The sequence below is a fragment of the Culex quinquefasciatus genome, chromosome 3 (assembly GCF_015732765.1).
Source record: "Culex quinquefasciatus strain JHB chromosome 3, VPISU_Cqui_1.0_pri_paternal, whole genome shotgun sequence".
Lineage (NCBI taxonomy): Eukaryota > Metazoa > Arthropoda > Insecta > Diptera > Culicidae > Culex > Culex quinquefasciatus.
Window position 1 is genome coordinate 107,591,882 of NC_051863.1, and position 59,592 is coordinate 107,651,473.

Below are 59,592 nucleotides of genomic sequence, written 5' to 3' on the forward strand. Positions count from 1 at the left end.
GTATGGGACGAGGTCACACAGAGTGTGAAGAAGTTGTGTCTCAAGCGCCTCGGCAGAGTTAGCAAATGTCGTCGCTCATCGTCTTCTCCTCTTTTCATTTCCGGCCTGATGCCACGTACTGGAAATAATTAAACTTATTGAAACCGTTTGCCATAGTTGGGGTGACGACGACGATGTGGTCGCTCTGCTATTCATCCCGGCAAACGTGTTCTCCGGTCTAAAGCGGAGTAGGTCACAGGTCCTTTTGAATCAAAAATCCATTAGAATCAGGGACACTGCCGAAGCGTGCCGCACAAACGTGCCTTTAGCCTGATGGATCTGTGAGACCCCTCCTCAACCATCACCGCATCCAAAATCAGTTCCAGATACTTTAGCGGTTCAGTCATTCGAGAAGCGGAGCGGGTGTAGGGCAGATGACTGTTGACTGACTTCGTGACTGGTAAGCTTTTTCGCATCCCCTCCTGACTTGGATTTTACTTGCGAGTGCAAATTCCCGCTCTTTATCCTTGCACTCTATTCTTGGGGTAGGTTGCCAGCCAGCCATGTGTTTGTCAGTTTAGGAGGCGAGGACGCTTTCAAGGAATAAATTTATGTAACATGGTGCCCACCCAACCCCCAACTCACCCCGTCGTACTACCTCAGCCCAAGAACACAGAAGGGCAAAGCGTCAAGACAGATGAATTTCATTACAGAGTGAATAACAAGCTTGCGTGATGTGGTTGAGAACATGTCCGATAAGATTGTGTAGAAATATGCATTATACCAGCCCAGTTTGTGTCTGTGAGTGAAAGACCACCACCACAAGCAACTGGGGCCTGGTTGGTTGGTTGGTTTTGGCTGGCTGACTGCAGCCTTCAGCTTGCGGTCTGAAGCTCCACGCTACCCACCAAGACAGCCTTGTGAACACTTTTGGTTCGGGAGAGAGGTTTAAGAAAAAAAAACGTTACCTAATAAGCGCAGCTAGGTGCAAGGTTCCCGAAAATTGAGTTAAGCATCCTTGCTTTGGTGCTTCCTTTTTGTCAGGACTTTTGGCACTCCATACAAGGAGTGATAAGGTCAACACAATTGTTTTTTTTATGTGTATCTTAGTAACTATTGTTGACAACTGTGAAATCCGTTCGAGGTAGAAATTTATGCAACAAATTGCAAAATTATGACAATTTCGGGACAGGTCATACATACTGTTGGTTTTTACAACATTCAAACAAGTTGCATATTGTACACTTCAGCACTGTTATATTGGTAAACCTGCAACTTTTAATTCCCGTTAAAGAAAACCAAAAACCAAAGTTTGGGCAAATTATTCTAATTTTTATTATTATTTTTTTGAATTAGGCTGCAATTTATTCAGTACTTTCTGTATGATCAAAATGGACAATTGTCCATATAAAATAATCTTTTCTTTATGGAGTGTGGATATCCACCAACATCTCCTAATGTATATTTTTGCTTATCAAAATTTCAGAGACTTTTTTGTAGCTTGCAATAATACATGATATATATTTACATGTTATAATAACTCTATGGTTACACAAAACCTTTATTTATGGAACACCATGCGTCTCCATAATTGGAACGTTGCAACTATTTTTTAATGTTTATGTCCCTCGACTCTGACCAAACAAGGACAAAATGTTTTTGCGGTACTGTACATTGGAATTACACAAAAAAATAAAATATTTTTGAACGAGCCCAAAATGCACAATATGATTATAAACGCAGAAAAATGAATTTCTAATTGTTTCACGTTGAATAGACTCCTATCTTAAACTAATTTTCGACGTTTTCGAACAAACAAAATGATTTGAAAGTAAGCTTCATCATTCCCCATCGTATTCAAATTGTACATTAACATTTTTATCCCAAGTCACCAAAAAACCTACAAATTGCTGTTCACCGTTCGATTTTACTGATCTTTGTTTTGATAACAAAAAACACGCCAATTCAGGTTATTTACAAAACCATTTGCTCCATATTAAAAAAATAGATAAAATTTGCTAGATCACAGATTTTCATTGTTACTGAAAGTCATTCGATCAAAAACTAAGGTGTAATTTTAAACGCAATTTCGATGAAAACAATCAAATCTAAAATAAAAAAAAACAGAAATGCAAAACCAGCAGTTAATCGCTTCTCGTAACTGTCACACAAGGCACGCTGTTACAGCAAAATCTTGTTATACCAATTAAATTCAAATCTTCAACATGCCCGTTATAGCGGCCCTTATTTAAATTTAATGAGCCGTTGTTTCCATTTCCAACTGCTCGCGTGCGCCTTGCCACACCACAGAGTCTAATCTTTGTTTAGGTTTCCGTTAAATATAATTTCATCCAAGTTTCACAAAACGTTCCTATCCTCCCCTCTTGGCTCTTCGAAAGCGCCTCGTTACGCTCTCGACGGTATTATTCTAACGACGATTCCAGCAAACTTCGAATAACGGATAAATCTTGCCTTTATTTGCCATTTTCATCGCGCGTTCTCTCTCATTCGGTGGTTACTTTTGCCATTGCTGCTGTTGAATGTGAAAGCCATTTTCCACCCCAGTCTAATGACACCGTCTAGATATGGTGCCAGACAAAAACACCTTCTTCCGCGAAATCCGCTAAACCAACTTCCTGTAGACAATTCCACGTGGCCCCCGTGTCCGTCGACCTGCCGTGTGCCTTCCGGTGCCCGCGTAGTATTTACCAAAAAAGCACCCCCTGCGATTCAAAAATATTGATTTTGTACTAATTAATCCCTATCTAAAACGTTTCAAAAACGTGCGCTACTACTGAAAGCTTTCTTACTTTCCTGCTTGGATTTGGTTGCATGGTTTCTTCGCTGTTTTACGCTACGCGTCGGATGCTGAACCCGTTCGTCATCCTGGGATAGCTTTCTCTACTAATTCAGTTCAGCTTTACACCTACCTCTCGTGTTTTCGATCCTTGAACTATCCCGTCTACCCGTTTACTCATTTCAGCTTTTGTGCGATGCCCTCTGGAATCCGTTGGAGCCGGTGGCGTGACAGTGACAATGCTCTTCTACTCCTCCGGCCAGCCGAGGTCCTCGCCGACCAGTTCGTAAAATTTTTGATTGTGTTCGACGAAAAACTTGCGCAGTTTCGACACCACCACCGGATCGACCCGGGGATGCTTGCGGCCCTTCGTCTCCCGCAGGCACTTGTCGCCGGTTTCGTTGCGCAGACAGTAGAAACCCTTCGTCTCGTTGAAGTAGAAGTTATTGCTACCGATTCGGGGCTCGATTCCTGCAGGGACATGAAGAAGAAAAGAAAACAAATGTATTTTTAGCTGTTGAGTCATTACGGTGAACAAGTGCATTTGTTCTCGTGAACCTTATTTGTTGATTGATGATCACCCTCTTATCTCTTTTAGAAGAAATTCATTTCTCCTTATGCAATATGTAAAAAAAATATGTAAAGAAACATAAGATAATAAATGAAATTTTAATTTTCATTTTCATTTCATTCTTTTCTGCCGTTCTGTGCATAATTGTAATTGTGTGGTTGGTGTGTTACACAGCTAAAAAAAATAGAAAAAAATGTATTACATACAGTTTAACATTAAGTGCGTATAAGTTTTAAAATTACAAACAAATAAAAATAATATTTAAAAAAATCTGAGATTTTTCTCCAAAAAAAAAAACAAAGTAAACAGATTTTCTAAACGAAAATCAATAAAAAAACAAATGTAGAACTTTTTATAAAAATGTTTGCATACATATTTTCAATTTTTTTTTTATTATTGTTTTCTATAGTAAGTTTGAGTCAATTCCGAACAACTTTCTAAAACATAGCATATACAGCCTCCCCACTGTAGCCCTTGTTCTTTTTTCTCACGGATGGGTGCTGCGCTACTCTAGTTATGGTAATTCTTTGGATACCAAAACAGACAACAGAACAGACACAACTTTAGGATATAACTTCCGCTGACAAGGATTTCGTTTCTTTTGGCTTTTCATCCCCTGATATTTATAGTGATAATTACTACGATATCGATTAAATTGCTAATTAAATAAATCACGCAAGGTAGATACATACACATACCAGCTATTTTTAAGTCATCGTATTGATTAGACTCTAAACAGTCCAAAGAGTGTCGATTTTAAATTAGAGAGATTGAAAACATCAATTCAATTCTAACTTATGGCACAGAAAAACTTGTGAAACAATCGTTCTACCATCAAGTAACGCCCATCGCCGCCATTGATTGCATAACTTTTTCCATAATCGCTTGGCCTATTGCGACCCAATCCCATTCCTGTAGATACGTACGTTTACGAAAGCACAAATAATCATCAAATATCAATTATTTCGAGAGGAGTTGTCCAACAATTCCACTCTTTTTCCCACGTTCGCCCCCAAGAAGAACCTTGATTCCATAACGACCACTCACACCCAAACTTGTGCTCCTCCAATTGTTTCTTCTTTCCTTGTCTCTCTCGCTCTCTCCCAAGCAGACACACAGTCCAAGTGGGGAAAACTTGGTTCAAGTTGACACTCGAAGACCCCCGGAGGTGACCACTTCAAGTTTTGTCCCATCAAGATCAGGTCGGGCGGTCGCATGAACAGGCTGGCAAAGAGAGAAACTTTTGTAATTATTGGGCATTGCAAATTTATCACCCCTTGATTGGAATTTCGCAGAAAACAGAATGCTGAAAGTGGACCCACTCGTGACCAATTCTCCGAAAAAGAAAGTATTTTTACGAATGTTATTCGAATGATTTAGACTGCCAGGTAATCAGTTAAGAGGAATTCGGCAATAACAGTAATTATAAAAATAAGTTTAAGAAATTTGAATATGGTAAGCAAACATAAAGTTACAGATTAACCCCAAAGTAAAAGCACTTAATACATCGCGTCCCTTTCAGCTGATTTAATTTACTAATTTATGTCCGTTCATCACAAAAAACGATGGCCAGAAAAGTTCGCTGAAAACTAAACCAAAAATTACGCATCATCATCGTCTCGCCTCGACTCAATATTCACTCACCTAAAAAATCCTCGATCCGCCGCAGCTGTGACACCGGGTCCTCTATCAACTGGTCACCGTTGACAACGAGTAATTGCTCCCGCGAGAAGACCTCCAACCACCTGTGCACGTGGACGTGATACTGTGATATCGCCAGCGGTCGATACGCTTCGTTAACGGTTCCATTCGGCAGAATTGCCAAATCTTCAAACGACCTGCGTGGGCGCGCGTGGCACAAGAAAAGGAAGAAAGAAAAGAATAAAAAAAAAGTATTTCAGTATCGGAGAGTAAGATGTTGCAGGCGGAATATGATTTTCCTGTAAATTGAAATTAAATAACGTACAAATTATGCCCCCGGGTACGACCATTAGGCCATGCTTTGAAATATTGAAGTCCGCGTGAGCCGACACTTTTCTTCTAAATATAATCTGTTGAATTACCGTGAATAATGTATGAGCTAATGCTTTTCTTTGGAACTCCACTTGCCGAGCGCGCTGGCTAAAGTCACATTTCGCTGGAACTCGGTCGGCCACGGTTACTTCTGGGGTCGGTTTGGACGTGGGTGTGGGTTTGTGTATTTTTTTTGGGGGCGTTGTACATGGGCAACGAACGGAAATAGACTTATGGCCGATACATGGAGTGTCATCAACCGTGTTCCGTAACATGGTATAGAATGTAATTAGGGACCAACTAGCAATGTAACTGTCACAACTCAAGGTGGATAGCTCAATCAAATGTTTTTAGAAAATTGTCAGCTCTTCACGCAATACTCGTGTACTTGATCATTCAATTTTCCCAGAACTGGAAGGTTGCATGGTATACAAAAATTGAAAATTCTCGGAAAATGCTCCTACACACAGTCGACACACATCCAATCACGTTTCACCGCGGATACTGCTCAGCACCAGGTAAGCTTCTGTTTTCCATCACTCACGCCACAAAAGTGCCCTTAATAAGCTTTATTTAGTGCATAATCCGGTCGTCCCATTACCGAACCAAAAGCCGGCGATGATGGCGGTTTGTGAGCATTTTCCTGTGTGCGTTCGTTCTCAGTTTTATAGCTTCCGTCTCGAACAATCATTTTATTACTGGTCCGGAGCAGTGGTCGTCGTCCAAAACAAACTGCGGTTTGGCCTAACCTTGGAACCGGGTGGTATCGACCGACAACGACGACGCCGCCGCCAGGAGGTCATCAGTCGTTCGGCAGTCGTTCAATTGAATATTACATAACGTTGATGATTTTATTTTTATTTATTGTACGTTGCTGCTCGCTGACATTTGGAATGCGCCATAAAATTAATGCGCTTTCGTTAATATCAGCCAAACGACTGGATCAATGCCTAATCGAGCACAAACAATACATCAATGGGGTACATGTTGTCAACACGTTACGAAAAGAAACACGAATAAGCAATAAAATCGAGAAAATTCGGACCTGAGAATTGCAAAAGTAGATTTATTTACCCACACTGTTAAAAAAATAATAAAATTTGTTTCTATAAGGATTCATTAATTGAAAAATAGAAAATTGCTAATTTCCTGAATTTAACAAATCGTCAATTAAGTTTTCATAATTTCTTAAACTGGTATGCAAAAAAACAACTTGGTGTTAAGGTGATTTGAGGTGTTTAAAAAATCAAATCAAATTGTCATAAGGAAATGGTGATAGACTTTGTGTCAAAAAATGTGTAATATTACATAAGAAAAAGATGAACCAGTTTCTGGTGAATATTCATCAGGTTCACATTTTTACACATTGTAATATTACTTTAAAAAGAGGTAACCTATCAAATTTTCAACATTCCCAAATTCAACTTTTTTTTTTGCTGTGCATTGGCCTTGCCGTTCTCGATTGCAAGATTCCTACTCGAAACTAGGTGTCGAAAGGCTTGATTGTTGAGGCAATTGCAAACCTCTTCTTACAGTTAAGCTTCCATCCACTCCGGGATTCGAACTGACGACCTTTGTATTGTGAGTCCAACTGCCTACCAACGACTCCACCGAGACAGGACCCAGGGAGACGACTCTTACACCTGGACTGAGCTAACGACCTAACATTTCGGTTAGACCGGGCCAACATTTACTTCCCCGTCCGACGGACAAATCTAGTCTCGAAAAATGTCACTGGGAGCTTCTGGGATCGAAACCTGACTGGGTGAGAGGCAACAACGCTTACTCATACACCACGGTTCCGGCTGTTTAGGTGTTTCAACTTATCTAATTTTTCAGGAAAAACTAACATAATCCACCTATGTGGTTGATGCCTTCCTCACTTTTTACCAAAAATGAGTAATATGAGTGGTTTGGACACACATTTCAGCTTTTTTTAGTTCCAGAAAATAACACAGATATAACTTATGTGGTAATAACTCGAGACAGTGTTGCCAGATCTTCAATGTTTTGGACTCATTGGAAAGGCCTTTCAATTACCTAACCAACGATGGGTCGGATGATGGATCCGGACATTGTTTACATACATTTAAATGAGATCCGGCTACAAAAAAGTACATAAATATCACATAAGTAGTTATAACTCGAGACAGGGTTGCCAGATCTTCAATGTTTTGGACTCATTGGAAAGGCCTTTCAATTACCTAACCAACGATGGATCAGATGATGGTTCCGGACATAGTTTATATAAATTTGAGTGAGATCCGGCTTCAATAAAGTACATAAATATCACTTAAGTTGACATAACTCAAGACAGGGTTTGCCAGATGTTCAATGTTTTGGACTCATTGGAAAGTTCTTTCAATTACCTAACCAACGATTGGTCGGATGATGGATCCGGACATAGTTTACATACATTTAGGTGAGATCCGGCTTCAATAAAGTACATAAATATCACTAAAGTGGTCATAACTCAAGACAGGGTTGCCAGATCTTCAATGTTTTGGACTCATTGGAAAGTTCTTTCAATTACCTAACCAACGATTGGTCGGATGATGGATCCGGACATAGTTTACATACATTTAGGTGAGATCCGGCTTCAAAAAAGTACATAAATATCACTTAAGTGGTCATAACTCAAGACAGGGTTTCCAGATCTTCAATAATTTTGACTCATTGGAAAGGCCTTTCAATTGCCAAACCAACGATGGGTCAGATGATGGTTCCGAAACATAGTTTACATACATTTAGGTGAGATCCGGCTTCAAAAAAGTACATAAATATCACTTAAGTGGTCATAACTCGAGACAGGGTTCCAGATCTTCAATGTTTTGGACTCACTGTTAAGTTCTTTCAATTACCTAACCAACGATTGGTCGGATGATGGATCCGGACATAGTTTACATACATTTAGGTGAGATCCGGCTTCAAAAAAGTACATAAATATCACTTAAGTGGTCATAACTCAAGACAGGGTTGCCAGATCTTCAATAATTTTGACTCATTGGAAAGGCCTTTCAATTGCCAAACCAACGATGGGTCAGATGATGGTTCCGAAACATAGTTTACATACATTTAGGTGAGATCCGGCTTCAAAAAAGTACATAAATATCACTTAAGTGGTCATAACTCAAAACAGGGTTGTCAGATCTTCAATAATTTTGACTCATTGGAAAGGCCTTTCAATTGCCAAACCAACGATGGGTCAGATGATGGATCCGGACATAGTTTACATAAATTTAGGTGAGATCCGGCTTCAAAAAAGTACATAAATATCACTTAAGTGGTCATAACTCGAGACAGGGTTGCCAGATCTTCAATGTTTTGGACTCATTGTTAAGTTCTTTCAATTACCTAACCAACGATGGGTCAAATGATGGATCCGAATATCGTTTACGTGCATATAATTGAGATCCGGATATTTGCGAAAACACATTTTTATACATAACTTTTGAACTACTTATCGAAACTTCAAACAATTCAATAGCAATGTATGGGACCTTAAACCAAATCGAATGCAACTGGTTTGATCAAAATCGGTTCAGCCAGTGCTGAGAAAACTCAGTGAGAATTTTGGTCACATACATACATACACACACACATACACACACACAGACATTTGTTCAGTTTTCGATTCTGAGTCGATATGTATACATGAAGCTGGGTCTAGGAGCTTTTAATAAAAAGTTCATTTTCAGAGCAGGATTATAGCCTTACCTCAGTGAGGAAGGCAAAAGAGTACACAGAAAAAAATATTGTTAAGTAAAGCCCATTTAAGTGATAGTTATTTACTTGTGGCTTTGGTTAATTGTGATTTTTTGACGCATTTAGCAATTACTCAAGATTTTTTACATAAAATGAATTCTGTTGAAGGTGTTTGGGTTGTGTAGGAACCATTTTTAGAAAACTTTGCTGAACAAATCTCGTTCCTAGAACATATCCTGTAATTTTGGCAGCTGTCTAAACTTGAGATTTGTTTGTGGCCAAAAATAACCTCTCGAAAAATCAATCTTTCAATACAACAATCTCCAAAAATTCTAAATGTTTTAAAATCTTCCCTCCCAACGCTGTAGCATCCAAAGTGATATTTCATGAATATTTCAAGGCCATAATTTAATAACTTTTTTATACAGAATTTTAAGAATGTTTGTGTTTGTGTGAAGGCACGCTGAACTTAATATTTGAACATATGTGATTTAGTTCCTCTCAAACCTACCTCGACAGTGGCGAAGTGGAAGAGAGACTTTGTTGCTGCGGTAACGTCGCCGTCGCCGCGTGGCTCCGGAGCTGAGTGTAGTCCGATATCGCCCGTGTCACCGGTTCTCGCACGATTAGCAACAGCTTAATGGTGGCATTCATCGCCCGGACGCGTTCGGGGACCTGCAAAATAAATAACGATCATTAAGGGTTAACGTCTGATTCGATTTGCATTAAATTCAGAAAACTTGTTCGTTCTTTTTACATAAATGATAAATATATCGCATTGCTATTCTAAACAGTTTTAGACGTTATGCAATTGTCTTTCGAGGCTGATTTATAGCAATACCGATGGATAAAACTGAATTTTGTCTTTTTGATACCCTTCGTCTGGATATTGCTCTAACAATGGCTGGTAATGGCACTTTGAACCGCAACTGATATGAATAATAAGCCATGGTGTAGCCCAAAGCAACAGCACAGTCTGGCTGACTTTCGATTGTTTTCGGTTGGAGTGCAATCGCAACTGTTAATAATTCAACAACTGACACAACCTAAATAATGCAATTCGTGCTTTCCAAAGACAGAAGAACGAACAGTTCGCGTTGCACACTCGCAAATATAACGCTTTATTTGCAGAGCATTGTTCTGACGTCGTTGGATCAAATTCCTAAAATAAGGGATGAGAGCCCATGCTTGGACAGTTGGGCATTCGTTTGGGTTTGCTTTCTAAATGATTACATAAGGTCGCTAATGGTATAATAATTAGTGTAATTATGTCATAAAGCAGATCGTTTTATTTTTTGTAAAAAAAAAGTTGAGTTATCGACATCAGCTGACAATTTCAATGGAGACGCTTCGTTGTTCGTTTTTGTCGAATACCATGTTTAATTTATGTTCAAAAGACCAACAACAATGTGTCAAATTTCACGCAGTTCAGTACGCAAGCAAAACAAATAATCAACCCTCAATGAGTTGCAAAAGCGCGCCCAATTTCAGCAGCTGCCCAAGTGGCTTCAATTTCCCCATCATTATCACCGGCCGGTTCCCACCTCCCATCAGGAACCGACAGTCGCTCTTTCTGGCCAGTCACTGCCGGAAAATTATAAACAACACGAACCGGGGTACATACACACAATGGAAGGAGAAAGCAAAAATGGTACAACCTGTCCCACGCAGTTCGACCGTGGCCAAGTCACGGAGTTCAGTTTTTTTTTTTCAGTAAAGAAAGCATAAAAGGAGGAAAATCGAAGCTTCACTCACGTCCAAAGTGGTTGCTCCAAAAAATCGGTAACGGAATTTCTATTCTTCACCGATTGGTGGATGCGTGTAACGTGCATGCTTTGTGTGTGTGTGTGGTCACACAGGAATATGGCACTCATGCGGTTCGTGTTTGGAGAAAATTAACTTATGCAAAGGTCAGCGTTGAGAAAGCCACAGCCCTTTCGCTTCTTTCAACACAAAGTCTTCTTAAGAAAACATTTGTTATATTATTGCAAATTAAAATGTGATGTTTGTTTTATTGATTTAGTTAGTAAATCATTTCAAACAGCATACATAATGGATTCGTTAATTCGAACGAAACTGCATTCGAATCTGAAATTACTATCTGGATAAACACATAAATCAAATGACGAAACAACAAACCTGGAAATCGTCGAGTAATAGGGTTAAAGCTGGGTGATGAATAGAGAGAATGCGTAACGTGATTTTCGAATGACCCCTCTTTGTTTACATCTACAAAGAAGGATGCTATTCAAGCACAAGCATGACTTTTTTCTACTGGTAAATGAGCTGTTTTATAATCAGTGGTATGGTTTGGTATCAGAGAGAAGGGAAATAATAAATAATAATGAATACTCTTTGATGGTATGGATTGCTGGAAAATTGTGTGTGTTTTCAAGTTTCGATCGGTAAGAAGAGGTTTTTCTTTTTTACAGTGACAACTTCTGCGGAAGTGTCATTCTGCGATGTCGCAGATAAATTCGCTGGCTGATTTTGTAATTCTGCAACTTTTCCCGGCCCAGCGAAAAAACATCGCTTATTCTAGCGAAGTTGTTCCAACAATCAGAGAAGATTTTCACTAAATCAGTAGGTTTTCAAACGGAATCAAACAATTAAGACAGCTTCTGGATGGATACAACCGCATCGACTCCCTAAAAAACTTCCATTCATGATTGTAAAAAATGACAATCTCGCCTTCAACTTTCATAAAAGATTTCTTGACTTCAACTCCAGGTCCTCAAAAGCCAATAAAATTTCATTCTTGCAAAAAAAAATTAATGATCGATAACAATACTTTCTACTTTTGGCGAACAGTAAATTGGTTCCACTTTGACAGTTCAAAATTGAGGCCGTTTTGCGGACCACTATTCAGCACCCAGGGTTAACGCACAGAGTGAACACTGGTATTTAATGTTTGTTTCCACTTCACGATACATCGCAGGAGCATCGCACCACGTTGAAGTGTAAACATTAGTATGTTTAATGTTGTAAGGCTTTGAAACTTGAGACAAAACACCCAAAGTACAAGGTTAAGAGTTCTCTCAAATCATATTGAAAGCCTTTAAGGCGGTAGAAGGTGTCCTTCATTTTTGGGGCAATGACTGTCAATGATGGTTTTGAATTCAGAGTCCAGAAATAGTGAATTGAAATGAAAAAATAATCACGATTTGTAAAATACTTCCATAAACAATACAAAGAAAACCATTTTTTGGTTGATAATTTTGAATCAAGATTTGAATGGTTTTGTCTAAAACAAACATGGCCGCCAAATGACCGACCGGGAATGATGCCTTCCAGAGCCTTAATAAAATCCGGTGAATTATGCCACCAACTCACCCCAATACAAATGTGTTCATCTGTTCATTCGTTAATTGAAACAATAAATCTCAGCTAAGTGACTTCTTATCACACCAAGCTTTCGTGGCCGGGGCAGTTAAGTCATTGGGTTAGTCTGTTAGAGGTATCTTGAGCGATTCCCATAGTCAACAATTTTTGCGATTTTGTTTCAGACGGGTGATATTTTTTTGGAAGTGAACTCAAGATCACTAGCATGCACAGGGTGGGGCAACTGCCCCACCATCCTCAGAAATTTGTTCTAAATCTGGGCAGGGGGTGTCCACAAATGTCGAAATTTTCGAAAAGTCCATATTATTGTCCCACCTTTCTCAAAAATCTGGACACGCTAGTGCTCAAGATCATAACTTTCCCGGTCATCTCAAGCTTGATTCTCTTTATCCTTAAACGTTACCATTATCCTCCCGGCTCGCGGCCATGATTCTTTTAGACGATTGTTGCCCTGTTTAAGGTGCATGGAAAATTGTAGGGCCTCGTGGCGCGGTGGTTAGCGGCTTCTGCTGCCGATCCCTAAGTTGCTATGGGGCGCGGGTTCGATTCTCGCCTTATCCTCCTGGCCTTCTAACAGATGAGGAAGTAAAACGTCAGTCCATTTGCGTAAAAGAGGTTTTGGGTGACTCACCACACATAATCTTCGGACGCCTAGAAATGAGCAGAAACTTGCAACAGAGACCACAAAAGACCCGGGGATTACTTTGCTTTTGGAAAATTAAACATTATTAAATATTTAAATAATGTACAATCTTTTAAAAAAACCAATTATTAGGGATTTGTTTACATAACAAGAAATAAATATGCAGTTGTTAAATACACAAATTAATAGATCTTGTAACTTCGTAATAAGCTTCAAAATTTAAGAACAGGACAATCATTAGGTCAATTGCCTATTAATAAGACATCCTAATCCGTCAAGTAATTTCCGAAAATTGAGTAATATTATTTTGCATAACGTTGAGCAGGAGTACAGGCTATGCTCGAAAGATGAAGCTAAAACGAGTTGTTGGCGAATGGCACTAAGGTCTCGTTACAAACTTGCCGAGATTTGTAAAATTTACATCAAATTGAGACAGATGTGAGCATAGGGATTATAGACAGAGATAAAAATATCCCAAGGTCATAAAGTTTACGAGCACATTCAGTTGACCATAGCTTTAAATTGGATTTCGTCAGCAAAGTACAATGGAATACTTCTCCAACAGCAAAGAAGAATGTCGGAGCACATAAATTAACCTTCACCGGCCCCGGCTCCGTTCAGAAGACAAGTGGGATTTAAAATGCTTATCAGTGCCCGAGGCGCGACAGTTACGTTGAATTTTAAATCGATTCCACGTGAATGTCTGAAAGGACAAAGCGCAGAAAACCACAAAAATAGAACCCTGAAAAACGGCACGAACCCCAACTGTACACTCACCTCGGGTGTCACGAAGTAGCTGGGACTTTTCTCGATGGTAATCTGTCCACGGAACGAGTGGGGCATCTTCTTCCGGTACCACTCCAGTCCCTTGAGATAGTTTTCGTCGCGGTCGAAGAAATGGATCTCGCCCGCCGCCTTCTGAATCCTTGGGTGCAAGTACAGCATCTCCAGCAGGGCACGTGTTCCACATTTCCTCACCCCGATTATCAAACACTGGTGGGTGTTCCGGTGTGGACGCCCAATTACGTGTTTTTTTTTTGTTTTGTTGGAATTAGTGAGCCAGGGGAAATTCGAGCAGTTGAAATGGAAACAGAGAAAGGAAGCACATTTTACGATATGAGTGCAATTTCCAACAATAAATTCAACTGCCAATAAATTACCTGCGGAAGCCTTCTGCTCGTCTTGGGAAAATGGATCCTGTTGGGGAACACCACAGGATGATTAATCACCGGTGGATTCGGAATGTGATTTGTTAATATGGCGATCTTGTTTTCGGATATGGCCGTTGCAGCCTGAAATGGAACGGAAATAAAGTTAAGTTGATGTAACTGTTGAGTTAAAAAAGATTTTAAGAAGAATATTTTTTCTGTTCAATAAGATTTTTTTCTATTTTTTAAAACACAAATAAAAACTCTATACAACTCACCTGAATGCTGTAGACTGCGCTGTCGTACAGAATGTGAAACGTAAGAAACAAAGATAACAACATAACCGATAAGAATAAAGCCGCTAGCTTAGGACGGGATACGCCTACGACGAGGACGCACTCTGAGTGGGAAGATTCTGGTGGCCCGATGGGCCTCATAGCCGTTTTGGGTAACCATCTGAAATGGAAACAGAAGTGAAAGGAAACATAGTTTTTTAGTTGCAGAATTAGCCCAGAACGACATTTTGATTGATACAGTTCCAGGAAGGGCTTTTGCCAGTGTCAGAAACAGTTTTGCAATCAATTTTATTTACATTCATCACACAGTTGTCCCAACTTAATTAAGAGGGAATAGAATAGATAGATACAGATTTTCAGAGCAGGTAGCTTGGGATAATTTTCGAAAAATGTTTCTGCTCATGTCTCATTTTCTTTATTTCATAATATTTACAAAACTCGCACTTGCAGGGTGTTAACAGACTGAATTTCATTTTGTTTAATCCATTTCGTTGTTTAAGCATTACTTGTGTAAAATTACTATCTTAAGCTGAGATGTGGACTACCTTTCAACAGCACATTAATTGGGAACAGAGTTTTGGTTGCTTAAAGCCCTTTTTCATTACGCTATCCGGGGTATGCTGCGCTTTAAAAACAATAATAAATATTTTTTCTAATGCGTAACATAAAAGTTTAGTTTAACCTTTTACGCACAATGAGTCAATTACATGTTGGTCATTTTTACATTTTTGAGTTGAAGAAAAATAACTCACGTCTTTTTATCTGTGCTCAACGACTATTACAATTGATCCAAAAAAAATCAAATTAAATTTGTCATATCTAATAACAACCACTGTCATGTCAATCAAGTGGAAGTTGCACAACGCCACACAGAAAATCAACAATGTTTGCCAATTTCAGCACATTTAGGTTGGGGTGAAGGTGCAACAGACTGTGTAGCAAACACAACAATAACCAACCGCACTCTTCGTCTTCTTCCTACCAACTGCTCAATACCTTCGGGCCACGTGCAACAAAATTCGAGACTTGGAACGGAACGAGGACGGCGATGACGAACCAAGCACACATGCATGTATGTATCCATATCACAAACATGAGCAACGTGTTGCTCCTGAAAAAGCTAAGCCAGGCCCAGGTCATTTGAATGCTATGCTCTTGTTGATGGAGCAAGTCGTTTGGTGGATGTGCAACAATTTAATGCAGGCTAATGCTACACATAGTGGTTGCGTTGGACTTGTTATCACCATACTCAGTTAGGAATATGAACACTTGACGAAGTATAGAAAACTTCAGAATAATGAGTAAAACTAGAGTTCACCTTACTATTTGAATACCGACTGTTAAGTGCACACCTTGGAATTATTACCATATACAAGTGTAACGGAAGGTAATATGTGCATAATTGCATCACGAACCACGGCTGTTGCTCCCAAACCAAGCCTCACAATACAAGCACATTCCATTTTTGGACGAATCAGCTGCGTGCTTCGTCTTGGTCCGTGCATACAATAATTGAATTCCTACTATGTACGACCACACGTATCGGCAAGGCCCACTGACTGGAACTACATGACTCACGTGTACTACTTGCATTCACATGCAAATCCAACTACCCAACACAAACTTCGCCAGCGTTGTTCAGAACCCGACATCAATTTGTTGCACTGTACGTGAAAAAGGGGAAAAGTGTCGGCACATTAGGTTTTAACAAAATCATTCGTTTCTGCATAGTATTACAAGACTTGATTCCCTAGGTGTGCGGAGCTTGATCCTAAATATCACCATGATACTAAAATGTGTGTAATAGAATTCTAGATGCAACAAATTCTGGGTAATGTGCATCATTAAAAAGGAATTAAACCTGTAAAATCAGTGCGTTTAGGTATTTGCATTTATCGAGCACCTCAACGATTTTTTGTAATTTCTGAGATAAGTGCACATGAAGTATAACTGTATCACCTAAGTGGTCATAGACACGTTTGGAAGATTGTTTTAGTACCTCAGAAAAGTATATAACTTGAAACATTGAAACAGGGCTGCCATATCTGCAATTATTTGTATTCGTAGAATTACTTTTTCGATGACAGTTTGCAGAGCAGCTGCTGCAGTAAGTTCTGAGAAAAGGTTGCCAGTGTTGTTGAGGAATCTTATTTTGATTATTATTTCGCACTGGTACGCCAAATGGATCTCCAGAACTGGGTGTACTCATGGGTTCATTTCCCAAAATGATCACCGTTCAAAAAAAGTGTCGATACCAAGACCGTCGGCATATTGAATCGCGCCTTTACCGTATCGGCCACCATGGCTCGGTGACTTAGTGGCGGTTATTTGCCCATATAAGTCAATGGGATGAACTGTTTCAATTATGTGCCCAGAAAAAATGACCCCCAGCTCCACAAATGGAAAAACTGTTTTTTAGTTTATTTTAAGCATATGTGCCAATTTTGAGAAAAAATTGGTCAATATTAACCCATTGATATCCGAGCCTTAAGTTGATGAAAAAAAAAGCTTTTCATACGAAAATGACTTGATCGAATCGCTAATAACTTTTCAGGATCGAGTTTTACAGCTTTTGTATGTTGTTCAAAGTTGTAGAGAATTAAATTTTCTATAAGAATCACACTTTTGGGAATATTTGATGAAGTAGCGCTCCGTGCAGACCAAACCTTAAAAAAGTTCGAGTATCAGTGGGTAAATGTTGACCGATTTTGCTCATGTTTGGCTCAGAGTCCTAAAATAGCTCAAGGAACAATAACGTCATGGTTCGAAATCCGGACACTTAGTAGCATATCATTTTTGTTATAGCTGGCAAATAATCATGTAATAAGTTAGAAATGTAGAAATATCATCAGGAGGTAGTAAAAACAGTTAATATAAAGAGAATGCATGCAAAATATGTCTTTTCTAACCATTTTTCCTCAGAATTTCCAAATCAAAATGACTTGTTGTGCTTCGAATCCCGGACACTGATGAATGTTGATTCGAAATCCGGACACTTTTGATTCGAATTCCGGACACTCGATTTTACTTATGAATCGCACAAATTTGGGCCGAAATTTTAGTGAATGTTATTCTTTAGGTCTCAAATAAGATGTTAACATCAAAACAATCGATATTTGGTATAAAAAGTTGCTAGAATTTAAGAAAACCAGAACCAAAAATTTCTGCTTTGCCTTCCCGGTGCTTCGGACGCCTATGAAATTTTTCAGCAGAAATGTTTCACAGTTTTGGTAATCACATGATTTAATTTATTTTAATTTTTTTAGCATTGGCCACAGCGTCCAAACATTTTTGAAATGAAAGTTGATGTTAGAATTCATCAAACAACACAGTTTAGGACACATTCTCCGGCAATGTACACCTTAGGATGAAATTTTGAAAAGCGTGTATGAGCTATTTAGATATTTTTCCTCGATTCTAGACTACTTGAAGCTTCAAAAATCATGGTTTTCATTAATTGATCATTTGAATATCATTTTGTACAAGTTCGTTAAGTGATGCATCAATTCGTGATAAAATCATCGTTTTAAAACATTTTTCTTAAAACTCCTGGTTTTCAGCGAAATAAAATCCAAAAATTATTCTATTCATTGCATTTTGTAGGTTTTTAAATGTACTAAACGGAAATGTCATGGATTTGCAGTTTATCTAAAGTTAAGTATTTTTTCAAACTAGTGTAAGTTTACCATTTTATTGCGTTGCAACGTCACGAAAAAGGGACAGTTGTTTATGACAACAGATAACTAAACATTCAATCATTTTGATATATTGGATGCTCTTTGTACTTGGAAAGAGCTTTCAAATGCAACCTAGAGCGACTAAATTGGTTGTCTAGATCCAAAGTTACAACAGGTTTAAGTTTGCGTTGCAACGTCACGAAATTTTAAATCATATTGGTCACATGGCAAAAAAGGTGTATGCGTAGTTGGTTTTTGAAGATAAAAGGATACTAAATATTGTATATTTTTTATATAATGTTTCCGAGCATATTTACAGAAGAATTGTATATGGGTCATTCACAAATCTCGTTACTTAAGTTTGTATGCAACTCGATAAAAGCAGGTATTTTATGAAACTTGTTGAACAAATCAAAATTGACCGATGTTCACAAGGGGGGAAAATTCTAAAATTTTCTAAAAAGTAATCACGTGGTTACTGGATGGCCCCTTTATGATAAACTGATTTACGTGAGGGTTCATTCTAATACAACGCATTGATTTTTTTATCCCACACCCTTATGTAGGCCAAATTACAGTGACATTAACTAAACAATAAAAATCACGTGATTTGATTGTTTTCTATTTTTACAAACTTTTGTTACTTTGTTGTTGGACGAACCCTTACCTAAATAAGATGTATGCAACGTTTAGTTGTTCGCAATTCAAAATGTTATGTTGCGTAGGTTAACAGTTTTATTGTTTCCTCAAATTTAATTTAAAAAGCACAAAAGTCAACAAAATAAGTTACGTTGTTTGCAGATCACCCCTTAGGGGCCATCAACAATCGATATGGGCACTTTCTTGTAAATTTCAGCCCTCCTGAAAACTTGAAGCTCCTTCTCCCTTTTAAAACTTCCACGTGTTTTATAAATTGCTCAAAACCATTACAATATTAAGGGAGCGTTCTTGCATTACGTAACAAAACATTTTTATTTTTAGACCCCCTCCACCCCCTGGTAATACATTTCCTATACATTTTTTTTGTATAAATCCGCAAACGCCCCCTCCCCCCTCCTTGATATTACGCCGTTACGTAATGCATGGACGTCCCATTACATGGATAGAGGAGGGAAAAGTGGGGAGGGAGGTGTCCTTAGTGATAATGGAATAATACAAATATTTATTTTTACATTGAAAACGCTTTGGAAAACTTCGTAAATTGTACTGCTACTGTGAAAGCGGTATAGGGGGAGGAGGGGGGGTCTAACATGGGCGGACCAATCATTTCACAAGTCCTTGTACTGTCTATTAATGCCTTATAATAAAATCTTAACCTACAGTTGTTCAAACTAACAAAAACTATGATTTATTTTGAAACTAAAATTTCGTGACGTTGCAACGCAACGAAAAACCCTGTTTTCAAAAACAGAGCGTTGCAACGTCACGAAATGTAAGTGGTCTTTAAAAATCGAGGTTTGAATTTTTCGAAAAACTAATGATTGCATTCAATTTTTTGGCCAATTTTACACTAAAAATGGAAGAAGAACTCCAAATTTGTCGTTTGACAGAGCAGAGTTATTGGCGAAACATCAATTGGGTCAGGATTGAGAAAAAGTCACGCGTTGCAACGTCACGCTACATATTCCCCTCTCAATAATAGAATATTCGCTTAAAATAATGTTTCAACAATGTTTCTTATAGGAAATTTAATGTACTTTCCGAATCTGTAATAACATATGTACCTTTTCAATGTATTTTTTGAGTTACAGCCTAAATACTGAAAAAAGAAAAGTCAAAGCGTTGCAACGTCACGGCGGAATGTGTCTTAGACAATAATTATGGGAACTTATATCCACATAATTGATAAAACAAGAAAGGCCGTTTCAGCAATGTCGTACCGCCCTTTCAAATGTTGCTCCAGATAACGTCATGAATTCTCGGACGCTTCGAAACCCGGACACTTTCAGCAAGTGTCCGGGTTTCGAAGCGTCCGGGAATTCGAATCATGACGTTATCTGGAGCAACATTTGAAAGGGCGGTACGACATTGCTGAAACGGCCTTTCATTACACGCGTTTAAATGGGACGAAAGGCCGTAAGAGCAATGTCGTACCGCCCCTTTCAAATGTTGCTCCAGATATTCTGGGCACCTTAATAGGGACGTGGCGTTACATCGTGCTGCCATCTGGTTTTTGTTAAGTGCAAGAGTGGAAAAGTGCTGAGTCATCGTCTAAAAATAGACGGCGTCCTATCTCGCCCAGCAAAATGAAGTCGATAAAGTAGTCGGTTTCGATGGAGAAAAAGTGGAAAACGGGGTTTAAAAATAGCGACGCCATCCCCCTATGAACACGCGAGAGTATAGAGCTATCTAAGCCCGATCTCACACACACTAGCACACCATTTGTTTTGCTGGCTGGTACAAATTTTAACCTCACTTTTTTGTGTACGTACACGCAATACATGCGCACGTAGATAACTCTATAGACCTCTCTCGCAAAATAGTACTTTCCTCACGTTACTTTTCAGGAGGACTACCCGCTCGGTCTTTGGGTGTAACTAACATAGTTCTCATACCGATATGTGAGATCCGACTAAAACATTCGTTGCATACACACACATACACAGATATTTGTCCAGTTTTAGATCCACAGTCGATTAGTATACATGCTGGTGGGTCTCTGAGTTCATCTAAGTTCAGTTTTAGAGCAGGATTATAGCCTTACCTCAGTGAGGATGGCAAAACGTACCAATGGCACCACGCATCTCCAGCAAAATGATTAGAAGGTACTTTGTTTTATGGAAACGCATGGTGCTTCACGTTCATTAGATGTACTCGAACACGAGATTTTTCCAAAAAAAAAGGTGATTTCACTTAATTTTATGCCAACTCTGCAGTGGTTTCGAGCAATGAGTGAAATTAGTTAAGTCAAAACGGTAATGAAATAATCTCACCCAACTTTTGCCTAGGCCTGGTGCTAATTGGGCCAAATACCCCTTATACCAACTAGGAGCACTTTTTATTTTGATCCTGCTGATTTGACGTGAAATTGTAAAGGCAGCATTGCTTTTCCTTCCCATTTTCCCATACAAATTAAGTTGATGTCAACGAAACCAACATGTTGACACTCAATTTCCGCCATGTATTGTGGGTCGCGCTGGTGCAAGGAACACAACGTACCCAATCAGTACGGAAACCAAAAAAAAAAACTTGGCATTTAATCAGAATTGTGAACGAGCCCTTTTGTGAGTATAAATTTTCCCAATACTTTCCACAGAATTGATCTACGGTACGATTGCAATCTGGTATAATCACTCGACTTCCTAACTTCATTATCAATTCGTGATTTTAATTTCCTGCGTCGAGATCTTGAGCCTCAAAATGTTCATGCACTATGCAATCATCGAGCACCGATATCGATTTCAAGCCATGGCACGACCCCCCAGCATGTCGATATGCCTCTGAAACTTGATATATTTTCACCTGACTTCTTCGAACCGGACTGCCGGACTGCATACCCACACCACTGGCACCGACTGGCACCGGCAAGGAAGCCATCACCAGAGCCCGCCTTTCCGCAGTGCCAAACCGAGGTGGTTGATAAATGTGCATCGGGAGGAAAAACCCAATCGAATGGGCTTCCGGAAAATGAATTGAAAACGGTCTCTCCTCTATATCGACATTGTATTTTGGAAGCTTTCCACGTGGTGCTAACTTCGTTTTTGGAATGAGAAAGGAAGGCAGTTTCCCTGGAGCATTAACAAGTTGTCGACCGCTGTCGGTTGCTGGTGGTGGCACCACAAATAGCCGCTGACTAACCACGTGGCAAGCAGGAACAAAAAAGTGCAATAAAAAATCGTCAGCCCATATGTTGCACGCTATCAGTAGAAGTGAAAATTGTCGTCACGTTTGAAGGGAAAACTTGGTCGCACCCGTTTAGTAAAATGTTAAACAAAATCTTATGATTACTCATCCAAGAATATTTTACGTGCATATTTTTTTCAGATGATTAGACAGGGCCGCGAGATTTTTCTAATTTTTTTATTGAGGCTATCCGTAATACACATGGTCACTTTAACCCTTTCCGGCCTGATGGGTCATATATGACCCAAAAAACAAAATTTTCAAAAGTAGCCTATAATTTTCGTATGGTCCTCAGGATCATTTTCCCATCATTAACTAAAAAAATATTTTTTTGAAAATTCAGGCCTGAAAGGGTTAAGGGGGGAGTATTATTGTGTTGAAAAATAGCTTCCCATAGCATCGTAGCTTGGAAGGCTCGACGTCGAGTGGGGTTGTCAGATCTTCAATCTTTTGAACGCGTTGGAAAGGTCAAATACCTTTCTAACAATATATAGCATGATGGGTTTTCTTACAAAAACCACCCTTTTTTACAATATTTCAAACTCTAGCCAAATCGTTTTTTAGCATAACTTTTGAAGTACTTTTCTAAACATCATAATATTAACTAGGGTCTTGTGGGACCCCAAGACGAATCGAATGAGACCAAAACGGTCCAAATCGGTCCAGCCAGTCCGGAGATAATCGTGTGTATATATTTCGGTGCACGGACACACACACACACGCACAGACATTTGTTCAGAATTTGATTCTGAGTCGATAGGTATACGTGAAGGTGGGTCTAGGAGGACGAATTAAGAAGTTCATTTTTCGAGTGATTTTGTAGCCTTTCCTCATTGAGTGAGGTGAGGAAGGCAAAAATGCCTAAAAGGAGTGAAAATGACACTTGTGTACAGGGCTGTGGAGTCGGAGTCGGAGTCGGAGCCTGAGTCGGTCGAGTCGGGTCTTTTTAGGGACCTGGAGTCGGAGTCGTCAAAACTCGAACAGTTGGAGTCGGAGTCGAAGCTGGAGTCGGCTAAATTTTTATGAGCCGGAGTCGGAGTCGGAGTCGGAGCCAAACATTTCTGATATCCCGGAGTCGGAGTCGGAGTCGGAGTCGGAGTCGGAGTTATCTAAAATTCAACAAAAATATGTGTTTTTCATTGTTTATTGTTGTAATTGTTGTAATGCAGGTTAATTCTCAAAATTTCGTATATTTTCAATTGTTTTTTGAATTGCATGCACTGCGTTGCCCTTTTATTTATTTTTTGAAAGAGATTTATCAGGTGCCATTATGTTTTGAAGCATTTTTATTTATTGTGATTGGAATGCTTTAATTGTGTTATTTCACTATGATCATTGAAATTGATAACCTGTTAATCCTCTCTTACCCAAGAATGTAGTATCATAACTAAAACAATTAACAATATTGGATTTGTAGTCAGAAATATTCAATTGATTCTTGACTGCTTTTTTTGCTTATATTTTTGTGCCCTTTCAATTCAAATTCGACCAAATTAAATCCAGTTTTTTTTAAATTACATATACAGTCATCTTTTACCCCTATAGCGAATGTATTTGAAGTTCTAAGTAAATATTTTTAACGAAAAAAGTTGCGAGGTACATAAAAAGATTGAAAATAATCGGGAAACTCTTCCATCAAATTATCAACGATTATAAAAATCTATTAATTGGAACTCAACATGTCGCATTTAAAATATTTGAAACTGACAAAAAATATCATATAAAGTTCCCACTTATTTTGAAATAATCATTGATTATGGCAAATTAACCGATTATCTTAATGTTTTCTATTTCTATCCAAAAGTGTTTATCCTTGCAAACTATGTTGATATCGTTGCAAATTATCATTGAACAAATCTCAGAATTTAAGTACCGAAAAAGAACCAATAAAAAATATATGAAAAATAATTATAGGACTTTAATTCATTTATAAAATGTGATTCAACCGGTATGAATTTTGTCATAATGTAAATGTCTCACGCCAATATGACGCAAGGTGACTATCATTGAAAATCAATGAACCTAAAAAAAATCTTATTGGAAAGGTAGTTCAAGGGGTCCTTTTGAAATATCAGTGACCTAGGAAATATTTTACCTGAGGATTTTTGTGTTTTTTTATTTTTTATTTTAAGGTTTTTCATATATTTTGATGGAGGCGCACGATCGTTTATAAAGCTTCGTTCTAGGTGAAGATTCATGATTTATTGCGCGTCTTCTTTGAAATATATAGGAAATTTAAAATTAATTGAAAAAATCCTTCCTCTAGGATATTTTTAAGGTCACGGATATTTGAAAAAGACCCCTTCCACGAAGCAAAGATATAGGTACAATAATTTACAATAATAATCTTCTTCAGCGAAGGCGTGATGTCCATGTACTTCTTAATAAAAATCAATGAAGCTTTAAAAAATAGTTTCGTTTAAATTTGGTATTAAAAAACCAAGTTGACTTTGATAGTCACTGTGGTTCTTATAAATGTTAGTCTACAAGTGAGCAAATTGAAATTATGATTATGATGATCGATTGATCATTAAGGCTAGGTTTCTTTTCATGAGTATTAAAAAAAACAATTAAATATTTAAATTCATCAGCCTTTAATAAACTAAACGTAAATTTGAAGTTAAGTTAATGAATAAAAAAATACTTAAAAATGCCTTCAAATCTGGAGATATTTGTTGATTTATGGTATAATAACGTATAAAACTTATAACCTAGAAACTTTTTTTCCATTTTTTGATTCGAATTTTCTTTCCTTGAGAAAAACATGAAACTAAGAGAGTATTTAAATAATCGTATTTATCATTGGTTTCAAAATAATAGTTAACTAACTTTTGAAATATTGAAAAATACGTGGAGTCGGAGTCGGAGTCGGAGCCAACAACTTATTGAAAGCTGGAGTCGGAGTCGGAGTCGGTTGGAGTTGAAAGCCGGAGCCGGAGTCGGAGTTGGAGTCGGAGTCGTTTGAAACATGACCCGACTCCGCAACCCTGCTTGTGTATCTCAAATTCCAAATTTAGTCCGATTTGCTAAGCAAAAATAGGGGAAATATGCCCATTCTAATCACTCTAAGCCGTTCGACCAATTCTCATCACTTTTCCGTTTTCCAATATTAAATCAACATTTTCAGATGTTTCAACAATGGAGAGTTGCTTGCTCACTTTTATTTGAGCTATTCATTACTTTGGAACAGTCAAAAACACTTTATGAAAGCTGTAATTCATGATCAAAGTGCTGATAGGCCGATAATAGAAATAGGCTGAGAAAGGGTATAGTTCCCCTAATTCAATTAAAATTGATTGTCTGTTCCCATCTTATCTCATTCCAACTCCACAGCCAACATCATCAAACTTACAGAATGTCCAGTGGCAACGAAACGGAACAATCCCTCAATTGATCACCGCGTCGTTTTGTGGGCATCGGTGTGAGCAGCAGAAACGATCTCCTAGGTCCATCTGCTGGCACCACGAGGCTGCATCGGGCATTGGGTTGCAGATGGCAGCACTGAACTGCAGCCCCGGCGGCGGAGGAGCCGGGAGCGTTGGCGAAGGTGGAGCAGCAGGTGGCGGGATGCAATTTGACGATTGATTTTTTCACTTCTTCTGATTCTTCTGTTTTCTTCACTGCAAACCCACTTCCAACTTTCAGCTCACATTCACACATATACATCAATTTACAGAACACTTTCCACTTTTCCTGCCTACAGCTTTTCCCATACCGCTTAGATAAAAACTTTTGCCCAGCACACTCGCTTCTTGCTGTTGGAACACGATTCTCCTCTTCCTTCGGCAGACTTTTACTGTACACTACTTACTCGCACGCTCTCGATTCCAAAGCCACTTTATCTGATATGTATTGGATAGATGAACTGTGTTGATACTAGTTCATCGATTTTAAAATTACTTGCCCTCCTACTATATATCTCTCTCCCACACTTACGATAAATTCTTACACTACGTTTGTATAGAAACGACGAGGCATTCGATATGATATGTATTCGTACACTGCCGAGGCAGAGTTTCCTCCGTTAACCTGAAAAGAGATAGAAGTGAGAAAATGGATTAGTTTTGAGATCAATCGTTGACTGAGTACTGTTTACGATCGAAAGAAATCATCAAGCGCTTTTTAATTACGTTTAAAGCTCCGTCCGGAAGTAGTTTTTCAATATTAAGGAACTTTGTTTTGATATTGCAATTGAAAATTAATTCAATGAATTAGTCAATTTATATGACCCATTAAGAATATCATTGGGTCATACAAAAATGTTGAAACTTGTATGACTCAATCTAACCGCTCACACCCAATGTCACCTCTGATGGTGGTAACTAATTATAAGAAATAAATATTTAGAAAGCACATAAATTTTGATTTTGCTTTAAAAACAACTTATTTTTCTTTTTATCCCCTATCGTTGCAATTTTAGTATACTTTTTCACATTTTTTTTCTACTCTTTGTAAACCTTTAGTTAACAGCAAAAATTGTTCCAAAATTAATTATAATGAAACACACTACTGAAAAAACTTTAAAACTCTATTATGTATTATATTGTATTGTGAACTTATTGTAACATGATAATTCACCAACAAGAACGAATTAAATTGAATTTTTAAAACAAGGTTCATGATGCTCGGTTGAAAGAATCCAAATTGATTGCCCAGTGCTGACCAAATCGCTTGAATCGTCAGCCTACATCAATCGTGAGCGAAGGCCATTCGCAACATTCCAAAAATTCATGAATTTTGAATTTTGGGTTCAAATATTACGCACAAAAGTCCGACTGATATCAAAAATCGGATCCAGGGACTAAAATTCATACGACCTATTTACAATCCGTACATTTGGTTGCCTGATTTACACCATAGAGTTTTATTTTGGTGTTATTAAATACAAAAAAAAATGTTACCCTACCCAACTTCAAGCTTTCCGTGCTAGAAAACAATTATTTGCATTATATATCAAGAGGGTAGCCACCAAATTTGGTACTTTTTTCGTTCCCTACAACATCACCAGCTCACCACAGTCCGTGTGGTAAAACTCCAAGGACAATTCGGTTGTGTGTGGTCGGGAAAAATGAATGAACTTCCAACACTGCAGCAGTGGCACTGCTGCCTGGTCGGATGGTCACACCTTTTTCTTGCTTTTGACTGAACCAACATTACCTCCCTGCCTTTCGAAATTACTTTCCCCCTTCCTTTATGGCTTTCACAACTTTTACTAGTGCCACTACACCCCCCCTTAACCGCTTATCTGTCTCATTTGATTTTTTTTTCTTAGTTAATTATAATGCAGGTTATTTTCTCATTATTTTCACATTCATCAAAGATTACACATTTGTGAAATTTTCATTTTTTTAACGCGAGCTGTAGCTGGATCCTGGGTCCTGCAAATGGGACTGATATGCGGTAGAATGTGGTAGAGCAAAGCAACTAGGTTGGGTAGCAAGCCATAGTAAATGGCAGGATTTCCTTCGTTACGTTACTGCCACAGTAGTGCATGGTGAAACTTTTACCCAGTACAATTATGCTAATACAAATAACTGGTCTAGCCTAATTTGATTGCAATTAAGTGGCGGGTGGACCGGGGTCTTGGATTATTGGTAGTGCTGTCACAAGTATACTCTCTGCCGTCAACCAACTTTTATCAGCTTAAGTTTCGACGGTAATGAATGGACCCCTACAAAAAAAGAGTATGATTATATCTGAGTGTCAGAAAAAAAATTATGCATGCCTCCGATCCAGGCAATCTAAACCATTATAATTAGTTATTGAAATAAAGGATTTAGGGCCATTCACAAACCACGTGGATACTTTTTTTAAATACAGGACTACCCTTGTGGACAAATGTTTGTTCAAACACAAAAAAAAACTATTTGTTTTAATTTTTCTAAAGCATAGCTTTATATCAATAACAATGCAAATAGGTAAAAGTTGCTAACGAGTTCCTTATGCATGTCAAATAATTATAATTTACGTAAGATTAAGGTCGTAGATGGTGTCGTTCAATGATGGTTCTAAATTTAGGGTCCAGAAATATTAAATTGAAATGAAACATTAATCACGATTTGTAAAATGTTTCTACAGAACACGAGGAAAACCAATTTTTGACCGACAGGGAATAATATAATAATCATCTTCATTATTGAAAACATACGTATTTTGCAACACCAAATTGGGTCCTAAAATATAGCTTAGATTGCTGATATTATTGTTTACAGCGATAAAGCTTATTTTTCTGAGTAAAATGACCCTTTGTTCGACCACAAAGAGTTTAAAATGGATTTTTAAATCAATTTCGAAAAATTAACCTCGCGGTCCTTCTTGACAGAAAAGCTCCTACTTGACAGCTCGTTCCAAGGGGACCATAGTTGATCCATCGAAAAAATGTTGTCTTGTCAAAAAAAATTTTTACATTAAAATGAAAAAAAGTGATCAGAAATGGTTTTTAATCGTGTTTTTTACCGTTGTACATAAAAATTGACATAGGGCTTTAGTACCCAATTGAGACCCAACCTAATGTAATTATAGAATCCGACATACTGAACATCAAAAAGACCAATCCGAAAGGGCCAATTTTAATTTATCTGATGGATATTTCCAGCAAAACCCTTTCCTTTTCATGGTTCACGAAACATTTCGACCGTATTGTTGAATGGTTCCACATTCACACACTCACGTTTTATCGACAACACTTCATCTTCTGTGATGTGATGTACCTTGACAGCAAAGTCAGCGGTGGTGTGTTTTCGGGGAATGTTTTGGATTGTAGCACTTGACACTGGGGTTCTCGGCCCGGAGTAGCAATTTCTGACACCCCCAAGGTTCGTCCGAGGAGGATGACGGTGATGGTTGTAATGGCAAAATGGAATTCATAATTGCCAGTAATTTTCCCTAATCACTACAATGCATGACCGGCGTCCTTTTAGGAGGGAGAAAACAACGTGTAACCGGATTATTGGATTATGTAAAACCCTCATATCAACCTTGTTCGTAAATAGTAAACTCTTCCTCCTGGTATCACTCGATGTATCTGCCCCAATCGTGATTATCTTCCCCGAGCGGACGAATGCTTGAAAGACATCAGTGATCTGGATGACGGGAGGCTATTGATGTGGGTTCGTGAAATGTGAACGAAAGGTCTTTCCATTTACCGGACGCACAATATCTTCAGCATGAATACCTTGAGCGGGCACTGTTCAACGAAATTGGAACCCTTCTCAGAAATTGGCTTAATTTGAAAAAGTCTTCCATTGAAAACCAGGGGGCTCCATTCAGCCGGAAATGTGTGCTCAATTTAATTAATTAGTCTTTGTTTCAAGTTGTAAAATATGTATCCATGAAGCCGAACCGAACCCTTATTAAATATTCTTCACACAAATGTGTTGCACAGTATGCGATAAGTAATCTTGTTCAGGACCTTTACAATCTTGTTTAGTATGTTTCCTCCAGGAAAACAAACAGATATTTTACGGAATTAGTTCTATTTTTTACCCTCTACATCTGACCCCTCGTCTCAAGAGTTTCATGCACCCAGATTTTTGTTACATTTTTTTTTTTCAATTCAATTAATTTTATAAGTAAATATTCAATTCACAATTCCGCATTTCTTATAACCTAATAGAGCTTTGGAGTCCCTTTCAACTATGATTTGTCCTATAGTTCATTTTGATGTAATTGGATATTCTAAGAATGGATTTTTCAACAGTAGGAAAAATTAAAAAAAAAACCTTCTAAATTTTCTAAGAAAAAATATGGAAACAGAAAAGCTTGAAACTAAATCACAGTGCGTTTTGTCTATTGACGTCGAAAAACTTCGCTGCACAAGACAGCTTATCCTTTGTAGATGTACTTCATCATCAGCTCACTAAGAGCTTGGAATTGTTCTGCCTTGTTTTGGCAGGCACGAGAGCGTGTAAACATCTCTTTGGCAAGGGCAAAAACTCAGGATTATATGAAACCTTTGGCTTGTAATTTTTTTTTTTAAACGCAATTTAGATTCGGACTCCCAACCCGAGCATGGGTAAATAACACGGGAAATGCGTTATAATACCTTCCTCAGGTATCAATACCAAATTTTGGTATTTCTGGACCCTTTAACATTTGTCTTAAGGATTATGCAAGAGCAAAATGTAGTATCATACCAATTAAAGGTATTGTTTTGATATTGCAAAATTGCAGAATTTGTCAATGGTCGAACACCACATTTTGGTATTCTTTTGGTATTACTGTATTTTATCAAATTCCTCTGAAACTATGGGAAAATTTTTGCCAATTTTGACAAAATAATTAATTTTGCGCTAAAATGATGTCTCAAAGCGAATGCCTTCATTGAAAACCGGAAATTTCAAACTTGATTTTAAACATTTTTGATATACCCTCTAAAGAAATCACTTGAAATTGTTTAAACAAATTTAAGTCAGGATGCCACATTTTGGTATTATTTTGGTATTAAAAGTTTTCATCAAATTCCTCTGAAACTATAGACAATTTTTCATAAATTTTGACGAGATAATTAATTTTGCGCTAAAACGATGTCTCAAAGCGAATGCTTTCATTGAAAACCGGAAATTTCAAACTTGATTTTAAACATTTTTGATATACCCTCTAAAGAATTTACTTGAAATTGTGGAAAATTTTCTAAGTCAGGATGCCACATTTTGGTATTGAAAGGTTTCATCAAATTCCTCTGAAGCTATGGGATTTTTTTCATAAATTTGACGAGATAATTAATTTTTAATTGACTTGAAACCCAAAAATGTTAAAGCTGATTTTCATATTTTTTGATATACCCACTAAGATTTTTTTTTAAAACGTTGAAATTTCTCCAAGTCGGGAAACCAAATACTTTGAATAACGAGTTAATCAACAGATTAACAGAATCAACAGAATCTTCAAGAACTTCAAGCACAGGCCGTTCATCAATGACAAAAGAATTCGATGTGGTAAAGAATATCACTAACAACAACATGGAATCATCAGGTGATTAGATTTGGCTGTTGCATATGGATCATTTCCGTTTTTTCACTAACTGCAACTGCTGCACTAACAATGGTATGAAAATACCAAATTTTGGTATTACTTATGCAAATACCAGCGACCAAAATGTGCCTTTGGTTGCTCAATAATAGATGGTAAAATACCATGAAATCATACCAAAATCATGGAAGTGGAAGACCACAGGAATACCAAAACCTGATTTTCCAAGGGCGCGGGAATACCTAAAAATTAATCCACGGCAATACCAAGTTTTGGTATTCAAGCAATGTTCAAAAATCCAGATGACCTCAACTTGGTATTGAAATGGTTTTATTTTGAGGTTTTATTTTACCCTTGGAATAACATGGTTTGGTATTGTTGTGCCCTTTCACATACAAGACTTTGTTATGATTTCATGGTATTTTACCATCTATTACTGGGCAACCAAGTGCACATTTTGGTCTCTGTTATTTGCCCAAGTAATACCAAAATTTGGTATTTCCGTGTTATTTACCCCTACTCGGGAAGAAAGCCCATGGATTTTTTTTTAATTTGTCTGCCCTTATATCGCAATTAACCTCATCAAAATAAAATTCACAGATAAATTGTATTGGAATTAAATAATATTTTTCGAAGAACAAACTGCAACCCGGTTCTCGAAAATATTGCACTTCCGACTGAAGCTTTGCAGAACTACACAAACAATACAGGCCGAGAACGCTTTAATTGGGTCAATAATTTATCCCCCATCAGTGCAACTGATCTCGGGCGATAAATTATTTCCCCGAAGCAATCAAAACTTTTTCGCTTGTGCCCAAGCATTTTTGGCCATTCGGCGTTACGCTCGATTGCTATTCGCATCAATTTTGAAACTTTGACCACGTACGTGCATAAAATGTAAATCAATACACAAGGTGGGCTGGATTGAAACAAAACGATTTTTTTAATTCATTGATGTAAATAAAAATTGTAGTCATCTACAGTGTACGAATATAATACACATAAATTACAACAGTTATATGAAATTTTTGTACAGTTTTTTACCGAGGCTTATCGATACAAAAATGCAGTTGTTTTTCAGGTTTTTTTCAATTTTATGTTTGCTGTAATAATTACAGAAAGTTTTGAAACATCCACCCATATCACCAATGGTTCGCCATACCTGTATGATAAAATATAGTGATTGCCCAAAACATCATAAAAAAAATCAATGAACTTTAACATACCTTCAGGGTGCGATGGGTTTCAATTTTATATCTTCACAGATATTCTCACGAAATCGTTTGAAAATGCCCGGGAGCAACAAATGTGTTCATGATGCTCAACCCAAACACGATTTAAAATTTCAAGCTAAGCACCTGTCATAACAGTTTCGCAAATCGTCATTCGTGTGCCATCCCGAGATAACTGTTTTTTGTCTCAGCAGATGTGACAACATTTTGTAAAATTATAGCAATATACTGGAATAAATTTCCTACACCTTTTTTCAGCTTTTTTTATTTATAAGTCAATTTACTAAGTTCTTAATCGCATTTGCCTGCTGAATGCAACAAGCAGTTTGATTTTTTTTTTCTACAAAAACTACTCGAGTCGTGAAATTATTGATTTCAGAGCTGTCAATTTTTGTTTTCTGCTCAGACATGCAATGCTCGAAGTAAAGTATCTTCGTGAAAGTCAGCTGAAATAAAAATCTTTCCATTCGAACGGCTTTAAGCTATCTGTGTGCAGGAATCAAAAAATGGTTCGGCATTTGCCTTCAATTTCGATTATGCCTTCAAGCAAACGGACAGCATTCTGATGATTCCTGTCAATGCCTAGTGGTGGTATATGTGGATAGCACGAATTACTGTACTCTGCCTTTTTACCAACCGAGCAACATCATCAGAAGGAATGGATAGCGTGATGTAAAAACCTCGGACGTTAGTAATGTACCGAGTAGAATCAATAAAATCAAATTCTAATTAAATCGAAAGCCCATCCTGTCAATTTTTGCTTCGAGAAAGAAAGTAGACGTACCTAATCAATTTTTTGGTTGGCGGTTGTCTCGCTCCAAACTAAAAAGATTTATTTGGTATGAACCCAAGTAACTATCCAGCACTTAAACCTAGCCACAGTTCGGCATTAAATGTGCTTTTACAGCTGCGAGTAAAAGCTTAACAGAGTTTACGTCAGCACTAACAGCTACTATAGTGCTGAATAATGACCACATTTGGACTTTACTCGGCTGGTTTAGTGGTGGCCTAGACTGTTTCTGTCCACCCTGCGGAAAAAGTCAACAAAAAAAAAAAAACAAAACAGAGAGCAAACAAAAATTGCTCTCTCTCTCTTTCTTTCCCTTGCTTCCCGATTATGGTTCTATTTTTGGATTGTTTATAACTGCATTACCGACTTGACTTGACTTGTGATGTTGCTTTGATGATGATGTTCTGCAGAGAAGTATGGAAGTTGACATCGCTGTTGTGGTGATGGTCCTGAGCCCGTGTCCTCACGGCCAAGTGAGAAGCAATTTTCATATGCGGTTTTAAAGCATCTTGTGTTTACTGTTTCAGACTAGGCCATCTTGATGTATTTTGTTCTTGATCACATTAAAAACGTTATTTTCCTAGTTTTTTTTTCTGTTTAATTCAAAGCAATTTACTTCCTTTATAATTATACTTAAAATAAATCACTTTTTACACAAATCCTCGCGGCAAATTAAGTGAGATCAACCACTTTGTCGATCATGTCGCTTTGTCGTCATGTCGTTTGCCGTGCTGCAAGGCTCAGCCTTTGATGGTGAATCCGACGTTGTGGGTAGCTTCAAGCACTCCTTTCTTGACTTCCTTGCAGGTTCCGGAGATCCCATGGGCCATTGTACGAACGCTGAAGATCTTCCGAACGGTGCTTGCCCACATTCAGTTGCTGGATACTACAGTTCCAAAGAAAAGGCTTCTTTAAATTCTTCCTCACGATGACGGTGAAGAGTTTATAAAATGCTGAAAATCAATAATGCAATTCTGTGAAAAAAAACGTAATCCATCAAATAATTTCACATACACTCAACCCCCGGTGGTTGGTCATTGTTTCGTTTGACACTTTTTTTGTTTGTATCCCGCTGGTTGGTCAAAGTCAAACTAAAAAGTGACGAACTGTCACTTTTTACACGGCGCTCACGCACACTATCAAAACAAACGTTTGGTAGTGTGTGTGAACTCCGTGTAAAAATGGTGTCAAACTAAAACGTGACCCCGTTCGTTTGACAACAGTTGGTGTCAAACCATCGGAGTTTGAGTGTACTTACATGAAAAACCTTGTGATAAAGCGACTAAAAGCTTATACAAACAGAAAAATTCGATGCTAATTTCTGCAAATTTCCGACAAGACGAAGAGTAAGCGAGAAATTTGTTTTTCTTTGTTCTCTCTCTCTTTCACTTTTTACTCAAAATCAGAATCGTGTTGCCAGTTTGATTATTAATCTTGAAAGTGTTGCTAGGTGTAGCCCTAAACCAGCATTATAACAGCTATTGACTGTGCTGCTGAATCAGTGCTGATTTGCATTAACAAATCGTCAGCTGTGTGCCATCTTGTGACAACGACCATTTAGTACTTTTCGAGAAAATCGATTTTTAAAGTTTGATGATAAATATTTTCAAAACGATGAATGGTAGAGCCAAACTTTTTGAAGCAATCGGTTCGCATACTATCGCTTAACGCTCCAAGTTTCAACTAATTTGGTTACACCAGTTAAAAGGTACAGTAAATTATGTAAGCAAAAATCTGAAAAGCACGTGTCAGAAGTGTGTTTCGAAAGTAAAATTGTACTACGTGTCACAAGTGTGCACAGAATTTCCAACCGACTTAATCAGTATATTTTCAAAAACAAAAGATTGCATTGCCTTCAGAAAATGTGTATCAACATAAATTAATTAAATTAAAAAAGGAGCTCACGTGGTTTATGGATGGCGCCGATATAAAATTAGAAATTTAAATGTTCTTTTCACATCTGCAATAACTCAGAAGGGTTTTGTTTCATTTCCAACAAAACAAATAATTTTCAAATGACGCGTTTTTGTAGAACAGACAATTACATAAAAAAAAACATAGCCAAAATTAGGGGGTTTGCCTGTCACCATCATGATTTATCGCCATTTTAAGAAAAAAAAAGTCTCATTTCAGGCTGCAATTTACAGTCATCCCACAAATTCTGAACACCCACAAACTCGGAACACTTTTGTGGTAAATTGTCAGCATTGAGAGCACATAAGCATCGAAATATTGATGTTTAAACATAATACTGCATTTCATGACTATTTTATCAAAAGCAGGAAAACACTAGCGCTTGGGTAGGGAACGGGGAATCCATTTTCCAAATATGTGGATTTCATGGGTCTATGTTTTCATATGTTTAAAGGCCTAATAAAAAAATCTAGATGTGCACTTTGTCCACGCAAAAGCTTTCAAATGAATTTCAAATAAATCGATCTGTAAACTGTTCCAAATATGTGGGATGATTGTATCGAAAAATGGAAAATTATGTTCAAAAATGGAATATCGCGCAAAACTTTTGTCGATTTTGAAAGAGTTTACATAGATTGTCTCAAAGACTATTACCAACTTTGTTTAAAGTTTGTGACAAATAATTTTTAATTTGAAGCATTATTTCAAAACTTTGTTGAACATTAAAACAAAATCATGATTATTTTTATTCCATTGGTATTCTATGTAGCTTACAAACAACAGTACACGTTTTTCCTTGAAAATGTATGTATTTTAAATTTTTTTGTCCAGAATTCTGAATACGCCATCAAATTGGGCGTCCAATTTTGCATAAACGTTCCTTGGACACCAAATTTCCAAACCATCCCCATTTTGGCTACAAATGTATGTGTATGTATGTATGTATGATCCCCATACCCGCAGGCAACTTGGTCCTGGAACACATGTGAGCGCTAGGTGAACAATTCGATCATCTTTTACTCCGTAATCTGTACACCCACGTGCATAAGTTTTTTTGCACGAATTTTAGTGCTACAAATACCGGCGCATATATCAAAATGGTTTCCCTTATCCCTCCCCAAGCGCCGAAAATTTGTAGCGATTGTAGGGACACTTCGCATAGACGGCCTTGCTCCCATCACGTCACTGAGGGTATGGAGCGACGAGAAATTAATAAGCATGCCCCCTCAGTCGAACCTTCATTAGAGAAGCAGGCAATCCACAACTCACAGCGAACGACCAAGGGAACACCCTACCGCGTATATAGTAAAGTGGCGTAGTTGTCTTCATTGAAATGTATGAATGTTAGAATAGATGAAAGAATTATTTGAAATAATAATGGAAAGCTCTCACCAAAAACACGAAATCTTCAAGAACAACTCCAATTGTCTCGCCACGTTCCACTCGAATCTTCCCTTTTCTTGAGTTCTTGTCTTGAATCGGCTTGATCAGCAGAACTTTCGACAGAACTGGTACCGCACGATATACAGCAAGCAACACACGACTTTGGAGTGGCAGGACGCCACGACGACCCACACCTTCTTCAGTAATTTTTGATTGACGCTGGTGTCCGCAAGGATCAGCCTTCAAATACATCCCCGACGCCGTCCTGGATGTTATGTGGCAGAAACTGGACTCACAGGAACGCTTGAATTGATGGCCACTTCGCGATTGTTATCTTGGTTTTCTTGTTCCCTTGTCGTGGAATCGAATTTTTCATGTTCCATGAAAATAGCTTCCAATTCACTTCCACTGTAAATGTCTTGCACCCGAATAATAACGAGATCTTTGCATTTCAACTTATTTAACACACATTTTGAAGAAAGTTTTAAAATTATCGGAAGGACGAAAATGACAGCAAAGAAAAAAAACGCGTCCGACCACAGGCGCAGATTGCTTCCCATCCCCATTTTGGCTACAAATTATTAAAAAATAAAACTAAAACGTATTATTTTTATTGTGAACCTCCGTCACGAGATATCGAAAAAAAGAGCTCGGATACGCAATCAGGGACAACACCCCTTAGGTAAAAGTTTCACGCAAATCGAAGAAGGGTCCGGGCAATAGCTGTGTGAGTTGACGGAGATTTACCTAGCTTCTATTTCGAATTTCGCTGTAACTTTTCGTACCATTCCATGGAAGCGCATGGTAGCCATTCATCGTTAAATTTTCGGGTCAGTTCTATCAACGATGATACATTATTGTCTTGTCAACAAACTGACGTTCGCTATTAAACACACATTTGTGTCCCGGTTGATCGATAACCCATTTCCATACCATACCACTCGCACGCAGGTGTCCTCTCGAACATCCATTACGTTGATAAGCTCACAATCAACATTGAAAGTGGATCATCAAAAACCGACTGTCATTCTACTGCTGCTCCTACTCCTCCCAAACCCAACCCACTACCCAAAGTGTCAAGATCAACAAATGAAACTTTAAAAGCGCATAAAATTGGCTTCCTCCTTCCTTCTTCCTGCCGACCCCCATCCGGTGACGACAAAGCGTCCTCGTCGAGTGCCACTGGTTTTTGTATAGTCGCAGTCTACAAATTTCCTTTCCACGAATCGTCCACAACAACGCCGACGCCACCACCACCAAGACCGTTGAGTGTGTTTTCCAACATGATTCACACACTTGTGTACATCCGGTGTGGCCAAGCCACCAACGACCGCCGTGTGTTGTCGACTTCCGTAGAAACGAGAGAGAGAGAGAGAGCATGAGAAAAGAGAGCACAACGGAACGGAGAAAGCTTCCAAAGCGAAGCACGATAAAGTCAAACCAAACCACCAGCAGTGACGTTTCGATTCACTCACACACACACTTCCGCCCACCACCACACATTCAACCAAAACGTGTGACTTTCACGTCACACCACCACAGGCGAACGCGACGACGACCTCTGTCGAATGCCGTGTCCTTATCCGACGTCGCGACGCCACCGCAAAAGGCGATATGCGGGCGCAAAACCACATTGCATCATGTGTATAGTACGATGATGATACCCACCCAACGCCCACTATCAGCAAAAGGGAGGGGAAAGGGGAGAAGGATGACACACAAGTGTGATCCTTTTAGTTCAAAGCTTTGTCGGGATAATCGTAGCATCAGAATACTACAAACAACCACCCAGGCGTGCGGTGAATTCGAGTTGGCGCAATTGCACGATTGCTTGTATGACGAAAGGCTAGAGAGGGGCAAGAAAAACTGGACAACCGATAAAAGTCTAGTGACAAAAGGGTCGAGTGGTCAAAGAACCAAAAAATCTTAAACGGACAAAAGAATTCCAAGATTGTTCAAATATTTTCTTTTCCCTATATCTCATTGGTCCTTTAAACAACTTTACTACTGCTTAATACTTCAAAATAGTAAATGGGACAGAATAAAAGATAAGGTTGTAAAAAATAACTTTAAACTGCAAAAAAAAATCATCCGCATTGCATTTAAAATTTAAAAAAATAATTCGATCTAGATTGATTTTGTATGCTGAAAAAAATGATTTTGCTTAGAATGCAGAATAATTAATAACTATAGTTATAAAACAGAAGACATCAAATAGAAATTGCAAAATCAAAGCAATTTTGCATTGACAGCCTCAAAATTTTAATGGAGACTTGTATGGACGATCGAGTGATGCAAAAAAGCTTTTTTGGACACAAGGAAAGGAAGGATACAGTCTCATTCAAATAAAAAAAATAATAAAATGGAAAAGTAACATATAGTAGGACAAAAGCATATATTTCCATTAGGTTTCTAATATTGGCACATCAGCACCCTAACCTGTCCAACAAACGAGAATTCCTTTTATTTATTATTTTTCTTTTTAAAACGGTATACGCACTTCGGAAGGAACCGGTCAAGAAAAAATTCAAATGGGCAGCAGCGGCAGCGAAAGCAAACCAGAGAGGGTGAAGAAAAGCCCCAAGAAATCTCCTTTGGTCTGCTGTTCGTAAAGCTGTTTCTTGACCCCTTTCCTTCCGATCTGCATACCAGCCTTAAAGAAGGGTTGTTTCCACTTATCACGCCATTAGATTTAATTAACACTTTGGTCATTATAGAGCACTTCAAAGTACACATTTCATTTAATAAATATTGATTTTTTTTTTTAAATTCCATGGAATGAATGAACAAAAACGGGTTGGAAACTAAGCGGACACTTTATGGAAATTTGAAACCTGGGGGTCTCATGACCTGTGGTTAACTGTTCATTAGGGTGCCCTATAATAGCTCAAGGAACAATATCTGAATCTTTTTGAAAAGGTCCAATAAACCAAATTTCCAGTTTTTGCTTTTTGGGTGTTTTTGAATCCGCCTTGTGTCAGGGGTATTAAAAACACCCAAAAAGCAAAAACTGAAAATTTGGTTCATTGGACCTATTCAAAAAAAATCTCCAGATATTCAGCTTGTAGAGCGAGGCTTTGTAAAAAGTCCCATATATTCTACGGAAACGGAATCGACGTAACACCTTATAATGTGGCCCTCTTAAACCTTGCGGTTTCGTCAACGGATCCACACAGGCGTGTATCGTTCTTTTTGCGACAAGACTCCGCCTCCCAGGTCTGCTAAGTGTGAAGGTATGGGCACGGGGAGAGGGCACCGAATACCTATATTTACACTTAGCATTTTTGCGTCCGCCTTGGGATTCGAACCGGCGACCTCTGGATTGTGAGTCCAGTGCGCGGTCCGATTGATCCACACAGGAAGACTACTGTTCTCATATATAAAACTAATATCCTTTCGTATGAATTTTTGACATTTACCTAAGGAGTGCCTGATGATATTCAATAACCTTCATTCTTGTTTTTGAGGGCCTGTCACAACCCAGAAAAAATTGTTGCCCAAGGCAGGTCTTTTCGTCGTTAGCATCAGCCTGCGTCGACCCTACATCACTCACTGGTTGGTGACAGGCACTCAGAACAAGAATGAAGACAATTGGATACTCTGAGGTGAATGAAAAAACTCATTTGGCTAGTACAAATTGTATTAAAAGTGTTTGTCCCTTGGGTCTGGTCAAGCTTGAGGGGAGGGGGCAAACAAATTAAGGAAACATATTTTAAAATTTTCGGCTGAAATAAAAAAAAAACAAAAAGTATCACAAATATTACAACAGTTGTGCTATATCAAATAATGGTATAATATAAATGAATTCATGGGGTCCCAAAATTAAAAATTTACAAACAATCTAAAAGTACTTTTTTTATTTCAGCGGTTCTCAACATTTCCTTGGCAAAGAACACCATTTAGCTTTACTCAAGCTTTTTATACCCCTTAGTATTCATAAATAGTGAGTATTTTTAACATTCCAAATTTCTGAATATTTATTTTAAGAAATCTGATTATTTTTTAAATTGAGCTTTATAATAAGCTGCGTTAAAATCTGTTATTGAAAAAAATCAAGCTGACAATGCAGTTCTTACTTACAGATCAACTTTGGCTGTGTTGCTTACTAGCATTTCCTCTAGATCTTGTGAAAATAAGAATGCAATAATTTTTGTTATGCCTCTAAGCATTTTTTAGAATTTAATGGTGTCGTTCTGTAGTAGAAAATGTCAAAAACAAACAAAAAAATTTAAAAAGTACCAGCTCCGTGGCTTAATGGTTGCCGGCTTCTGCCTCGAAAGCAGAAGGGTTCAGGGATCAAATCCCGGTCGGTTCCCTTGAAATTTGGAATCAGGAATTGAACTTTGAATATGAACAAAAAACGTTTAAGAATCATGTGGGATTCAAACTCACACCTTTGGATTGATGGTCTGGGAAGCTAACCAGTCGGCCATCATGGAGTTAATGCTCTAGAACTGAATTGATCCGTAGTGGCGAAATAATGTCACAAGGTTTAATGTATCAAACCATTATATAACTACTAACACCATCTCAAACCAGCCCAGGGCCATCTCATATACTCATGAACTGGACGAAAGAGTCGTGGATTGCCTGCCCCGCGTCATCTTCATTACCGATCTACAATTTCAGAAGAAATCGGTTCTTGAGGTTCTTGAGATATATGGTCGTTACTAACCGAACCGTCTCAGTTGAAATATACTGTGGCCAAGTCCTGCCTATAGGGGGTCAAATACATACATACATACATACATACTAGGGTGTTTCAACCAAACAAAAAAGTTTTCAGATTACGTCAAACCGAGGTTCCCTTGTAAAGGATACCCATAGAGACTCTCATGCCAAATATCAGCCCATTTTAATGTGAATTGGCCTGTCCCCAGCGATTGAAAGTTTACATGGAAATTACTATGGGATTTTTGTGCTTTTCATTCAACCGTTCCTACGGGTCTGGGGACAACATGAATTCATTCGGAATAAAAACAGGTGGAATTAGGGTTTTCCACTCTGTCCCCAAGGTGCGCATTGGATCAACGTCCGATGTCTCCAGAATCAACGATTCATCCTTCATTGTCCTTAGTATGCTATGACGGCTAGGTGAGAACCACGACGAACCTCGGTTTGTCGTGATCTGAAAACTTTTTTGTTTGGTTGAAACACCCTAATACATACATATAACAAGCAAAAAAATTTAAAAAAGCTACAGTAAAAACATGAAAAAACTAGATAGACAAAAGGTAATGATAGAAAGAGGTAGAGTAAGCCAAATACTATCAGAACCAAACATAAACTCAACAAAATAAATGCAAATTAAAATACTAAAAATGAAACAAGAAAAATATAAAACAAGAGAAGTAACGTTTTTCGTAGAACAAAAGTTGCTCAAAATTGAAAAATTCATTGTTCTCTAAGCAAACCTGGTCATAACTATTAACTTTGCAAACGAATGGTGACCCATTTTGTATGCAGCAAGCATTTTTGTATCAATAAAAAAATTCAATTTAAACTCAGTTTCCAAACTGGGTGACCATCAGTCATCCCAACAACTTCGGAGTTTGTTTTATCAAACAGTGAGTGTAACAAGCTCCACAAACTATAATTTGTTCAAAGTTAGACAACTCCAAAAGCATCAGCTTAAATATCCTGTTGAGCAGTAACATGTCAGACAAACTCCTAATGTATTCATCAAAATCGCTGCGCTCACAAACAATCCTTTGAAGTCATGAAAACACAGACATTAGTATGTGTTCTCCACGGGACATTTCAAGCTCGGTGCAATTTATAAAGTTCGCTGGCACTGCTTAAGTGCCTTCAAGACCTCCAGCCGCGGCAACGGTAGCACATTCCGGTGTTGGCCACAAATGAATGAAAACTTTTGCTGGTGCCGTTCATAAGCTATGCGGTCTGGGTGTGAGTATGTGAGTGTGTTAGTGTGTGTGTGTTTCAAAGCGACAGCACTGAAGGTTCCGGTTTTTACTTTCTTCTCTACAACCCACATACATGCAAACACGAACACATAATGCAGCTTTCGGATTGTGGGTGCCACTCAACTAGCTGACTGAATTGGTTAGGTCTTTTCCTGTGATGTTTGCTGCTGCTGCTAGTACATTTTGCAAAAAATCACTAAGAAGAAGGCATAGTGGTTCAAACTTTATGTGCAAAACAATGGACAAAATTAAGCCACAAGTTACTGAATTCTAGATATTCAATGAAAGGATAAAATATTGATATCAAACTAAAATTTAAGTTTCATTAAAGGACAATAAATTATAACTTTATTTTAGCTCTCAGTGCAGATTAACTATGAGCATTTATGATGAGATTAGTGATATTTTTTTGCACTTATTCGCAATTGCAATAATTGTTTATAACAAGATATCGTAAATACAGAAAATTACTATCATACTATCTCTTTTTGGATTTCCTACTTGCTAGTAACTTTAAAAATAATTATCATGTAGGAAATCCATGTTAATGTTATTCGAGGAAAAAAATGTTGGTAAACAATTTGAAGATTGAAGATTTAATTCAGTTCTAACTGTTTGAGATTACTGCTCCTCACAAACATGTTGAGATTAATGATGAATTGTTGTTATGATGCAATCAAATAGCAAGAATTCTGGTTATCACAACACACTGGTGCTGACCTCCTCACATCATCGTTGATCGACCGAGTTCTGTGTAAAACCGTTTCAAGGCTGCGAGGGAACAATGAAAATAGTCTTCAAAAAAACAAATAAAAGTATACTCATAATCTGTACATTCTGATCGACATCATCAGCTCAAAATTATGGTAATATTCATCAGGGAATGATGACAGATTTTACGTTTAATTTTTTTTATAAAATTACTCAAAAATAGGTAATATTCAACCAACCAAATTTTCAACCTACCAAAATTCAACATTATTAATGAAAAATAACATAAACACCATTGTGCTTCAACTGCACCGAGAGACCTGACCTGACCCGATGTCGTACACACACACACATGGCCACCAGAAGCAGCAGCAGATGCGGTGGCGGCAACAACGACGACGACGACGACGGGAGGCAAAGGAACTTGGCTAAAGGAATTTTGACACGCAATCGAGAGTGAAGCAAAATCAAGGATAATGCCGAGCTCCGTCCGTTCAACGACTACCAACTGGTTTGGCAGGATGTGGTCGTCGAAGTGTGGTCAGGAGTGGGGCCGTCGCGAATCCTGTAGTGGTGGCCAGTCATTTGTTATCTAGGCGTGATTTTCGGGGTTGAATCCCGCTCGCTCGTTGAAGGATTTACTGATTTATTTACCTAAATCTTGACTAAAGAGGGCTTTTCGCTCCCGCCACCATCGCTCCAGGCTGATATCTGCTCCCGCTCCTACTCCTGATTCTGGCAAGGACTCAGGACCCGCCAAGGATGAGATTTTTCCACCCCACACACAGCTATACGGCACGGACTATTTTCTCTTCCTTGTGTGTATATTGATCACGAGCATCCGCGTACACTTTTCTTCGTATTCTTTTGTGATTTTTCCTTGCTTCACAACACTCCAATTTGTAAGCTGCGTCGGATTTTCATATTTTTCAACCCTGATCCAAGGGCATCCGGATTCCACTTTATCGAATCAAGGAAAGGCGAAATCTTTCACATCACCACCATTTCTCTCCAGTTGTGTGGAAAAAGAACCCACCAACTGCGTGATACATTTGCCTCGCTGCTTCTAGGAAAACTTCTAAATTCATTTTATTATTTCCCACCGCGGGGGTCAAACACAAAGCTGAACCGACCCCACCAATTGAGGGGTTGTATTGAAGAATTTTCCTTCCGAAAATTGAACTTTTCTCCTTGCTGAAATTACTGATTTGTATCCTCGGAACTACACTCAGAGCGCGTCGCCACCACCAAAAAAAGAACTTTTAGAAGGACAAAATTTCTCTTTCCCGTTTTTTATGTAACCAGCGAATACATTTCCTGGCTCAATGCTAGCGTTACTAATAATCACTCGACTCTGATGGCAGCTTACGGAGGAAAGTGTCTAATATACGACTGCCACCATGACTTTCCAGGAGCGTTCGCGCTCTCGTCGAAAGTTTCCGTGAGCGAAGCTCCCACTCTCTCTCTCTCTCTCTCTCTCTCAAACAGCTTTTCATTGTTCCACAGCACACGTATCACCCTCGATAAGCACGCGTTCATTCAAGTTCATCCCGCGTTTTCCAGTTTCCATCGCAATGCCATGACGCGCTTTTCCAAGCTCTCTCTATTTACACACACACACCCACACAGGCGCGCATTCAACCCACCGAGAGCGCACACACACACACACTAAAACAACAACTTGGGGGTGCTTTTCCTTTGGCGGGACTTTTTTTTACGAATGTCACACAACACAGCGAGGCGAGTTGTATACGTAGGTACTACACGGACAACGCACACACTCTTGCCGCGTTTGATAATGAAAATGTTTTTACTACTGACTGGCGGGGCACTCGATGTTCCTTCTTCTCTGCTGTGTTCGTGTTCTTTATAGTTTGATGAGCCAAACTGATTCTGGTGTGGGTTGACGTAAATGACGTCCTTGTTTCCCAACTTGGGGAGTTGAGCTGGCCACAAAAACACAATGAAAAAAAAAAAAATAGATGAATGCTGATATACAGTATGTAAAAAAGTATTTACACCCCTTAGGCCTTTTGCACATTTTGTTATGAAACATGTAAACAATCTACAATTTAATAGAAACCTAGTACAACGTTTTGTTCATAAACTCATGCTGATGCTGGGGCGAAAAAAACTTTTTGCGGTGCTGTACATTGGAATTCCACAAAAATTGAACAGACAAATATGATTGTCAACGCAAGAAAATGCATTTCTACTTGTTTTTAGTTGGTTAGACTTCAATTTCCTTAATTTTTTTTTATTTTTTTTAAGTTTTTTGAAAAAAAAAATTTTTGCCCCCTGATTTTTCAAACCGATTTTGAAGGGGGGGAGGCGACATATACTTTGAAAAATATTTGCAACGGCCTTAGTCGATTTAATAAATTACCTGTAACATGATATTTAGAGATTTTCTGGATGTACGCCTCTTAAATACTTAAATGTTCTTGTACGTTGCCTTTTATTAAATTTTAAGATGCAGTATTTGTAGATTCTGCTCGGTTTGTTCTAGAGGTCGTATCGAGGTGCTCCGATTTTGATGAAACTTTCAGCGTTTGTTTGCCTATGCATGAGATGAACTCATGTCAAATATGAGCCCTCTACGACAAAGGGAAGTGGGGTAAAACGGGCATTGAAGTTTGAGGTCCAAAACACATGAAAAATCATAAAATTGCTCGCATTTCCGTAAAACTTCATCAATTCCAACTCTCTTAGATGCATTCGAAAGGTCTTTTGAAGTCCTTCAAAATGTGCTATAGACATCCAGGATTGGTTTGACTTTTTCTCATAGCTTTTGCAAATAACTGTTAAAAATGGATTTTTTAAAAACCTTAATAACTTTTGGCAACAGCCTCCAACACCCATACTCCCATAGGTCAAAAGTTAGGGAATTTCATGGACTATAAGCCTACGGTATTAACTTTTTGGCCAATCGCAGTTTTCCCATAGTTTTACGGTAGCAGGGTAAAGGGTAAATAAAATCTATTTCTTTTTTCAAGAATGTTTTATTTAATTATTTTTTAAATCAAAATTACAACTCCAATACTTCTAACATACGTGAAATTGTTCGAGGATTCCGAATATGACAAAATTGAGACCAAAAAGTGCCGCTATGGAAGCCTACAGGGCAAAAACTAACGTTGTAAAATGTTTGTTCTAGAAAAATCGTAATACTATGGGAAAAACTGCGATTGGCCAAAAAGTTAATACCGTAGGCTTATAGTCCATGAAATTCCCTAACTTTTGACCTATGGGAGTATGGGTGTTGGAGGCTGTTGCCAAAAGTTATTAAGGTTTTTAAAAAATCCTGTTCGGCCCGATCGTCCAGTCCCCTACGTTGTGCATTACTGCGGGGACGTCCGGAACAAGAAAACGAAACGAAAACTACGACGGCGGACGAAGACACCACTGGGAGGACGGTACAATAAAATAAAACACGGCGACTTTCTTGGTCCCGATGAGACGACCAGTCTCAACGGGTGTCAAAACGCAACAGAACGTATATTTCACAAATATTACAAACAACATTCAAAACAATAACAACTCAAGCAGACGTCAGTTGCCACCACTGACGTCTCTTTCGTACTCACCCCCCCGTGCGACGGGGGGTAATAAATAATCGCCGATAATAGGGTCCGTGACCCAACATACCGGTCCCCTAAAATGGCACATTTTACCCTCTACTTCTTCGCACGACTTCTTGCTGTTGCTGCTCCGGTCCCCATGATGTCCTCTGCTTCGCTACCGCCATCTTCCTTTTGCGCGACAGGCATCCTTCGATGGTTTCCACCTTCAGCAGCGATGAATGGGCAGCCACTGTGTGTCCGGAAGCTGCCGGCCTTGTCTCCGGTCAATTCATCCCTGGGTCCGATTTGACCGTACGCGGGAAAGGCTCTGTGGCCCCAGACTTGACTCGCGAGCACAAGCCTTGAACGCCGGATTACCTCAGGTCCGACACCGGTAACCAGCAGCCAGTGACCTTTCGCCATCAACACTCCAGTCCCCGTCAGGTCCTACCCAACTTCCGCGACCAAGTTCCACTTACATCATAGCTGCTGCAGAGGCGCTGAAACCATCTTGCGCTACCATCGACAGCAAACAAAACAGCAAATGTTCCGGCGCAGCCCCCGCATCCTGGTCACGGCACCAATGTTCGGCCCGATCATCCAGTCCCCTACGTTGTGCATTACTGCGGGGACGTCCGGAACAAGAAAACGAAACGAAAACTACGACGGCGGACGAAGACACCACTGGGAGGACGGTACAATAAAATAAAACACGGCGACTTTCTTGGTCCCGATGAGACGACCAGTCTCAACGGGTGTCAAAACGCAACAGAACGTATATTTCACAAATATTACAAACAACATTCAAAACAATAACAACTCAAGCAGACGTCAGTTGCCACCACTGACGTCTCTTTCGTACTCACCCCCCCGTGTGACGGGGGGTAATAAATAATCGCCGATAATAGGGTCCGTGACCCAACAAATCCATTTTTAACAGTTATTTGCAAAAGCTATGAGAAAAAGTCAAACCAATCCTGGATGTCTATAGCACATTTTGAAGGACTTCAAAAGACCTTTCGAATGCATCTAAGAGAGTTGGAATTGATGATGTTTTACGGAAATGCGAGCAATTTTATGATTTTTCATGTTTTTTAGACCTCAAACTTTAATGCCCGTTTTACCCCACTTCCCTTTGTCGTAGAGGGCTCATATTTGGCATGAGTTCATCTCATGTATAGACAAACAAACCCTGCAAGTTTCATCCAAATCGGAGCACCTCGATACGACCTGTTTCACATCGGTGAAAAACTCGCTCTTAATAACCAGAGGTTCAATGTCTGTCCCCTGAAAATATTCTGAATTTTTCGAAAAAAAAATAGGAATGGGCAATCACGGACATTATTTAAACTAAAAATCGAAAACTGGGATGTTTTCAGATAAAACTCTACTGCAAGTGTCTATATCTTGAAAACTATGCAATTTATCGCAAAATCTGTGAGGTATTTTTCTATTGCAATTTAATTTTACAAAGAATACTAAGCCAAAAAAATCAACAAAAATTTTAAATTTCATAAAAAAAAACAAATTTTTCTACACTTATTTCTCTTTGGCTCAAAAGTTGCATTTTTTGCCCCCTAAAAAAATTGAGCTTTATTAGCGAATTTTTGAAAGTTTGATTTTATTTTACTATCTTGACGCTGAAGTGACAAAAACTAATAAGGCAAGAAGCAAAATTGTTAAAACAAGAAGTAACCTAGAAGATGATTGTATTGGTGGCAAAAATGTTGTAGTTGATTTTTTGAGAGAAATTCTTAAAAATTTCAGGCAAATAAAACCATTTTTTCAACTTTACATGCGACAACAACATGTTGCCAAAAAAAATTACGACTTCCTGGATCATCATGAATACATAACATTATTGGTTAAACCTTTAACTACGATTTAAAGTAAAATACTGTGCCAGTTGGACGCAATTTTCAATGCTTGGAACAAAATATGATATTTTCTATGATTAAATTATGAAATAATATTATATTCCTGGTATAATATTTCAAAACATTTACGATCACAAAAACATCTACCCAGTTCCAGTTGACAATACTCTCTATGAGCATATCTTTCTATATGATCATGTTGTGAAGTGAAATTACTGAATACTACACGAAATGAACTTTCCAATGCGTCTGCGCATTTTCGTTGAAGAACATCATACAAAAACATAAATGTTTGAATTCTTGTCCTCTCTCTCCGGACGCCTGCATCTATGCAAGAAGCAAGGCACAATGCTTGACCGTAAATTTACAAACGAGTTGGCACATGATTACGAACCAGCCTACACGCTGCATAAACCAAAACATGACCTCATCGAACTGAACCCTGCAAAGAGGTTTCTCCCATTTTTCCCATAATTCTACAGCATTTCTCTCACTCTCAGCCAATCTGCACTCCCCAACTTTTCCGTGTCCTGTAGATACCCTTATAGTACTACAATCAACAGTGGACTCCGATATGCCCCAAAAGCAGTACAAGTAACTATACAATACAGCCCATCGAAATGTCGGAAGCAACAGGACCGGAGGCACGGTTTCGTGCACCTTGAAGCAGCACGATTCCTGGGAACTGAGCAGTTGTTCGGAGAACAAGTCTTAAACAATATAAAATGCTCTTTCTCGCTGGCGCCAAAGTAATCTTATTATAGGCCAATCCATACCCTTGAGATTTGTTTTTATTGCATTTTAAGTGAGGAAGGCGAAAAACAAATAGGGGGAAATATCTACCCAAGATCCCTAGATCTCGCAATGACAATAAAACTCGAACCCAGATTCATCAGATTGTGTTGCCCAAAGGGATCCGAACTGCTCTGAACCTTCAGCGCGTAGGGTAACCCACGCTGTATCGTCATTTCCCCCAAGCCGATACACTCTATTACACGCAAAAAAGAGTGTTGCGTGTCCCCATCGCATCGTATAGAATCCGTTGAAGCCTCCTGGCCATCGCATTGACAGCCTTTAATCTCATTTCCGCTTTAATTTATTTATGCTTCCCGTTTGTCGTCCACTTGCGTATACGATTCGAGGAGTCTTTTTTCAGAAAACGTTTTCCACCATCGTTTTCCTGTTCCGGGATGGTGACCGGCTTGCAGAACGCAAAATTAACCGCAAATTGATTTGAAACGTATGCCTCAATTTGATTGTTTTTTGTCTTGCATTTCCTATGAGAAAATTTTATACATGATAACATCAACTGGGGCGAAACAGGACTACAGTCTTAATAGAGACCAAGATAGCCTCAAGGTAATTATTATCGAAAGGTAGCTATTTGGGCAGTGAGGTTTTTGCCTCAAAAACAATACTTGCATACCCTCTGGATCAAAATGTCGTCATTTTTGGTTAGCAAGGGAGCGTTCTTTTATTACGTAACGCAAAATTTGGTATAATGACCCCCCCTCCACCCCGCACCTCCTTCGTAACAAATCGCAACAGATGAGCGATACCCCCTACTCCCCCTGTAACGCGTAATATACCCAAAGGAAAAATATATCTCAAAATCTGCAACAGTGGATTTGCTGCAGAAAATGTCACATTTTATAACATTTTTTGCAGCAATCCCGTAGATCATTTTTGCCCACGTGTAAATATTTCAGCGATCTGCAGTTCTCACCAACACATATAATGCTGGCTCATCCCCGAGCAACACTCCAAAGAGAAGCATATGTTGGTGCTCTTTCACTCCCATTTCATCAAGCGTCCATGGCGCGATGGTAGCGTGTCGGATTAATAACCAAGAAGTTGGTGGTTCAATTCTCGTTCTGTTAAGGTTTTTTTTTTGTGAAATACAACCAAAAAGCCGTCGGTAATGTCGATAATTGTCGATAACGGGCAAAAATGTCATACCCCTATATCACAAAAAAATTAATGAGGACAGTTTTCATGCAGATTCTGATATATTTTCATGCCGCCATGCATCACAATCATGCGACCGCCGTTTGGGTGTACAAGGTCTTTTTGCTGATTTTTATGAGTGCTTCCTCCCCTAATTTTCGTTACATTTCGTAGCATACACCGACACCCCCTAAAAGCTATTTAAATGCCCAGTGTCCAGAGCTAACTTTTCAACAACAAACCATTCACTTTAACGACCCCCGGGTCTTTTGTGGTCTCTATTGCAAGGTTTATTTCGAACCTAGGAGTACAAAGGCTTGGATGCCCTCCCCATCCACCCCTCTTTCTACTTCAAGTCTGCTTTTCAAGTGGGCTTCAGCCCAATTATCGAGCGCCCAGAAAAAAGGAGCCCAGTTACCGAACAAGTTCTGTACTTCACTGTTTCAGCTACTGCTAGCATGTTTATTTTCCCAAACCTTTTCACCTGCCCATTTTCGGGGAAATTGCGAGCGTTAGACAAGATGGAGAACTATAGCATACCATTTCCTGCATAGATCCCAGTGCCAGGGTGGGACTCTAAACAGTCCTGGTACGACGGTCCTCCGGCGAGACAGGGGGTTGGTGATGGCTACACGCACCCGCCGTAAAACAGAAGTGCAGAGAGCTCCAGATGCGAGCCGATCCAATCGCCGACCCGATTTTCGGGGATCCAGGGATTGGAAACTCGGGACGTGGAACTGCAGGTCTCTCAACTTCGATGGGAGCGACCGCATTCTTTCCAACGAATTGCGGGTCCGCGGCCTCGAAGTCGTGGCGCTGCAGGAGGTGTGCTGGACGGGGAAGGACCACCGAGAGTACGGGGGTTATACTATGTACTGGAGCGGCGGCGATACACACGAGCTGGGGACAGCTTTTATCGTGCTGGGCGAAATGGCGAAGCGCGTGATTGGGTGGTGGCCAGTCAACGACAGAATGTGCCGGTTGAGAATCAAGGGCCGATTCTTCAATCTGAGCATCATCAACGTGCACAGCCCGCACATGGGAAGCGACGCCGATGACAAGGACGCTTTCTACGAGCTTCTTGACCGCGAGTACAGGAAGTGTCCAAAACACGACGTCAAGATTGTCATCGGCGACCTAAACGCTCAAGTCGGCCAGGAGGAGGAGTTTAGACCGATTATTGGGAGGTTCAGCGCTCACCAGCAGACAAACGAGAACGGCCTACGACTCATCGATTTCGCTACCTCCCGAAACATGGCCATACGTAGTACCTTCTTCCAGCACACCTCCCTATACAAGTACACCTGGAGATCACCAAACGACACGGAGACGCAAATCGACCATGTTCTCATCGATGGTCGGCACTTCTCGGACATAATCGACGTCAGAACCTACCGTGGCGCTGACATCGACTCGGACCACTACCTGGTGGTGGCAAAGCTGCGCCAACGCCTGTCCGAGGTCAACAAGATCCGGTACCATCGCCCGCAGCGGTATAACCTGGAGCGACTCAAGGACCATGAGGTCGCTACCCAGTACGCGCGGGAACTCGAAGCTGCGTTGCCTGACGAGGGTGAGCTCGACGAAGCCCCTCTGGAGGTCTGCTGGAGCCATATGGAAGCAGCCATCAACGCAGCGGCATCGAGCGCCATCGGGTACGTGGACCGAGTTCGACGGAACGGCTGGTTCGACGAGGAATGTCAGGCGATTTGGGACGAGAAGAAAGCAGCGCGGGACAAGTGGCTGCTGCACAACACCCGTGGGAACAAGGAGTCGTACAAACAGTTGCGAAGACAGCAAACCCATCTCTTCCGGGATAAGAAGCGCCGCTTGGAAGAGTTGGAGTGCCAGGACATGGAACAGCTGTATCGCTCCAACGAAACGCGCAAGTTCTACGCGCAAGAAACTCAGTCAATCCCGGACTGGCTTCATGCCGCGAGCCGAAATGTGCCGGGATAAGGACGGAGGAATCTTGACGGACGAGCGTGAGGTGATCGAAAGGTGGAAGCAGCACTTCGACGAGCACCTGAACGGCCCAGAGGCGGAGTACCAGGACGACGGGGGAAACGACGTCAGCGGTATGGTGGACGGCGAGGACGAGCCAGCACCCACGATGAGGGAAGTTAAGGATGCCATCAAGAAGCTGAAGAACAACAAAGCAGCGGGTAAGGATGGTATCGGTGCTGAACTCATCAAGATGGGCCCGGACAAGCTGGCGGCCTGTCTACACCGGCTGATAGTCAAGGTCTGGGACACAGAACAGCTACCGGAGGAGTGGAAAGAGGGAGTAATATGCCCGATCTACAAGAAGGGGGACAAGTTGGAATGTGAGAACTATCGAGCCATCACTATTCTCAACGCGGCCTACAAAGTGCTGTCTCAGATCATATTCTGTCGTCTGTCGGAGCGAGCAAAGGATTTCGTTGGGCCGTACCAAGCCGGTTTTGTGGAGGGGAAATCGACGACGGACCAAATCTTTTGCTACGCCAAATCCTCCAAAAATGTCGCGAGTACCAGATCCCGACGCACCACCTGTTCATCGATTTCAAAGCCGCGTACGACTCGGTCGATCGCGAAGAGCTATGGAAGATCATGTACGAGAACGGCTTTCCCGGGAAGCTGATCAGACTGGTGAAATCGACGATGGACGGGGCGCGGTGCAGCGTGAAGATTTCGGGAGCGATGTCCGACCCGATCGAATCGCGCAAGGGACTGCGACAAGGCGACGGTATCTCCGGCCTCTGTTTCAACATTGGGCTTGAAGGTGTTATGAGGCGGGCGGGCTTCAACATGCGGGGCACGATTATCAACCGATCCAGCCAGTTCATCTGCTATGCCGACGACATGGACATTGTCGGCAGAACGTTCGAGGAGGTGGCCAGGCGGTACACCGAATTGAAGCGGGAAGCAGAGAAGGTTGGATTGAAGGTGAATGTTGCGAAGACGAAGTATCTGCTGGCAGGAGGAACCGAGTCCCTTAGGACTCGCATAGGACCGAGCGTGACGATCGACGGTGACGAGTTCGAGGTTGTGGAGGAGTTTGTGTACCTCGGATCGTTGGTTACGTCGGACAACAACTGCAGCAGAGAAATTCGGAGGCGCATCATCACCGGTAGTCGTGCCTACTACGGACTCCACAAGACCTTACGGTCTGGTCACCTTTCCCGGCGTACAAAGTGTACCATGTACGAAACGCTGATAAGACCCGTCGTCCTCTACGGGCACGAGACGTGGACGATGCTCGAGGAGGACCTGCAAGCGCTTGAAGTTTTGAGCGACGAGTGCTTAGGACGATCTTTGGCGGCGTGCGTGAGAACACTGTATGGAGGAGAAGGATGAACCACGAGCTGGCGCAACTCTACGGCAAGCCAAGTATTCGGAAGGTCGCCAAGGCTGGCCGAATCCGGTGGGCCGGACACGTCGCAAGAATGCCGGACGCGCTGGATGCGCGCCAACCGAACCAGACTATCAATCCGGTGAAGTTGGTGTTTAATTCGGAGCCGGCTGGAACGCGGCGGAGGGGGGCGCAACGTGCACGGTGGTTGAACCAAGTGGAGGAAGATCTGGAAAGTGTGGGAGTTCCGCAGCGGAATTGGAGAGTAGCAGCCCAGGACCGAGTTAGATGGCAACGCATCTGGAGACAGCTCATGACCCGGAGGTTGTACGAGCAGTAAAAGTAAGTAAAGTAAGTAAGTAAGTCCTGCATAGATACAAAAGAATTGAGAAATGCACAGCAGCGCTCTACTACACACCACGGCTCCAGCCATGATGAACTTCCGGTTCGAAGAGAAGAAGATGAGGGCCGATCTCAAGTACTCCTTTCTAACCCAACATAGCTGACAGTAGACTACCTCACTAAGCACACAAAAGTACAAAAAAGACTCAAATTTACACAAACTAAACACACGAGGGAGAGTCGCGACTCTTCCTCTCCACCACGACCAATTTACGGTGTCGCGGCACCTCGTACTACAGTGCGATTAAATATTATTCCACGCTGTATTTTTCCTTCTAGGCGAAACAATCAAAATTACAAATCTTTTCAGGACAACATAATCCTCAAAATTACACTGCTGAGACGGTTTTCACCACATAAACTCATCGAGCTAGACTATTCTGTCCAATCGTCTGGCGGAACACTTGACGGGTCGACGATTGATTCTTAACCTGCAGTGGCTGATGGTGATCTGCGGGTGACGATCGGCTAAATATATGGGCAGACCGATCGCGCAGCGTCTTATCTCTCACGGCTCTGGTTGACTTTTGCCGATAAGAAATTGGAGAGTGACATCCGGGATGGCACTAGGGTGGCTCCCCCAGTGGACTGCGCAGAATGTGTTGCTGAAAAAACAATTTAAGATTCCACCCTAACAGAACATGTCTTTTCTATGGTAAAAGTGAAGTCTGATTTTAAATTTAGTACATCAACATTCTTTTTTCTTTAGCTGAAAACCACTTTTTCATAAAACAATATTATTTACATAAATGAGTTCTAAGCCGGCAGCGAAGATTCAAGGTTGAACGGTGTTTCTTTTGTTTTAATTTGTAATTCAATTTGTTGTTATATTGGTTACGATCTCGGTTACGATAGCCTGTTAGTATAAAGTGTGCATTGTTTGGAGTGCGCTGGCAGTGGTTCTTGATTTTCTTGTTAATTTTTATTTCTTTTGTGTCGTTGCTCGTGGAGTCGATTGTGTGCAGCGGGGCCATGCGGTTGCTTTGCAGGATCGATCGTGTTTTCCGGCGGTCTGTTTTCTCGCTAGCATTTACAATATCAGTCCTTCCTTTATCATCGTTGATCGGAAGGTACGCCGCCGGTTGAGTACGTCTTGTAGAGTCTTAATCTCGGTCCTAATTAATAAGTAATTGAGCAAATTGTTCAATTGGGTACTAAAGCCCTATGTCAATTTTTATGTACAACGGTAAAAAAAACTCGATTAAAAACCATTTCTGATCACTTTTTTTCATTTTAATGCAACAATTTTTTTTTACAAGACAACATTTTTTCGATGGATTAACTATGGTCCCCTTGGAACGAGCTGTCAAGTAGGAGCTTTTCTGTCAAGAAGGACCGCGAGGTTAATTTTTCAAAATTGATTTAAAAATCAATTTTAAACTCTTTGTGGTCGTACAAAAAGTCATTGTACTCAGAAAAATAAGCTCAATCGCTGTAAACAATAATATCAGCAATCTAAGCTTCATTTTAGGACCCGATTGCATACATTTACGTGGTGTCCTAAGTTTGTTCTTTTTTATTTTTTTATTGTTTCCAAATTCAGGACCACCTTAGGGGGGGGGGGGGGTATGGCGATTGTCCACGGTCCATACAAAAAAGATTTTTTTGTATGGACCATTGTCCACGAAGGGGGGGGGGGTTGAGATTTCCAAAAGTGTCCACGTGGTTTATGGATGGTCCCTTCGCTGAAATCAGTATTTTATTCCAGTTTTGGCTTATTTTATTGAAGAGCCAACCGCCATTTATGTGTTTTTTTTTTTTTTTGTTATGAGCACCTGTTCTCAATCATTTATTATGTATGGAAATCTATAAATTCAGTACGAAAACTTTAAATTCTAGGTCACAAATTGGTAAAATTAATTTAGTAAAATAATAAAAGTAAAATAATTTAGAGCACAGACTAATCCGGTCCTATGTCCTATGCCCTATGTCATTTTTTTATGAACTACGATGCACACAAAAAAATATTACTGTAATGACAAAAGTAGCTTACTTTTAAATTAAAAAGTTGCCAAAGTTTGCTGAACGGAAAGTTTTTTTCTTATTTTAAAAATGAAAACTTTTACTGCTAGAGTTTTTGAAAATCTCCTAACTAACTGATTTAAAAGTATTTACTTTTAATACGACTGTATAATTTCTTTCATTTTAACGTTCTCGTGTAACCGTGTACGCCTAAGTCGCAAATGTAAACAAACACTTTGGTGGGTCCGGTAGTGCTGGTGGGTCTGACGCAAAGCAAAGCCGACCGCGGCAGCAGCCAGGACTCGGACGCGGAAACCTTTGTGAGCCAAACAGCAGCAGCTGAACGCCTTCGAAGGAGGGTGGTGCGGGAGCGGGACGAGGTCGAGTGCTCAAAAAGGACAAGGCCAGCTTCCTGCAGAAACTGCAGCTGTTCCACGGTCGGAATGGGTAAGAAGGAAGCTTAAGTGTTTTGTGGGGTTTGTGATTGATTTTGTTTGTTTTTGTAGGGTGAGAGGTAGGAATGTGGATTCGCACCGGTTGTATTCAGTGGTGCTGGCCCAGGATTGGTGGTTGAAGGTCAATTCGTACGAGGACCAGGGCGAGATCATCGAGGAGATGGCGCTGCCGAAGCGTTGCGTTGAAGAAGATTAAGTTCCGGTTTTTGGACAAGTGCGAGAAAGTGAATTTCCACGGTGTCGTGATCGGGGACTTTCTTTTATAATAAAAACACAGATATTTTGCAATTAACAAACAACACGTCTTATTCCACAGAAATTAACCACAAAACTGATTTGACAATCTTCATTCTCTCTTTCGCCAGCCGCGCGCATCTCGTTGTTTTCTCGCTTGTTGTTCTCTCTCGCAGCTCGCTAGCGCGCTCTCGCACTCCATCCGCAATCAGCTAACAAGGCAATATTCATGAAGGTGCGCACTTTTTGTTGCGCTCTTAACTATTATTTATGATTTATATCAATGTTATAATAAATACTCATTTAATAATTTATTACATATTCAATCCTGCAACCCATAATCCCTACATTCTCCCTCTTTTCTACTCTCAAGATGACAAATATCAATCATAATTCCTAACAGAAAAATTGCATGAATGCTAAATTAATCAATGTTTTTTTTAAATTTCCTAAAAGATTTTCGTCGGGTTCCTCGACTTTGTTTTCATGCTGATCTAAATACGAAAGCGCAGTCTTCGAAATGTTTCATCTATGTTGTCCAAGAGACTGACATCCGATCGCAGGAGTTGTAGAAAATGGAATGCACTGATGAGGTTGAAAATTTAAAACACCTGAAAATATAAAAAGAAAAAAACGAGGAGAAAAACAAAAACCACAAATATTTCTCAAATAAACGCAGGTTTATCAATTTTTATGCAATACGAGATTAGTGATTGTTTACCTGATTTTCTTTAAATTTTATGTAATTTAAAATTAAAAAGCAAATTTTACAAACATTGCTGAAACAACACAACACGATTTAAAAAAATAATAATTCAAATTCAAAAGCAATTTTTTTAAACATTTCGAATTAAATGGAATCAAATTATTTTTCTTTATTATCATTTTGTGAATATGAAATATAAAACAATGTGTTCTAAATTCAAAAATCTAACATGTTGCTGACTTAAATAACAAATGAAGCATAATCCTGGCGTTTTTAAAGTTTTAAATTCATGTGTACCATATAAAACAAAGAATAAATATTTCTAAAAATATATACAATGTGGTAATTTATTTAATTTATTTAAAAAAAATCTGAAACAAAAACTATGACAGGCACAGATATTGTTTTTACTCAAATTTACACTTTGAATTTATGTGCGCCCGCCACGGAGTTCAAATCGATCAGCCCAGTGCCACGTCCGATTGATCCACCAGACGGGACTTGAAGTTAAACATAAACTGATTTTAATATTAAATGCAGTCGTGACGAAAAGTATATGTTTGTAATTAATACCCAAAAACACCCAAAATGGATCTACAAGCAAGCTTATTCCTTCCTCATTTTCAATATTTTTATCTGTACTTTTCTGTAATTTATTCCCAACCAAGCTGTACATCTAAAACAAACAACTTTTTTTTATATAAAGGCTAATATGGAAATCGGAAGGAAAGGAAGGCTTTACGAACAGCAGAACAAAGGAGAGGGAGCGTTTTCTTGGGGCTTTTCTTCACCCTATCTGGCTTGCTTTCGCTTCTACTGCTGCCCATTTGATTTTTTTCTTGACCGGTTCCTTCTGATGTACACACACCGCTTAACATTGTATCAAAAATTACCGCATTTTAACTAATTTTGAAACTGTTAATAAATCATGGCAAAAATTACTAAAATGCAAAATCAGTAATATTTTTAAAGAATTTGTTTTCATCAGTACCGGTACACTTTCATAAAATAAAAATAGTCCGTATTTCAGTTTAGGATGATTTCTTAAAAAGCAATCTCAATAAATGAAGCAAATTGCAAAAATAAGATAAATAATTCAATTAATGCTCAAAATGTGCTTTGCTGCACAAAATACATTTTTATAAAAAATAAAATCAAATGTTGTTTATTCTTGCCACAAAAGCTTTCTTAAATTTTTTTTACCGATTTAACGATTTTGTTCTGTAAATGCATGGTAGTATCAAGATTTTTCAACTTTTATATTAAAAATTTTGAACTTTCTATTAATATTCACTTACGCGATTTTTTAACCAAACAAACGATAGTTTTTACCGAATAGTTTTTTTCTCTGTTGTGTCTACTTAATAATATTTTTGTTTATCTTGAAACAAAACATAGTTCAGAAAATATTATTCTAATGAATAAAACAAAATCATGTGGTAAATTGTTGCAATAAAAATAAAATATATAAATTGAAATAAATGCCGTTCCGCTATATTCGATTTCTATTATATGTCAAATTAATTTTCTCTTCAAATTGTATTTAAAGTAGCTAAAGGAATGGATTCAAGCACTTTTGATATTACCGTAGATTAGATTATTTAATGTTACATTTAATCATGATCCAAACAATGTTTAAGGTCATTTTATTTATAAATACCTTCAAAATTTACTGTGCTTATCAGATAACAACAAAAAAAATATTTTGTTCAATTATTCTTGTAATGCATAGATGTATAGATTGCAATCTGACTACTTTCTCAAAGGGTTCCAGCTCAGGCGAAACATTTTTCAAACTACCACCGCAGAGGTCTGTCAGGCTCCAACACGGTGGAGACAATATCCTAACCATAAATTCCTTCAAAACGTATCTTGCTTACCTAAAAACAGCTGAAAGATTTTTTAATGTTTTATTTTTAAATATTTGGTTTTATTTTTCTCGTAATGTAAAATGGGTTCCAAGCAACTTTGATATATTGCTTGAGTAGATTGTTCACAGAAACTTATTTTTTATAATCACGATCTTTACGATCCCTGTCAATGGTTTCTTTTCTTATTTAAAATTTTAACTTTTTCTTTGCTGATAAACTCCTGTTATGTAATTTGAAAAAGTTTGGTTTCATAATTAAGTACAATCGATTAAAGAACCCTAAAGTGTCTTTAATTTATTTTAA

At 39.2% G+C, this 59,592-nt stretch overlaps 1 protein-coding gene across 1 annotated transcript; it reads right to left on the reverse strand.

Annotated features, from left to right (window-relative positions):
• Positions 1–1,478: 1,478 nt before the first annotated feature.
• LOC6050815 (heparan sulfate glucosamine 3-O-sulfotransferase 5) lies at positions 1,479–44,296 on the reverse strand. The gene is made up of 8 exons (XM_038264077.1): positions 43,593–44,296; positions 25,367–26,043; positions 14,477–14,654; positions 14,211–14,342; positions 13,828–14,043; positions 9,577–9,740; positions 4,992–5,185; positions 1,479–3,247 (listed from the first exon to the last, which is right to left on the reverse strand). The coding sequence occupies exons 2-8, from the start codon at positions 25,678–25,680 to the stop codon at positions 3,024–3,026; spliced, it is 1,422 nt and encodes a 473-aa protein (XP_038120005.1). The 5' UTR covers positions 25,681–26,043; positions 43,593–44,296; the 3' UTR covers positions 1,479–3,023.
• Between the last annotated feature and the right edge of the window lie 15,296 nt (positions 44,297–59,592).

Bases quoted from the DNA above. Each gene is read 5' to 3' on its own strand.
- LOC6050815 (XM_038264077.1), bottom strand. From the start codon at position 25,680: ATGTATATGTGTGAATGTGAGCTGAAAGTTGGAAGTGGGTTTGCAGTG. The intron at 9,741-13,827 runs GTGAGTGTACAG...TTTATTTTGCAG, and splicing joins GCTACTTCGTGACACCCGAG to GTCCCCGAACGCGTCCGGGC. The intron at 5,186-9,576 runs GTAGGTTTGAGA...GCGCCCACGCAG, and splicing joins TCCACTTCGCCACTGTCGAG to GTCGTTTGAAGATTTGGCAA.